This window comes from Coptis chinensis, chromosome 9, assembly GCF_015680905.1.
Source record: "Coptis chinensis isolate HL-2020 chromosome 9, ASM1568090v1, whole genome shotgun sequence".
In the NCBI taxonomy this organism is placed as follows: domain Eukaryota; kingdom Viridiplantae; phylum Streptophyta; class Magnoliopsida; order Ranunculales; family Ranunculaceae; genus Coptis; species Coptis chinensis.
Window position 1 is genome coordinate 29,193,852 of NC_141464.1, and position 70,962 is coordinate 29,264,813.

Here is a 70,962-nt window from a genome sequence, read left to right on the forward strand (position 1 = left end):
CAACCAAAATCGCACCAACCAAAAAATTGCACCCAATTTCGCTACTTTGAAAACCTAAGAAAGTGAAAACCCAAATTAAGCCCAATTTCATTGATCCAAACCCAAATTTTCACACCCAATCTTTAGTAACACTAAAATCAAGTGTGAGGATTCAAATTGATTGAATTGCGGCGATCACAGTGAAAGGTGAGTTTAATTTTGTCTCAAATAGATAATTAGATTTAAATTCGATAGCTTGAGGGTGTATTGAACGAAATAATTGAACTGGGTGTGTGGTATTTTGGCAGTAGCAGTTTGGAGAAGCTAGAGTTGAGTGAAATTGGTGGAGCATAAAGCTAAGGAGCTAATCTTACTGACTTGGTAAGAATCATTAATTATTCACTCCATTTGAGAAGTTTATGTTAGTTATATACTTGTTTAGGATTAGGTCGATTAATGAATGATTGGGAAGGAACACACCCGTAATTATTGCTAGATTAATATGAATCGGAAGGGGGTGTAGAATTGTTGTAGTTGGAGTTGGGAAAAATCTTAATCGATAGTGGAATTGATATGATTGGTGGGCATATGGTCCTACAAAGAGCTATAAATGGATTACGAGACTGCCGGAGGAACAAGTGCTAGAAATGGCATGTAGCTCGCTAATCAGAAGTTAGAGGAAAAATTTCTTGAAACCAAATTTTAGCGGCCGAGATTTTTCTCACTTTTTACGTTAGATAAGAGTTCTCGTTAGTTTTATAAATTCTAATAACCTACGTGTATATATGATGTTATAGGAGTAAATACGAGTGGATTCGGTTAAGTGGGATTCGAGGAGAAACGGAGTTTGCTAACACTACACCATAACAGCTTTTTTGTGACAGGGGCTTTTCCTAATTTGTGACGCCAAATAGGCGTCAGAAAATGTGTGACATCAAAGTGGCGTCAGAATTGTTGTTTGGCGTCACAATAAATCTAAAAATTAGTTTTACTTTATTTTGAAATTTGTTGAAAACTTAGTGACGGCAAGGAGGCATCACTTTAATAAAGATCCAGAGCACGTGTTTGGCAGGTGCAACAGGAACTGGCGTCAAAATCCAATCTTGCAATTTCTTCTTAACTCTTTTTCTTCTCAACACAGCGAAGAGAAACCCCTTCCCACTTTTCTCAATCTTCTTCTCCACTTTTCTCAATGAATTCGAATTCCACTCCGTTTTCGGTTTATCTACTCCAAATTTCGAAGAAAATGAACTAAAAGAGCTAGTTTGTTTATCTCAAAATCTTCATCTTATGACAAAGGTACCATCTTTCCAATCTTTTAAAGTCAGTTTCTATAAAGATTAGTTTTTTTTTTCGCGATTTGGGTTTTTGGGTTTGCAATTCTTGATTTCGTTTTCTAGGGTTTATAATTTTCTTGGTGAATGAGTTTGTTTATAATAGCTGGTTTCCAAGTTAGATTTACAGTGAACATCCACTATTTTACACGATTTCCCTTCCAACAAGGTTTGACATGATCTAATAATGGAAGTCCTTGCACTCACGTTCTTGTTTATGCATCAAAACAGGAGTTCTACTATAGTTGGATTCTAGCACAGAATTGGAGGATCTGCCACTAGAAGAGACAAGTGAGTGAGCTAAAGGGAAACAACAACAACAACAAAAGGTAATTCTTAGAGCATTATATTAGCAACATATTTTTTTTTTAAATGATCAGTCTAGAGACACCTTATTCATTATTTCTGTTACCCCTAGTTATAGGTGTTTAAGTTTACGTTGCTTTATTACCGATGACGCAGATTGCCTTAACAGTTAATTAGTAAAGCTATATGAGTGAGTTCTCGAGTGCGGATTTTTTTTTCTCTGTTTCCTCATTCTGTATTTTTCATAAGTTCTAATCACGCTTTTATATTTGATACCCAAGAACCTGAAATTAGTTTATCGCTTCTTTATATGGGGGCTAATCACGAGCATGTCAAGAGTTATGCACGTGTCTAATCTATGTGTTGTTGGTAGTGCTGAATTATGGTCTACCTTTATAATGAAATTGTAAATTGTGCTTCAAAGTTGTGTCTAATCTTATGCATTTGTAGATTGTACTTGAGATCGTGTTCACAGAAGTTTTACTGGTGGATCATAAGAATTTGTTCCTGTAACTTCTGAACTTTCTCATTTTTAATATACTTGAGGGTGTCTTCTTGCACATGATCCATAGTTGATGATATTCATTAGCTCATACTCATAAATTTGGAGTTTTGAGCCATCATGAACAAAGGTGTTACTTAAGGGATCATACCATGTCTATGTTGATTATGCTTGAAAGCATTCTCAAGGAGATAAGTTTTCGGTATATTTTGAGATTTCATAAGATTTTGTTCAAAAAGCTTCTTTTTTCAAAAAATACTTTCTTCTTATAACTTATGTGTTTTTTTTTTTGTTATCCCCTTTGAGCGTGTTTTCTTTCACATCCTACATGGATCGGAGGGATCAACTACATCCAGGTCAGCCTCGATGTTTTATTTATGTGATAAATTTTGCATGAAAGCACCCAAAATACACTTGATTAGATATATTGTTTTCACCCAATTTTGATTATCAGTTGAACATTTGAAGTTGCCCAAGTTATTAAGGGAACATTTTACCTCTTGTATTTCTAGATGAGTATTTCCTACATGATATAAGACTATAAGCCAAGATTTTGGCTGTCCAAATGCTCTCCTTACGGCCTAGCAGATTTGAATATTGTTTTTATCGCTTAATGAATTGATGTGAGTACGGTTCTTTTCTCGCTTAGTTAACGAGATCGAATTAAACTTGGTGTGTATTGTAAATAGAATTATCCATATGTATTGTAAATAGATTTAGTTAGCCTCATACTATGTGTTATTCGGCTTTTGTGTTTTAATCCTTTACATTACCATGTAGATGTTGGGTTAGGTGGTACAGAGTTTAACCACGCTTAGCTTTATATCTATGTCATATTACAAGTGAAAAGTCACTTCATTTTGTGTTTGTTATTGTTTTGCCTAGTTTTATTTTAAATCTAAACAATCTAATATAAGGAGTTATTCTTCATAAACGAGGATTATGGGGAAGGGTTAAGTTTGGAATAATGGTCGAGCTCGCAGATGTCGCAGCAGGCATGCCCCGCCACTACACCATAAATGATGTTTTTGTGATGGGTTTTTTTATTTTGTGACGCCAAAGTGGCGCGAAGGAAGGAAGTGACAAAGATGTAGGCCGGGTTTGTGGTTTTAGTGTCACTATAATTCATAAATGTATTTTAGTTTATTTTAAAAATGCATAGAAAAATAGTGACGACAAATAGGGGTTAGAGTTATTTTTATACACCGTCACAACTAAAACACGTGTTAGGCATGTGATATGAGATGGCGTCAAATCATCTCTCTTTTCTCGACCTCATCTCTTTCTTCTAAACAAGATCGTCTTTTCTATCGGCCTCAATCTCAAAACCCTAACGCAAAATCAGACTCACTTCACTCTCTAGCTAGGTAAGGTCTCGAACTTAGTATTACAAAGTTTTACACGTTTGATTATTTGTTGGCTTTTTATAATTTTAGGTTTGAGTTATTTGTACTTTTGAGCATCTTCAATTGTTCAGTTGTATTTTTGAGTTTTGATGCTGGGTAAAATATCGTGCCAATTCCTCAAACTTTGGCAGATACTGCGATATATCTCATTTCATTGTACTGTATAAGCTTCACACCCACCCAAATCTCTTTCCTCTTCTTCTCTCTCTCAACTCTCCTTCTGCTACAATGGAAGACAAACCAAACTTAGAAGAACATGAAACAAAACGACCCCAAACCTTATCTTCAAGTAACAAAGTGAGACAAAAAAGTAACGATCCTAACTCTCCGAGTTTGAGTTTTGATGGTTAGAAACCCTTCTTGTCCACAGCCCCATCTGCTTTCAATGATGAGTTGATAGCAGATGGTGTGCTTCTACCTCTACACCTCATTTCCCAAGACCCCAAACCCAACTCAGTTCCATTAGAGCTAGAACAAGAAACTGAGCCAGAACCGAGTCGACCATGGCCATAAGTTGAGTCATCATCAACTTCTAAACGTTGGAGAGATATATTCAAAATCAGTGAGAAGAAAAATGAATATAAAGAAGGAAACAACAAAGAGAAAGAGAAGAAGAAAGAAAGAAAGAGTAATGAGAATAATAATAATAGTAATATGAGTTCTTAATAGTAATAATAGTAATAATAGAACGATATTTTTGCTTTTAATGGTTTGAGTTATTTGTAATATAGTTGGGTTTATGTTTTGAAATAGATAAATTGGCAAAAGGATTATCGAGAAGGTTATTGAAGTCTATCTCCGGAAGCCTCTCTTAGACGATAACTTTCGGCTTTTGGAGTGGTATGTTCTTAATGTTTGCTGTTTTTTGTTTATTTTTTTTTTTTTTTTTTGTTTACTTAAATTTTTATGTTTGACAAAGATCTCTATATCAAGTTAGGCAATGTTTTTAAGTAAAATCCTAGCTTGAAATATTTGAAATTGTAAAGTTATGTTTTTGGCGTAAAAATCCTAGCTTTAAGGATTTGAAGTTATAAAGTTATGTTTTTTTTTTTCTTGATTGTTTGAAGCTAGCCATTCATAATTCATAATTTGTGCCTGAATTGTTTAATATTTATATCTATTTAGGACATTGGGGCTTTGTTTGGCTTTTGTTAATTGTTTTTTTTTTGGTGACGATAGTGGTGGACTCGGGTGGTGCTAGTCCTATAATCTTGAGCACCCTCCGCTTTTGAAATACTAAAATATGTGTTTGTTCTAAAATGTTCAAGTATAATGAATCCCAAGTTTTAGTGTTCCAACATTTTTGTATCCATTTTCAGTCATGGTAGCTTGAATTCAAACATTTTGCTTCCTAACTTAGGTTGGTCTAAGTTCTGATCTAAATGTTTTACGAAAGCAGGTCTTAAATTTTCTTATTGACAGTATAGTGTTATTTTACTTTGTGAATGCTTTGACGTTTGACATAGTTTGATTATGAATGTGCTTTGAACTTTGAAATCATTGTCTCCCTGATTTCTATTAGTAGAATAGTGATTTATGTTGGTAGAATAGTAGCTCGATCAAAAAATTGTCAAGTCTCTCTATTGAAAATCTTTCAAGACTGACAAAGTAATTGAGCTTGGTAGTAATAGTGTTAAGTCATCTATGATTGCTTCAAATTAACTAACTAACTCGAGAGTTATCTTTCTTTTTTCTTTCTTATCTTTGTATCTACATAATGGTAGAATGTCACGGCCGATTCAGAAAGAGTGGATTCATGAACCAAACCGAAAGTGAGCACCGCCTATAGGGAAGGGGTAGCTAGTTTTATTGATTTGGCACAAAAATATGAAGGGTTGACAACATGTCCTTGTCCTTGTGTAACATGTCGGAATGGGGAAAAGATTGGTGTTTGACGAAGTCCGAAGGCATATAATTCAAAATGGTTTTGATCTAACGTATACTATATGGTCCTTACATGGTGAAAAACAATTGAAGTATCCTGTGATAGACATAGTTGAAGATGAAAACATTGAAGATAGAGGGCTTGGGTTAGAGAATCTTGTTGATGCTTGTTATGGCGTGCATGAAGGTGTAAGGGGTGATGTGTATGGAGGAGCTACTGATCAAATTTCTGATTTTGAACAACCTTTTGTTCCCGAACCAGATTTGGGTAAAAAGTATGCTGAATACAAAAGTAAAGCCGAAGAAAAATTATACCCTTCATGTGAGGGTCCTGTGACAACTCTATCTGCAGTTGTAGAGCTTCATGACTTGAAGAAACAGTATGGTTGGTCCGGAAATAGTGTGAGCGCACTCTTGTCTATGCTAAGAACTTGGTTGCCAAAAGAAAATACTTTACCTGAAAAGTGGCCAGTAATGAAGAAAATGTTGACAGACCTAGGGATGAAAGCAAAGCGCATCGATGCATGTGAGAATAATTGCATCTTGTATTATGGGACAAAGAAAGATTTGACGATATGTCCTCATTGCGAATCACCTAGATATAAAGTGGAGGGTAAAAAAGGGAAGGAATCCAAAGTGCCTAAAAAAGTATTGAGACATTTTCCTTTAGGTCCACGACTCCAACGATTGTATACGATACCATCATTAGCACGGGAAATGACATGGCATGCTCGAGCAACACCTTCATGGGATTATATGCGACATCCTGGTTGATTCAGTCCAATGGACAAAATTTAAAGAGAGATGGCCGAATTCGCCATCGAGGGGCGTAATGTTTGGCTTGCAGTTCTGGCCCGATGGCTTCAATCCTCGTGGGCATTCAATCAACTAGCTACAGAGTTGTTGGCCTGTCATATTAGTGCCATACAATCTCCCACCTTCATTGTGCATGAAACCGACTTTTCAGATGATGTCTTTGTTAATACCGGACCGGCCGACTACAAACATTGATGTTTTCCTTGAACCACTATTTGATGAGTTGGATCAGCTCTGGAGAGAAGGAGTCCCTGCGTTCGACATGCACAAGAGGGAACACTTTACTCTGAGAGCTATGTTGATGTGGGGGATACACGATTTTCCGGCTCTAGGAAACTTATCTGGTTGTGTGACACATGGTTATAAAGCATGTCCTATTTGTGGTGACAACACTCCCTCGGAGCGTTTACCTTGTAGTAAGAAGATTGTGTACACAAACTACCGTTTGTTTCTTGATCCAGATCACCCGTTTAGGTATAGTAAACACTTCAAATATTGTTTTTTTTTTTAAATAATCAAGTTAGGTATAATAAGCAGTTCTAACACTTTCTATCTTTAGGTATAATAAGCACTTCAATGGGGAGCAAGAGCTTAACCTTCCTCCATCACGTCTTAAAGGAACAGATGTTGATAAATTGTTGAACCGCGTTAAATATGTACCTGGTAAGATCCAAAAAGGTTCCAAACGGTCAAGAGTTGATGGGAGTGTAAATGTTCCCTTCTACTTCTAAGGTTCCCTTCTACTTCTACTTCTACTTCTAAGTTCTATCTAACACACTTTTCTTTTTTATGTCATCTCAGGGATATTAAATGTGCTAATATATTGGTGGATGCCCGGTGGATCGCTGAAACTTGCAGATTTTGGATTGGCAAAGGTTTCTTTCTTTCTTAGCTTCCCTGTAACTTGTTAAGCAATTGTAGTTCTTTGTCACCTTATATTGCTTTTTGTTCACCTTGCAGCAACCAAATTCAATGATGTGAAGTCCGCAAAGGGACTCCATTCGGATGGCACCCGAGGTGAGCATTTTGTTTTATGCCATTTTACACTCTGCATTAGGTGGGGAATTGTCAGTACTTCAATCTGATTGGGGAAGTCAGGTTTAATTGTTCAATACCAATCAATGCATGGATGATCTGCTGTCAACAGGAAGAGTCATGGCTATGGGCTTGCAGCTGATATATGGAGTCTTGGCTGCACTGTCTTGGAGATGTTAACTCGTCAAGTTCCTTACTCTCATTTGGAATCTGTAAGTATTCTCTCTGCCAAATTAAGCTAGATTAATTAAGCTAGAGAAGGAGATGTTTGATACAAGAGATGTTTGATACAAGTTTCGTTGATTGCAGGGAACCTATTTGCTTTTGTGCTGATTATATTCACTCCATTATATTTTACCAATTTACTTTTGAACAGAATCTCTCGTTTCTCTATACTAGAAAGTTACTCGCGACTACAACTGTTTTTTACATTTACTTTATGCTATTTTGCATTTGAATTTTCTAAGCAAAGAGCTCTACAAATGCTGGCGCATCCCGAGGTCACGACTATGAATGAGCTAAAAGCGGTGTCTTCGACAAATCTTCTTGTTCACTTGGTTTGTCTATGGTCGAATTTTTGTTATTATTATTATTATGTATTTATGTTCCATTGTATGCTCAATCTGTCGGACACACATTACAAATTTACATTGAAGAAAAGGTGTGAACGGCTAAGTTTATCTTGAGAGATGATGCATTTACAGATGTTAGCGTGCATTGAATCGACGATATTTACGCAGGCAAAGAGCAGCTTCTGTTAAAGGCCGTGAATCCGAATCTGGTGTGTCAGGACCTTGCCCTAAAATTCATGATCCCAAGCTTAAAGAGAGGTAAAATTCACAATATTCCTTCTTATTGCGAATTGGGTTTTATGGATTGACTCATTTTGGTTTTCTTCTTAGTTTCGAGAAGTCCCCTAGACACAATGCGCATGTGCCCAAGTAATGGATCCATATTCCCTTAAGACACATTCACAATATAATGAGTCACAATAACAATTTTGATTTATGTCTCATCTCAATAACAATTTTGATTTATGTCTTTTTTTAAGATCAACTTCCTGGAACTACTTGTGATTATTTGAAAATATTCGACATTGAAATGGATACGGAGATGAGGTCACATCAGATGCCTAAGCAGGTGATTACTTCTCTATTCACAGTTCAGATTGTCCTTATAAGTTATAGTACTCTTAAAACTAGTCCAGCTCGTTCACCTTATTATTTTGTATGCTTAGATTGTATTTTGGCGTTGGATTACTCCAAAAATGTTGGGCCTTGTCACGCATAAACCTCAAGATATCATTGGTCAATTCAAGGCAAGTTACCTTCCTCCTGCCCTCTTAATTACTAACGTAATGTAAATTTGCTCTCTCTCTCTCTCTCTCTCATATTTTATATTTTAATTGTAGTCTGAATACATTGTTTACATGTTTTTCATATCCGTGACTCGAGCTCAGTAAAGATGTTTGATAGAACGGCTAATTTGACAAACAATCAAATTATTAGCTATCGGTGTGACCCCGCTGAAAAGTGGCTTGTCTTGATAGGAATTGCTCCCGGTACACCGAGGTATTTGTCTTCATATAATGATTCATACTTTGAGTTATCATTTTCTCTTGATTCTCTTTGTCGAAAGTGATGTTTTTATAATAGAGTAGGTAATTTTTCTTGTTGTTAACAATTTTTTTGTTCTTAACGGGGAAAATGCAATTACAATAAAAGCGGAAAGGTAGGTTTGAGGTAATTTTCGGACACTACTTCAAAGCACCTCTAGTCCTCTAGATACAATTGCTATACCCGATAGCCATAAAGCATTTGAGTGATGTCGCCGAAGTTTCTTAAAGATCATATGGTCCATAACTTGTCATATTTTGAGTTCCTTATATATCTAATTGTTAACATGAACTCATCAAGTCCTAGGTTTTGAGTCATGTCATCATCATAGTTTACGTAGTGGCTGATCTCGAAATAGTTTTGACTCATTATGCAATTGAGAGGTTACGCTAATGGTCCGAATTTTCCCTTAAGACACATTCACAATATAATGGATCCATATTCCCTTAAGCCCGTTTGCTTTTAGCTTGATAAGGAATTCGTCAACCCTCGATGACTGCCTAAAGTCGAAGAATGGGCTAAGGGCGGCTCCTAGTAGCGAGGTTTACTATGTCCACAACGGATTCTTCCCCGTAAGAGGATAAGAGTTGATAGTGGGGGCCTAAAGGCAAGTCAAACTCCCCACTTACTACAACCCCGATTCCTATTTTGAATCCCCGGAAAACTTATTTTGTTTCAAAAAGCAAGGTTTACTAGTGAAGCGTGTTTTCACCGGCATCAAGCCAGTCCTTTCCACAACCTATCTTTGTAGCAACCGATTTTATAATAATAGGTTGTTAGTTCATAGGTTGCTATTTCCTATTCTCAACCAATCTTTTTAGCCACCTATCCGAGTACATAAATGCTTTAGTAATAGAAGGGGTTTTTCATCCTTCAATAAAGGGGTAAAGCCATCAAGCCACCTCTGTCTATCCCGATATTGAGTCGGGTCTTAACTCCTTTCATCGGTCGAAGAAAGTAGTAAGTCCATCAATCAGTAGTGGAATAGTCTCACTAGCCCGTGATAATAGTCCAAGAGTGGGTGAGTAGAGTCCGTGCTTTGGTGGGCACCGGGCACACAAAGAAGAAGTAGTCACAACACGGCTCTAAGCGCTAATCATTTCAATTGAAAGAGAGGCGGTGGGCATACAATTCTTCTATTTCATTTATTGCCCTGTTTAATTTAGCGTGATAACAAATTCAATTTCTTGATCGGATCATCAGAAAGGGAAGGAATTTTATTGTCCCACCGGGAAGGAATTAGGTTCAAATAAAAAGAAATAATTCGTTGCTTCTACCTCTTTTTTCTCGTGGTAGGTAGGAGAGACAAGAGAAGGGGAGATTCACTGCGGCTGCCTTGGCTGCAAAGGAAAGGCGATTGCTTGGTAATGGTAGGTAACTCAACCAAAGTAAGAAGAAGCTCAAGTGAAGCAGAAGGGGGTAAGTTGACTCTCTTTCATCAGCCACAGCTGCCTCTCTCCAGCCAGCAGGTTGCTCTAACTTACTTCATTTTCTCTGTGTGCTGTCTTGAAATGTCTGGATGAAAAAAGGAAATGTAGCGAACCAGAGGGAGCACTTAATATTGCCACTTGCAAATGTTGGAATAAGGAATAAAGCACGTGAAGCTTATGAGCAGGTACATTATCTCTGTTCCGCTGGTAGATCTTAATCTTTCAGTTCATTCGTTTAACAGTTCCTATTTGCATCTAATATAAGATATAAGATATAACATTGCATTTCGCTGGCAATGTTAAGAACTCATTGGCCGATTCGATTTTCGCCAAAATGGGCGAGCCTAGCAAGACCGGTCAGTACAAGAGAGAGTTGTTATGATATCCACTACAACTATTCTTTAATTTCTATATTGTTTCTTTGATGAAATAACTAAGTTTCGACTTTATGCAGTTCTTCTTTGGAAATGATATTATCGGTATCGATTTGGGTACCACCAATTAGGTGTGTTTATCCGCGGAAGGGAAGGTATGAGACTTGTCAATTCTCCAAGAGTTTACTTAGTTAAGGTTGTTTCTTATTTGTTCTTGTCATGTATGCACCGCAGCAAAGGTGATTGAAAATTGAAGGTGCTCGAACCACTCCATCGCTGGTAGCCTTCAACCAAAAGGGGAACTTCGTTGGCACTCCCGCCAAGCGTCGATCCAGAACAAACCCGACAAACACGGTCTCTGGGACTAAAGCGCCCGATTGGCGTAAGGTTTGATGACCCACGACACAAAAAGAAATGAAAATGGTTCCATACAAGATGGTAAAGGCTCCAAATGGAGATGCTTGGGTTGAGGCCAATGGACAACAGTATTCCTTAATCTACTTGCTATAGAACCCAAGCCCTGGATCATCATCTACTGCGACTTGAATTCTTAGGTATGTCATATGTGGAGCATCCGGGTTTGAGAAGTAATGTTTTAATATATATACTTCCCGCTATTTCCTTTTCCTAACTTCAAGATCATTTGTTTGGTCGGTTCTTTACAACAAAGCCATACCCCTGTGATCCATCAACTTTGCCCAAGTATCCACCGAGCAAGGAGTTTGATACTAAACTCCGGGATGAGGAAGCTAGAAGGTATGTAATAATTAATTTATTTCAGCTTATGTCATTCTTTTGTTCTGGAAAATGTTATTCAGCCCTATCAGTTTAATGTGTCGAGTGAGACTCCCTCATGCTCTTTGTTTTTAGGTGGCAAACCATTTTTCAAAATGTTTTTTCTTGTATTTGAGGCCATTTATGTAAACCGTGAGGCTTTTTGTAGCATCTCCTAGAGTCCTCTATAGATGGTTTTAGATGGTAGCTAGAAGCTCTTCCTCCGCCTCGCTTTGAATATGAAAATGAAAAAGAAGATCCGAACACTAACCGAGGATCGCAACCTCTTCCACAAAAGGCACAAAGTGTTACTATTTTCTTTCTATCATGTAATTATTTTCTACCAACAGATCTTGGGACGATATTTATGCGAGGCAAAGAGCAGCTTATGTTAAAGGCCGTGAATCGAATATGGGAGGAGGGATTCGAGAAACTCCAACGCTGCAGCAGATCCAAATGTGAATGTTGAGTTACAAATCTCATTACAAGTATGTCCATGTCTTCATACTGTTACTCTGGACCTTTAATGCCTCCTGCGGGGAATCTCGACGAAATGCTTAAAGAGCATGAGAGGCAAATTCAACAGTTGTCCAGTAAAAGCTCGTCCTCGATAAGGTCAAGACCAAGAAGAATATTGGTGATGGCATCCAATCCGAAGCGCTACTTTACTCGGGGAGAAATGGCAGATGATACTTGGCACTTGCTGTGGTTTGACTTTTCATCAGTCCTACAACAATAAAAGCTCAAGCCTTGCTATTCTGGTTCACAATTTGCATCAAGTGGAGCTTTTAAGAGAAGGGTTGTTTGGGGTTACCGAGCTGCATTAATTGTGATATGGAAGGCTGATTAAGCTATGGACTCTTTGGTGGCCCAGAGGGTAGATGACCACCGATTAAGTAAAGCTGTTATGGGAAATTTGTAGTGGTCACTCCAGCTAATTGTGGCTTAATGTAAATGAAGAAATGTTGTTGCGTACGTATTGGTTTGTGTTTTAGATGATGAGATTCCTCTCTTGTACAGTTAAATTGGAGGGGAAGGTGGGATAAGGTAAATATTAGGATGGAAACCAAAACAAATATTATTTTTTTCAAATATATAATAATTTGTGACGCCGACAAAGGCCAAGTAAGCCTTTTAAAAAAATACAAATTTATAATTCTTGTGATCGAGCGTTAAATTGTTTTGGCGCCAAGTTATAGCCAGCGCCGATTTTTGGGAGATTCGAAAGTTCAATAGTGACGCATATAGGCGTTAGTAATGCACGTTTAGTGACGGGCGCACGTTTAGTAATTCATATTTAGTGACGGCGCATGCGGCGTTAGTAATGCATAATTAGTGACGGCGCATGCGATATAAATTAGAAATTGTGTGACACACTGGCGTCACAAATAATTCGACACACACCAACACGACGCTTAAATTCCAACGCCTCCCAAAGCGCCACAAATATTAATTCGACGCCCCACCGTCACAAAAGTCTGTCGCATTTGTAGTGTAAGGTAGGAACCTACATACCAATATATAGCATGCTTATTTTCATGCATGATTTGAATTGTTTAAATTGATAAGAGATAGTTTGCGTATCAATCATGTATGTATATGTGATATTCATGTTTTCCATTATATTTTTCTCAATATAAACTAGATATATGGATAGCTTTCGTGTGAAATGATTTTTATGAAATCTGGGTAGCTGGGATTGTTTTCTTTCGTTAAAAGAGAAAAAAAACTAGTTTTGGGAAGGGTTGATCGTCTCTTGTCTCAGGAAGGAGAAAGAGAGATGGATTTTTCTATGTGGGTATGAATTACCCGATTGTTTGTAGCTATGTGTGAGATTCTGGATTGCTCTATGGATATGGTTGTTGTTATTTTTGATGATTCGCCGTTTGGGAATCATCGGTTGTCATTTACTATGACTGGCCCGTTTGGGAGTCATAGGTTGTATTGAATCGACGGTTGGGAATCCGTGAACTCACACATCTGAACCAACAATTTTAAAAGAAAAACTAAATATGTATCTATAGTATTTGGAAATAACCGTAATATCGAAGTATATATATTACTATGCTTATATCGAGGGGATTTAGAAAAGGAATTGTGAATTCTATAAAGAAGGAACTGTTGTCGCATTTCCGCAGAGGCGGTTCGCTTCTAGATTCCAACCGTGGTGTACACCTTTCGAGGTGGTGGGCCATCTTTAAAGGGATGCATCACGGGGATGTAGTCCGGGAATTTCTTTTCTACTTTTCTAGATAACCATGTTTGCACGTGTCACTGTGTATGGTGCTTAGCTTGTGTGAGGTTACATGTTACCTCGATGAGGTTTAGACGTGAGGAGTGAGAGTTTAGTCCACTCCTGGATGTGTGTCAGGATCCTAAGCAGTCTACAGTCGTCGAGCGGTTGACCACCGTAAGTTAGGTGACAGCCCGTATGAGGGTCGTGGTTACAGGGCCCACCTGAGCCCTAAAAGCTTTGGGGATTTTGTGTGTACGAACACAACAACAACATTTCAGCTCCCTGCCGGTAAAATCAGGAAAACAACGGTGCATGGTTCACCTTTGGGAAATCTTGAACCGAGATATACCGCGGATCGGACCGAAAGTACCGGTCGTACCCTCACCATTCTAATAGGATGCAGCGGCCACAATAGTTGTATGATGTTTGTGAAAACTATATTTTTGAATATTAACGAGGCATATCGAAATGATTTCTGCTAGTTAGTGATGTATTATATAGTCACAATATTTGGATATTATTATGGAAACCTGCATGTTTTAAATGTTTTGCTATAAGTAGTCTATTTATTGGTTATGTGCATTTCTACTGGGCATAGTTGTTTGCTCATCTTACATTAACATTTCAGCCGAACCAGTTGCGGAGGAGGCTTTCCCTACCACTAGTGAGGATGGTTATAGGGATTTGGATGGTTTCCCCTATGCTTAACGAGGGGCAGAGTCAATTTCATTTTGGGTTGTATAGAGTCTAGTTCATTCTTTTGTTGTATATATAGAGAGTTAGTTCATTTTGATGTACTAAACGATGTATTGGAGTAATAGTTACACTTAAACCTTTTGTGGATATAGTTATACATCACTGTTGCGTATGAAGTTAGTTTGTATATATATGGTTGTTGGAAAGATGAATTATAAAATGTCCAGGTTTTATGACAGGTTTTTCGTATACGAAACGTTGATAAAACAAAGGAAACTCCGCCGAAATTTCAATAGAATTGGGAAAGTGACTGCCTCGAGATTCATCTCCACGTCCTTGGGATGTGTGATGGGTCTCGGGGAGTTACAAAACACTTTGGGCCTTAGTCTTTGGGTTTTTGGCTTAGAGGAGTTTAGGGACCGGTTGTTATTTCTTTGTTGACCCGAGGGTTGACTTTGACTAGTTGACCCGAGTTTGACTTTTAACTCGGATTATAATTTGGTATATTAGGATAGGTCTAGGGCTATTAGCGTGTTTGGCTTTAGGCTAAGACCTTTATATATATATACGACGCTATGGCGCTTAGACATCAATATAATTAATAACGCGTAAACAATAATACATGAAACAAGATACTCCTCCGTTCTCTGAAATAATATATGCAATAAAGTTCAATAATGCGTAAACAAATTTACCGCACCCTTTTAGAACTCTCCACACCTCAAGTTTTGAAAATGAGATTTTATGGCTGATGATATCATATGCTAGGTGGGCATTTATTGAATGTGTCATAAATGGCCCATTAGCGTTATGGTATTCATTGATTGTGCCATGAATGACCCGGGTATTCATTGAATGTGCATGAATGACTAGATTGTTTGGACTGCCCTAGAGAGGAACTAAGGTATTCGCCTTGCGGGTTATTTGCATTCCTTTAGTGTACGGGAATGTAGGGTTGGGTATTCCTTGAATGTGGCGGGAATGACCCAGGGCATTCATTGAATGTGCCATGAATGGCCCGTTAGTGATATGATAGGTATTCCTTGATGAATGTGGCGGGAATGACCTAAGGTATTCATTGAATGTGACATTAATGACCTGAGTTTTATGCCCAAAGAGGCTGTAAAATATTTGTATGAAAGCCTAGAGATGGCTATGATATTGTGGTATTCAGTGGCAGACAGAGGCACACAGGAATGTGTGATTTGGCAAATGTGTGGAGTAAGTACTAAAGGGTGGATGTATAAGAAAAAAAATCGATTAATTAATAAGAGAAATTGATTTGATTGTACGGGTGTGCATGTACTTACAATTGAATACTGATAGGATATCTACATATGTTTATTTAGAATTTCTAACTTCCGTTTGCAGTAGAATGGAACTTATTAATATTTTGTGCAGGGACGCGGTTCTACCCTTATACAGAAGTGGATATCGATAAGATTTAATTCAATTATTAAGTTATTAAAATGAGTTATTATAATGAGTTAATAGAATGGAAGTTTGCTTGGGAAGAAATTATGTCGATTGAAATAACGGAACTACCTGTCTTCCAAGCTGGGAATGATTCAGTTATAGGTACATATAAAGTGTTTGTTGGATAATTAAAGTCGGGAAATGTTTTTATGTTGTTATTCTACTCATACCAGCAAATTCCATTTTGCTGACCCATGTTTGCTTTGTTTTGGCATCGTAGGTGTGTTCTTGGGAATATAGGTGGAAGGCAGTGGAACCACGACATTTGATTTGGATTCTTTCCTGGAGCAGTCCGTTAGTTATTTCATTAGGTCTGATTCTTTTTGGAATTATGTAATAACGTAGTTTCATATTCATATGACATGAGAATACGATGTTGAAGACTTTTATTCTTAGAGTTGTTTGATGTTTTATTGGGATGAAAGATAGTCTTTTAATAAAGTGATAGTTGAGAAATTTTGGAGATTTTTGTTGTTAAGTTGATTCTTTTATGATGTGGGTTTTCGGTTTTGGCATGTGTTGTATCCACCCCGTCATAGCCTGGATTTTTAGACAATTGAACATAGCGATGTTTGAGATATTTATATTTCAAATATTCACTTTGTAATTGTTTAGAAATTCGGGCTGTGACATTCTCTCTCTTCTAACTAGTTCAGTAGTTCACCACTTTAACATCAATTGCTCTATGAAGAAATGACTACACAAATCATAGATTTTGTTTATAGATTTGATCTCTTAGTGTATCACCATTAATAGTGCATCTAGGCATAACCAACAATACTCAAATAAAAGAAGACTAAAAAGATAAACAAGATTGATCAGTGATCCTTGTGAACATTGTTCTACAAAATTTGAAAATTTGTTTGATGCATTCAAGTTTGCCACTTCTTTTTCTTAGTTTTATGTACCCTTGCATACCGGAATCTTTCTAATTTGTAGCGATTTTTGTTTGGGTCAATTTGAGATACCTCTGTTTGAGAAATTTTTTTGAGAAACCCCATTTTGAAAATCGAGAGAGATACCCTAACTAATGTTTCGGTCGGTTAACTAGTATTTACTAACCAAAACACCCCTCTAAAAACTATTTGAGATACCCCCGCCCTATAAAATTATTTGAGATACCCTCATGTGTATGAACATATTTGTAATATAAACAATCAATGTTCATACCTTAATATAATGTAAGATCAGTAAGAACATTTATTTGGGGTATGAACAATCATTGTTCATATCTCAACATGAGCTATGAACATTCATTGTTCACACTGTTCATACATCAACATAATGTATGATCAGTAAGAGCACTTATTGGAGTATGAACAATTACTGTTCATATGAACAATCATTATTCTTATTTATCATATATTATGTGATGTATGAACAGTATGAACACTTATTGGAGTATGAACAATCATTGTTCATACCTATTTGGGGTATGAATAATACCTCAACATGAGATACGAACACTCATTGTTCACACTGTTCATACATCAACATAATGTATGATCAATAAAAACACTTATTGGAGTATAAACAATCATTGTTCATACCTATTTGGATTATGAACAATCACTATTCATACCTCAACATGAACTATGAATACTTATTGTTTATATGAACAATAATTGTTCATATCTATTTGTATTTACAAAGTAGTTTTGTATATGAAAATTCACTTTTTTCAATTACTAGAGGGCTATCTCAAATAATTTTATAGGGCAGGAGGGTATCTCAAATAATTTTTAGAAAGGGGTTTTGGTCAGTGCACAATACTTTATTGACGAAAACGTTAGTTAGGGAGTATCTCAAATGATTTTCAAAACATGAATATCTCAAAAAAAAACTTATCAAAGAGGGGTATCTCTAATTCACCCATTTTGTTTTGATATTTTTGTTACCTCTAACACCGTTAGGGCATCACCAATAGGGCATGGATTCGGGTCTTTAACTTCAAATTTAACGAACCTTCAAGAAAAACTCCATCTAACTAGTCCCTAAATGAGCCTCTAATTTTAACGGACTGGATATATGTCTTAATCCTTACATATCTTTTAAAAAGGAGCTGAAGCCCAACGAACACATCTTGATTATCTTCGTCTTCTTCTTCAATAATTTCATTGTTTTATGGATAAAATCAATTTTTTCAACTTTAAACTCATCATTCTCATCTTCAATTGAAATGGACTTTTGAGATTTCTCTATATCCTCTTCTTTTCAATTGAAATGGGTGTCTGAGGTTTTGACCCATTATTCAAATTCTCATCATCTTCTTCTTGAATTGATATGAGAGTTTGAGTGTGTACCTCGTTTGGTTAACTAATTGAAATCGAATTTTGAAGTTGGAATTGTGTAATTAAATTAGGGTTTGGAATGGTTCGTTGGAGATTTTAATTTTGGTTCTAAAAGTTAGCGCTGTATCACCCCTCATTTAAAGGTCCTCTGTAGAATGTTTTTCCTTTAAAACAATCCTTTAAAATGTTGCCCTTACTACCCTTTCCTCTGGGTGTGGAATAAGTTGGACAAGACAGGTGTCGATTTAATTTTGTAAGGCGTAAAAACTTAACTTTTCCACCCGGGCGGAGAAGATCTGGCCTCTATATTATTTTATATGCAGATAGTGAGGATTGAGGAATATATAATGTACTACCCTGAGCTTGACTTCATTGAAGGGATGGGAAAGATGAGTGTAGAAGCTCTAAAAATCTTGATCCCAACTTGTTTGTTTCTTTACTTCCTTGTGAGCTTCATTAAGTTCTTTTACAAAGTATGGTGGCGTCCAATTCAAATACAGAAACTGTTAGGTTCACAGGGAATCAAAGGTCCCCCATACAAATTTCTTCATGGAAATACAAAAGAAGTACTTAAGATGAAAAGGCAATCCTCGAAAAATCCATCTAAGCTGATGCACGACATCGTTCCAAGAGTTCAGCCTCACTTACACTTGTGGACAAAATTATACGGTCAGTCGAGTGACTATATCCATTTTGATTACTTGTTACTGTATTGATTGAATTAGATTTAAGTTAGTTTTGAAGATCCTTATTCCTCATGAATTGAATTCTTGGTTTCTATAATGGCACCAGGTGGGAATTTCCTCAGCTGGCATGGACACAAAGCACAACTGTTTCTAACTGAACCTGATCTCATAAAAAAGGTTCTGAACAATAGAGAAGTATACAAGAAGGTAAAGCCAGAGGACTACGTAAAGAAGCTGTTCGGGGATGGCCTTGTGATGGCCGAAGGCGAAAAGTGGTCCAAGCAACGTAAACTGGCCAATCATGCTTTCCATTTAGAAAATTTGAAGGTTAATCTTTTAATATTTTTTATAATAATCATCGCGCGAATACGCAATTGTTGTTCCAGTGGTGTCCAGCTTCATTAAGCATAGATTTTTAATTTCTAGAATAAATTGGAGTAATTGTGTCATTGATCTTCCTCTGATTAAACTTGTGTTGTCTGAACTCATATAACTGAAAATGTCAGTCTTACTAGCTTGTTTCATTCAAATCTTAACTTACCTGATTCTTAGTAATTAGGAATGCTTATAATACCTTATACCTATATCTACATAATTAACAAGAAATTTTTTGCAGCCTGGAATCACTTAAAGTTATAAAATGAGAACCTTAACCGTGGACGAGACAGGACTAATACTTAGCCAGAATCACATATGTGCAGGGTATGGCTCCATCAATTATTACTAGTGTGGAAAATATGATGCAGAGGTGGGCAGGACAAGAAAGAAAAGAGATCGAAGTTTTCGAGGAATTCAGAGTTTTAACCTCTGATGTGATTTCTAAGACTGCTTTTGGAAGCAATTACCTAGAAGGGCAGAAAATCTTTGATATGCTGACAAAGCTGGCCTCCATAGTTGCTGCAAATGCTCTTCAAATCAAACTCCCTGTGATCGGGTAAGCCTATTTTTTCGTATACGAACCAAGATTCTGGCTGTTTTTGGCCCCTTGCATGTTTTCTTAATTTTAATTTCTATTTTCTTTTCATTTTGGAGTCAAAACCTTTCAGATGATGTTTAGTGCTCATGGCTTGGATGGCCTAATGAAGTTCACATAAACGCAAATATAACAATCAAACGAAAAAAGAAAAACTTCTGGTGTAATTTTTTTTTTTTTGAATCAAATGAGATTTACTCAGGATTTCTTTGACTAAAAAGAAGTTTTATTCTGCAGAAAACTGATCAAATCCAATGATGAAAGAAAAGCAGACATGCTCGAACAAGAAATAAGAGAATCGTTTTCACAGATAATAAGGAGAAGAAAAGAGAAGAAAAAGACTGCAAAAATAAATGGCTCTGAATCTGATTATCTTGATTTGCTTATAAATGGAAATGAGGAAAACGACGAAGCCAAGAGAATTTCAATAGATGACATGATTGACGAATGCAAGACATTCTACTTCGCTGGACATGAAACAACTATGAGCTTACTTACTTGGACAATGTTTCTACTAGCCATCCACACAGATTGGCAAGAGAAAGCAAGGAAAGAGGTATTTGCTTTATTTGGTGAAAAGCAACCAACTACAGAAGATAACAGCATTGGGAAAATGAAGATGGTAAGTCTGGTTATCCATAGAATATATGTATGCATTCACATCTGCACTAGTTTAAGAGTTAGCGATCCAGATATACAAAGTTCTACCTGAAGTTATTAACCTATATTAAAGTAGCTAGGAGGCAGTTAAGAGGTTACAGATACCTCTGCTTGTCAATGGGGAATTATTGTTTTTGCAAGTTGGATGACTTTAGAGCATTCTGTCAGTCTTACTAAAAAAACTCTGTAGCTGATAGTCTTTGCTTCCAGAAGAACTCGGATACTCTGTAATTTTAATTTCTATAGACAAGATTTTTGTTGATTATGATGATACCTTTTGTTTTTCCTCGCAGATGACAATGATTATTAATGAAACGCTGAGGTTGTATCCTCCAGCTCTTAACCTGCGCAGAACAGTTGCTCGCCAAGTAAGGTTAGGAGAGATTCTTCTTCCGGCGGATATTGAAGTTATTGTGTCCCAGCTTGTCTGCCACCATGATCCAAAAGTATGGGGAGAAGAGGTTAATCTTTTCAAACCGGATAGATTTTCTGGAGGAATCACCAACGCTACTAAAAACACCAATGCTTTTATCCCATTTGGAATGGGCCCTCGAATCTGTGTGGGTTCGAATTTTGCACACATAGAAGTAAAGATCACTCTCTCTATGATCCTGCAACGATATGCTTTCACCCTTTCACCCTCTTATGTGCACTCTCCTGTTGACCGGATCTTCATTCGCCCTCAACATGGTGTTCAGATCATCCTCCACGAATTATAAGTCACCAATAGTACCTAAGATTCCTTTGATATACATTGTTGGTGCACCTCCCTACATACTCAGACTTTTAAAATCAAATGATTTTCAACATGGTATCTGAGTTGTTGAAGTCTGTCTTATTACTGGTAGTAACAAGTTGCCCAATGTTCTCACTGAATGTGGCTGTTGTTCGGTGTGTGTTTTGCTCATGTCTGTGAGTATGTGGTTAAGTGGACGCCAACCGCCAACCTTATGTGTATGACCAGTGATTCGGCTGGCGAATACGAGTGTTGTTAAAAGAGTGCGATGTCACAGCCCTCAATTTCTAAATTAAAGTGAATATTTGAAATATAAATATCTCAAACATCACTCGGTTCAATTGTCTAAAAACCCAGGCTATGAAGCGGTGAATACAACACATGCCAAACCCGAAAACCTACATCATAAAGAATCAATTTAACAACAAAATAATTTCCAAAAATTCTCTTTATTACTTTATAAAAAAAGTCTATCTTCCATCTCAATAAAATATCAAATCACTCTAAGAATAACAGGTCTTCAACATCGTATTTTCATGTCATAAAAAAAATGTAAACTATGTTATTACATCTTTTCAATAAGAATCAGACCTAATAAAAGAATTAACGGACTGCTCCAGGCAAGAATCCAAATCACATGCCGCGGTTCCATTGCCTTCCACCTATGTTCCCAAAAACACACCCACGTTGCCAAAACAAAGCAAACATGGGTCAGCAAAATGGAATTTGCTGATATGAGTAGATTAACCATATATAACCATTTCCAGTCTTTACTTATCATAACTAACACTTTAAAGATCATAATATAATCATTCTCAGCTTGGAAGACAGGTAATTCCGTCATTTCAACCGGCATAGTTTCTTCCCAAACAAGACTCTCATCTTATTAACTCATTATAATAACTTGTTTTAATAACTAAGTCATTGAATTAAAATTTACCAATATCCAATGTCAGATAAGGGTAGGACTGGCCCCCCGCAGACAAAATGTTATTAAGTCATACCCCTCCCATAAAAGAAGTTTTAGAACTTCTATATAACATATGTAGATATCTTATAGGTATTCAAAAGTAAGCCCAAACACACCCGTACAATCAAGGAATACAACTAACCCGCAAGGCGAATACCTTAGTTCCTCTCTAGGGCAGTCCAAACACTCTGGTCATTCATGACACATTCAATGAATACCCGGGTCATTCATGGTACATTCAATGAATACCCATATATAACGCTAACGGGCCATTTATGACACATTTAATAAATGTCCACCTAACATATAACATCATCAGTCATAAAACTCAAATCTAAAACTTGAAGCATGGAGAGTTCTAAAAGGGTGCGGTAAAATTGTTTACGCATTATTGAATTTTATTGCATATATTATTTCAGATAACGAAGGAGTATCTTGTTTCTTGTATTATTGTTTACGCGTTATTAATATATCGATGTCTAAGTGTCATAACGTCGTATATCATAAAAAGTTCTGACATATCACATAGTAGTTAATCTAATACACGCATTATATAGAAGAGTCTTAATTTAAAGCCAAGCATGCTAATAGCCCTAGACCTATATTAATAGACCCGAATCATAATCTGAAGTTAAAAGTCAAACTGGATCAACTTGTCAAAGTCAACCCGGTCAAAGTCAAAGTCAACTCTGGTCAACAAATAAAGTCAACCAAATTCTAAAGTCCTCTAACCCAAAAAGCCCAAAGGCTAAAACTAAAACTAAAACTAAAATAGAACCGGCCCAAAACTACTAGGTTTCGGCCCAACACAACTTATTGATTTCGGCCCAACCAAACAAATCAAATCTAAAGCCCAAGCCCCAAGCCCAACCGAAATAGAATTAGAACAGGTGAGAGTGGGAGCACCGGATCCAAATCTCGGTCATCCCCTCCACCACCAGCTCACATTTTCCGGCCACCTCTCCTCCCTTCCTCATCATATCAGTTTGACTCCCCATCAAAAACCAACCATCTTTCATACACACACCACTCCCTTTTATCCACTGTCGAGATCACTCCCAATTCTAGATCTCGACCGCCATTAATGCCCTTCCAAAGCTCCCAACAGCACCCCAAACCATACACATTAACCCAACCATCAAACCTTTACTTCCCCGACATCAATCATCATTCTAGCATGCATCAAAAACAAAACCAACAATGTTCACATAACTTACTGAGAAATTTCTTTGTGCCGCCATTACAGCCAGCTTCTAAGCTTCAACAGCCCCTCTGCCAACCTCCATTACACAACCAAACCAATATTTAACCATCACAGTTCATCCAACCACCGATTCTACACCCGACCTCACCCATAAACCAAACAATCATAGTCCATTCAAAAACGCATATATATTTACCTATCTCGACCACGACATTTACAGTAACCATTAATCAATTTATTTACTCGTTTTGTTTCAACGTATCCGGGTAGGTTTTCGGAGACAAACAGTTTTTCAAACGATAATCAAAATGTATACGCAATTAACACTAAATAGTATCCAGTATAAAACTAAATCTTAAAACAGCAACTGAACAGTAAAAAATCATATGTTTTCCAGCCTCATGCAATCTACAGTAAACGAGAATTTTATAAAAACATAAAATATCTACTCACTGTTTATAAACCGAACAGCTTTCCGAAAACGGGAAAAATCCCGAAAGACCGAAATCGACTGTTGCGCGAAAGGACGATCTTCCTCGTTCAAAACCTTTTCTTCTTTCAGTAAAACTCTATTTTTTTTTTCTAAAACTCTCGCTGTGTTTTTCCTTCAAAACTCTACGTGAGAAACCTTTTTTTTTTTTTTTTTAAAAAAACCTCCCCGAAAATAAGAGTTGAAACTTATCTATTTTTACTTACGGGACTTTTATCCCTAAGCTGATACTTATCATATATCTAGTTTTATCTATTATCATTATTCTTATTATTCTTATTATTATTATTATTATAGGAAAAGTAAAATTAAAACACGGGGGTGTTATAGCCCACCTCCAATGCGCCTGTAAGGAGTGTGGTCGCCGGCCATTTATGTTACCCATGTTTCATTTGATATAAATTGTCGGAACCTCTCTAAAATCACAATCCTTAGCAACATATTGGTCTTCAATACTTACTAAATACGACAATTTAATTTACTAATGAACAAAATTTGGGTTCTCATGTTAATTGTTTGAGATCTCTAATTGTTGGTGAATGTATATGATGCAAAAAAATGCCAGTACTAGATGGGAGAATGATCAGACCATGCATCTGAATCGGGATTTTAATCATGAGGTATAAATTATGATAAACTATATTACATGATTTGAAACTAGCTGTTCAAAAACAAAATCTCCATAATCAAGAACCATGCATATTCAGCTGACAAACTGACAAGCTTGTCAAGAATAGATTTTGTAATTACCTGAACTTATCAGTGTTTGCAGCCAGCCAGCACATTCCTGTCAAGGTATCCCCAATTATGCCTTTGGTGAATGGTACTAGATGCAAAAAGGAATAAATTCCAATGTCAGTAGTCTAGAGTTCTTTCCAGTAAAATGCACTTGAAAGCACTGCGAAACACAATTATATTCCACACTGTGACTCAGTGATCATGTTATTACAGTAAACAATTGGTGAATAAGGGCGATAAAATTGTAACACATGCTTAATACTAGAGAACTTAACCAAAATTGGTGTTTTTTGGCTACGGACATGTATGTATGTGAATATGTGATCATCCTGTGGAAATCTAAGGGAATGCAGTACAACTTTGGACAACTACTCGAGGAGGAATTCAAGATGCATCCAGTGAGAGGAGCAGTCAATGAAATGCTTGGAGATGGGGACCGTAAGTTAGTGAAAATGTATTGAGAATCTACTGACATATACAGCTGACTGGATGACTAAGCAAGGAACTGAGTAAGTGAAGGATGACGTGTTTGGTTCGTGGTTTGTACTTTGTACTCCATCTCATGATATCATAGCTGTTACCCCATGACGAGGAGATGAGAGTACAGTACTTAGGTCGCTGCGACTGGCATATCATGGCTGTTACCCCATGACGAGGAGATGAGAGTACAGTACTTAGGTCGCTGCGACTGGCATATAAGGTTTCTTTCACTGCTTAGCACCAGTTGTGAGCAACCTAAGCTTCTAGATATAAAGAGGTTTAAAAACAAACTAAATACACAATTTACAATTTGCTGAGTGCAGAGCAGACCAGGATGACACATTTTTTCCTTAAAGAAATGGTAAATGCAAAACTCTGAAATTTTGAATGTGTGACATGTGAAGGCATCACTATTCCAACTTCCCTTGCAAATAGAGCCATTTTTTTTCGCACGCAAGTAGGGACTTTCATTCCTTTTGCGACACCAACTACGCAAAGACATTCTGTCGGACATTACCGAAAGAATGATCAGTACGAAGACGGTTGCAAATAGAGTTAAAACGGCATCTTCATAATTCGTAGAATAACATCAGTAAAGAGCCAATTTAAATGCTCACACATCTATAGCCAGAAATGTAACTAACTAGAGGTTGACTTTATTAACAGGATGGATGTGATTACTGCATGTGGAAGCTCTGAAAATCTTGATCCTAATTCCTCTGTTTCTGTACTTGCTTGCGAGTCTTATCAAGTTCTTTTAAAGGACATGGTGGCTTCCTATTCAGAATACAAAAGTTGTTGCTGTCACAAGGAATCAAAGGCCCTTCTTACAAATTTATTCATGGAAATGCAAAAGAAATTGTTCAGATTAAAATGGAATCCATGAAAAAACCAATGGATTTGAGGCATGACATCCTTCCAAGAGTTCAGCCTCACATACATTTGTGGACAAAATTATACGGTAAGTTGCACAAAGTTGGTGCATATGCATATCCAACTTCTTTCTCATTTTCTCTGTATACTGTCGACAGGGAGGAATTTCCTTACAGCAAGTCCAATGGGGGAGCAGCTATAGTGGGCTGCTAAAAGGTGCCACATAGGCCCTTTAGCAGCCCTAGCCAAATTTGACAACCCAAATTCGAAAAACCAGTCCAATAAAGACTTTTAACAGCTGTTAAGTTTGGGATAACACTAAATTGCAATGGACGGCATAAACTCTGCCGTCTGTCTAGTCCAGACACCCCAACGGCTAGAAACGGTTAGTTTTTCTGAAATTACAAATTTATAGCAACTACTTCACACAACTCTCTCACCATTTGCTTTCAATTCTCATACAATTTCTATCTACTCCAATTACAACTGTTGTGAATATAACACTGCGGAAACAACGTTACCCACTACAATAGATCAATCCTACACAAGGATCGATCCTTCTTATTAGACAAGACTTCAACACCCTCCAAAGTAATCTCAACACTTCTCAATATCAAATAACAAGTATCTAAAGTAAAATAATTAATGTAAAAGAAGAACAAACCACAAGACAAGATATATCGTAGTTCGGCAATTTGCATACGTCCACATTACGAGTTCCAAGCTTTACTAGATGTCCGGAGTAACATATTACAAGTCTCACAATTCACTCACAAGAATGAACACTCAACTCACAAAGAATTGTTCACTTATAATCTCTCTCTTTCTTTGTTTTGGAAAAGTTAGGTTTCTACAGAAAAAACGTATATTTATACTATTTCAGAAAACTTTCGAAAAAGGGCAAATTCGTGCTGAAATACGGTAGAGCATGGGTTGCGCCCTCGACCAGGCAAAATTGAGCACGGGTCGCGCTGAAGAGCCTATAAGTCACCAAAGGCGTGAGTGCGGGTCGCGCCTTGCCCTGGTGTAAATGGAGCGCGGGTCGCACCCTTCACACTAGAATGAGAAAACATCTTTTTTCACTATAATTCTCCACCTCGGTGAGATTTTAACACATAAAACCAAGTTGAATACATCCAACAAAAACACATCCATCCAGAAACTCGCAGTCCATCCGCCCCTAAGGGCCATGCCCACAAAGGGCTCTATCAAGCATGTAGGATTTGGAGTAAGTCCAAACAGTGTTGGAACTTAACTCCGGTGACAACCTTAGTCAGCATATCAGCAGGATTGTCATAGGTGTCCACTTTCTCAAGTGTCCTTGACCAGGTAGATTTTCCCTTGCTGCATGTATACAACACCTTCATAAACCTGAATAGAAACAAACGGCATCTCCAAATACTTATCCATTGATCATTCATGGGTATCAATAATCTAGAAATGAGATGGCATCAGTAAACACAATAAACAGCCTATAATAAAGACATTGTATCCAGGAAATATAAATTAAAAAGTAGAAGAATAAATCACCTAGGCAAATGCACGAATTCTTGTTCCCGTTGAACAAATTCCAGATATGGAAGTATATACTAACTTTACTAATCAAGTATTCAGAACTATCTATTACCTGAAAGAACGCTTTGCTTTCCTCAATCTCTTCAATGACTTCATTTGTTTTTTTGTCTATCACTTTGTATTTCTCAGTCTCTATTGCTCGGATACTGATTCCATTCCATATGAAGGTCTTTTCTGTAGCAGAAAAGAGAAAAGAAAGAATATATCTTACAATTTGCACAAAATCTATAACCGATCATACACTTTAGAGTATATAGTATAGAGACCTCATGACCAATATAGCTCCATATTCTGGCTGGAGAATCACGTGATAGATCAGAACTCAGATACCCTTTCTTAGTAAGGGCTGTAATCGAACAATGTAGGGAAGGGCCAAAATATTTATCATCATGGAGAAAACTCAATTGGTGTTCAACAGCTGCACAAACAAGGTGTTGTTCAAGAACCTACAAAACAAGATGTTATGAATAAACGGTAGTATTTTCAAGAAAATTGAAGCTCAACATAGTTTCAAGCAAATCCAAAAGTGACGAGCCTAAAGTAATTTGAAATTCCATATGAGCAGAAAAAAAGGACGAAAATCCATGTCGCTGTAATACCTGCTTATTTTTGGCATCAACGTGGCAACACTCGATTGAGCGCCGAAAAAGTTTTTCAGGAAATGTCATGAAATACTGATCAAGAGGCCCTTCAAAAGCAACGTATACAGCAAGTGATGGTCTTTCCCTTCTCCCAGATCTTCCAGCTTGCTGCCACAGGCTAAATAGCAATATAAATAGTGTCCAATCAAAATATGCAGCATAGTACTACAGAAAAACGGACAACAAATTGATGTGCTAGTTAGCTCACCTAGAAATGCTACCAGGAAAGCCAAGATGAAGAGTTGCATCAATGTATCCAACATCAATACCAAGCTCAAGTGCATTTGTTGCAGCAACCCCACGAAGCTTTCCACCAAAGAATTCACTCTCTATTCTCCTTCTATCCTGTTCATCAGTTAAACAGTATGAGAATCCAACAAATTGGTGATCGTTATTTTTGTTCAAGTAACGCAGTGAATTTGTGACAAAAGAAAGGCTTAAACAAGTCTTTACACATGGAGAAAATGGAGAAAGCTGAATAAATCATTAAAAATTATGTCTAAAATCGAAAAAAGTAAGCATACGGCATTGTTAGACTTGGTATTCCCTACACACATGATGTGAAAGTGATTGACAGATAGTGACAAGAATGTGAGAGAGAGATCGTGGCAAGAAAGTGTTTGAGAGATAGTGGCAAGAATGTGTTAGGATTGAAGATGCTCAAATGCAAACATTCAAAAAGGCAGATTCACAAGGACAACAATACAATATGAAAGCCACGTACCCATGCATGCATATCAAGTTCGAGATGAACTTTTTTTCATATTATTTCTTTTTTTGCTCAGTAAACACAATATTATACTATAAAAACAAACAAAAAAGTAGGTGTAGTGTGAGATGTTCACATTACAATCCCAAAGAGATATAAACAGGAACCAGACTGGCAAGGTAGTAGAGTCTCATCTTGCCATCATGTCCTTTTGTAGTGTTATAAGGATTTTTTGTGTCACTTTTTTTTTAAACTTTGTGTCATTTTCTGAATAAAAATGACACACACACACACACGAAAGTCTTTTGTGTCACTTATTTTTAGAAAGTGACCATAGAGATTATGTTTATGTGTCACTTACGTCAAAAGCAGCACAAATAGAGAAATTAAATGTGTCACTTTGGTAAATTTAATGACATATCTACTTTTTACCGTATTTCGAAATTGAACAAAAGCGACACAAGCAAAATTTTCCAAACCCCTTGCGCACACGTGCCTTATAAGTGCCCCATCGGGAAAAAAGAACAAAAGACAGTCCGTATTTACGCCTGCGCTTTCTTTATTTTCATCAACAGGGGGCAAAGAAACTCAACGCGAAATCTATCTCTGATATTTTTGGTGGAAAAAGGTTTGCCCTCCTCCCACTCCGGCTACATGATTTCCGAAAATAAAAGAAATTTTGTTTTTTTTTCTTGATTTTATATCTTTCACATCTATATATTGTTTGAGAAAAATCAGTTTTTCGATTGATTTTGCTCACCTTATTCTTTGCTGCCTCTCAATTCCATATTATTCCTTTGATTAGTCTTTGAGAGGGTTAAGATTTTAAATAAGTTTGATTTTTACCCGTTTACAATTTTTAAACAAATTGTGGTTTGCCTTATGGGAAGCTTAAGGCTTGGAACGTTCCAAATGTAAAACCTTTAAGTCTTAAATTTATCTTTTGGAGCTTCATTTGAAACATTGAATTTCTGGGTGCGTTCTTTACCCCACTTCATTTGTATTTCAAAGATTTTGTCAAGTGACCTTACTTATATAATTAATGGATTAAATGGCCTGGATGCAAATATTAACCTACTGACCTAGATATCGTTGTGATTACTAGTTTGTATTGTTTTAAACCAGCATGAGTTTTGGCTTAACCTGTTTTAGTCTATGATTCTTGATTTTTTTACTCTCTCTGACCAATGAGTTTTATGTTTCATACTGGGAGTGACTATGCACTTAAGTAGTTTTTAAGGTTTCTAGAGGGGCAAGAGGTAGAAATGGGTGGAACCTGTAGGTGTTCATCATAATGTTATGGACAGTGGCTCTGGTATTTTGGGGGAAGGGGAAGGGGAAGGGGAAGTGGAAGTGGTTGTCCTGAAGAGACCTTAATATGTTGATTTGAGACAAGTAGTATAAGTAAATTTGAGTTCTGAATATGTGGATGGCGCTTTGTCTAGATCCTTGGTTTAGATGTTAGGACCATTTCATCAGATTGTTGCATTTCTTTGGTATTATTTCCTACTAACGCAAGTTTTTAAAAGCATAGCAAAAATTTTAAACTGTTCTTTCTATTTTCATTAAAAAAGTCTTTTAAATACTCATTTGAGTTAAGTCTGCACAAAGTTGATTTCGCTTAATCAATGAAATTTTGAGCAACTTTAATGTAGTCAAAAGTTGTAGAAACTTTAGATTTCTTATTTTGTATATGAATCTTTCTGTACAAGGTTCAGTATCTGTTAGATTTTATCTGCGCGGCACAAGCTTCTGCTTTGTGTGTGGTCATTTAGCTTCAGGAGGAAAAGAAGGAGATGAGAAATATAAAAATTCAGATGCTGCAGAAATCTTGTCCCGAACAAGCTTTCCTCGTGGTCCTTTGCATGATTTGCCACCAAATATCCTAGATCACGAGTATGTAAAGCCATGATGAGATGGCGGAAGTACTAGTTTCAAAAGATAAGTTGATGGATGTGTGTGAGAAGAGAATGTTAAATGGTAGCTGCATTATCTTCTACATGAGGTATGAATAATTTGGTAAACTTATTTGCGTTAGTTATTTTAACTTTTCATATACGACGACTTAAGTATTTATATATGTTGCAGATATTTTTCTTATCGATTTTTTTTTTCTTACTTGTGCAATATATCTTTCTTGATTAACTTGTTTTTTAATTTTATAAACTAGTCATAGTGGAATGACGACTTCATGATATGATGCAGGTGCATGGATCGATTAACAGATGAATAGATAGCAGCTAGGTTTTTTAGTGTTGGAAGTGTGCACAACAACCTAATATATTGATAGGATAGCGTTGGCGTTTTTTTTTTTAATTTATTGTGCTTATTTTGGTATTGGAATGACTTATTTTGTTGGGAGTCAAACTGGATAATAGATATTAGGTTTGATCTATGAAATCAATAGAAGTTAATTGTTTTGAATATAATGTTGTTTCTTTTTCCCGAGTGGATATTGTTTTCATATCATAAAACAAGGTAAAGTGATTTTGGTTATGATGATTTGATAAATATATGTGGATGTTGTTTCTGTTATAAAGCAGGTTAATGAGATTTTAGTTATGACGTATGGGATGCAGGTTGAGAAATGAATACGATCGAATACAAAAATGAGAAAATATTTTTTAAAAAAATTATTTTCATTTGTCTCACTTTTGAAAAAAGTGGCATAATATCTATTAAAAGTGACACAACTGACCACTTTTATGTGTCGCTTTTGACGTACTTGTGTCACGCTCTGGTTCCAAAAGTGACACAACTAGTATACTCAATGTGTCACTTCCAAAATTGACACAACTAGTATACTTAATATGTCATTTTGACATACTTATGTCTCGCTCTGGTCTAAAAGTGACACTAGTATACTTAATGTTCACTTTTGACGTACTTATGTCTCACTCTGGTCTAAAAGTGACACGACTAGTATACTTAATGTGTCATTTTTGACGTACTTATGTTTCGCTCTGGTTCAAAAGTGACACATATAGTGTCTTTAATGTGTCACTTTTGACGTACTTATGTCTCGCTCTGGTTCAAAAGTAATACATCTAGTGTACTTAATGTGTCACTTTTGACGTACTTAATGTGTTATTTTTACATTAAGAATGTGTCACTTTTGGACCAGAGCGAGACATAAATACGTCAAAAGTGACACAACTAGCGTACTTAATGTGTTATTTTTTACATACTTATGTCTCACTCTGGTTCAAAAGTGATACAACTAGTAGGTCCACTTTCTCGTTTCCCAATTTTTTAGATGGTGACATTGTTGAACTTGGTGTTTCCATCGTAGGTTCATTCTCTGAAATAGATTCATTGGACTACTAAAAGAATGGCTTTTTGTGTCACTTATGTTTTTTTGTCTCGCGTCACTTACTTATTAGAAAAAAGTGACACAGAATTTTGATGTGTCATTTTTTTATGGAATGAGGGCTGATGTGTTACTTCTAGGAAAAGTAGTACAAGTAATTTTATTTTTTGTGTCCTATTATTTGAATGTGACACTACTGGTTTGCCTTGTTGTGTCACTTTTGGGTGTAAAAAAATTAATAAATTATCGAAATAAATAAGTGACACGAGTAATTGTTTATGCCATGAAATTCAAAGTCGTGATTTCGGGGGGCGGCTATACTTTTAAGTTCCATCCCAAAAAGAATTAACTTACTAAACCTAGGAAAATAAACTTAGGGTTAAAAAAGAAAAAAACAGAAGAAAAAAAAAGAAAAAGTCGGTCTCACAAAAACGCTGAAGAGACCTCACCTTCTTCCTCCCAACTAATTCTCACCGGCGTTCTAATACCACGCGCGCTCTCCCACCCAGCAGTCTCTTGTCCATCCCTCGTTCTCCGTCCTAGTTTCCTTTCCAGCTCTCTCTCGCGAGCAAGAAAATAAAGGTAATATTTTTTTTTCATTTTTATTTAATTTCATTAAGCAAGTACTAGTTTATCTCTTGCGATAACTTAGTTTGAGAACTTGTCTGATGTTTTGGATGCTAATCATGATGTTTTGGATGCTAATCATGGTCCTGTTACTCAACCACTGATGTTTTAAAGTGCATTTTAATGTTTATTTTGACAGGTTCCTTGGCCCCTTGAGCTTATTGCTAATTCAGAGGCAATTAAGAAATATAATCAGGTACAATTTTTATATAGAAACTTGTGTTTTCAGTTGATCATCAAATGGCCACCTTTTTTTTTTAGCATGCAAAATTTGTTCTTGACAGAGCACGGAGGTGGATGTGGAAGGTTTGTTTTCTATAGCGTTTTAGAATTTTAACTAGACTTGGAAACATAAATTTCTATTTTATTTATTTTTTAATTCTTCAGATTGCAACTAATACATCACGGCATTGCCTTTGATTTCTTCCATATAAACTGTTGTGGGGAGTTTCGGATACCACTATACCCAAGATATTCCACGGTTGTTAAATAGTTAATATCCCTCTTGTAGGGTAGGGGCACTCCATCAAGAAACCACAAACGTCATTGGTTAGTGGAACAAAAACTTCTCCATTTCGTGGATGGTTTTCACCAATATGTCATGGGCGGGGGTAAATTTCCATTTTAATTTCTTTCGGTTTTATTGAGAAAGTAATATATGCACCGACACCTTTGATCTCTATCAATTTTATGCGGGTTTTTCACAACTCTGGCTCGAACTTCTGCTTGAAGGTATGTCGTGGTGATTCTCTTGATGAAGTCATAGAAGTGCACGAGGCCTATCTCTTGTCTATTAAGAGACAGTGTTTTGTGGTTCCGGATAAGCTAGTAGGATATTGGTCTCCCTTTTTGACCACTTGGTGTTTTTTTATAATTCTGTTTTGGTGCTTGTTGGTTGAGGGTGTTGATTGAGTTTATAGTCTGTCATGAATTTACTGATGGGCTTTGATTATGAAAGGGATTAAGAACATCCTTGAATTAGCTCTCGACTTCTATACCATACAACAGACTTTAAGCAGTGGTGGAGCAGCTCTTGCTATAAAGGCTAGATGTGAAATGGAAGCTAGTGGACCGCATCGAGAGAAAATTTGATGATTGCATTGCTTTTCTTCTTATAGTTATTTTCTATCCATCACTTTGCTATTTTGTGTATTTGTTTAAAAATTATGGAGTGCCATGATATAATTTGAAAAGTATATATATAAGTGTTGAAGTATACGATGAGATGAGGAGCATCAAATCGTCATTAACAATGGAATGGTGGAGAATATAGAAGATTTGACAATATCAATTAGTATATTGTCAAATGATATGGAATATATGGTGTATGGAAAACATGATCTAGAATATTCTTCATGCCATCGTATAATTCAACAATAAGTACTATAGGATAAGTTTCAAACACATGTTATAAAGAAAAATGGAATACACTTCTTGTGTATATCGACTCAGTTTTTTCTATTTATTTGTTTATTTATTTTTTCTGTAGAAAAACCTTAATCGGCTTATTAGAAAGAGAGGAAAAAGAAAGTGTAGTCCTATCTCATGATTTTAATGCAAATAGTTTGGCATATAATAACAAAGACAAAGTTTTTTGTATTGACAAAAGGATATGCATTTTACCATATGGTCACTGTTATTTGATATTTTAGATGTTTGTATGTTTAACACTGCTATTCGACCACAAAGATGCATTTTTTTTTTAATTTTTTTTTTCCTTCTTTTGATGTATTAGCACCAACAAACTTATGCAGTTTTGTGTAGACACATTCAAACCTTAGTAGACGTGTAAATGCACTAGTATTCATATGCACAGATATGCAATCGTGACTCAGATTTGTCTAAATTGCTTGCAGGTCCTATCCTTCAAGCTCAATGTGGGGCAGTTTCCTCATTTGGCAGATCTGGTTACTAGAATCAATTACAATTATTTCTACATGTCCGATAGTGGGAACTTGTTGATAGTCCAGTGTGCGTCTTTCTTTGTTTTGAAACTAGGGAGGCCTTCCCAGTAAAACCCTTGATTGATGAGATATGCTCAAGAATTGATAAGTAGCCCCACACTACTTAGAAGAACCGAGGTTTATTTTCTGGTTACGTAGTATACATCCTCTGTCTAGTTTTGCTAGTTCAAGTTTTGTCCATAGGAACGTGCCATTGCACCAAATCTACTCTCGCAGCTCAAGTTTGACTTTGGCAACCAGTCATCTTTCTTGGCGCGATGCCATTCACTCCGCATCCATGGTTGAATAAAGCCCACTACCTGTGCGCTATCTTAAAGTAATTTCTATCAGTTTGAGCCCTTCGATATTAAGGCTTCCATACTAAATGTTGATATAGACATGTTGTGGAGCCTGATTTAGAAAAAGCGAGGCAATATCATAGTTGGTGTGAAGTTATTAAAACCTTAGGGTGTGTTTGTTAACTGGCAAATGAGGGTGGCTAATTGTATTTTCCCACTAGAAGTACCATTTGCCAGTGTTTGGGTGTATTTAACGGCCCTGGCAAACACTATTTGAAATTAGCCGGCAAATCAAATTATCCCACTAGAAGTGGGAAAATAGAAAACACCTCCCCCCAAAGTTGAATTAGTCACCCGGTATTTTCCCACTATGGTAGGAAAATAGAAACAACTCTCCCTTTCGATCTCTCTTCTCTATTTTCTCTCTTTCTCACTGCCGCCTCTCAACAACTCGCTCTCTTCTCAGGTATTCTCTCTCTCTCATCTCTCATCTCTCATCTCTCTTTTTCTCAATCTCTGTCTCACATTTTAAAAACAATCATGGCATAATTAATTAACAAGATTTAGACCTTTCTGACAATTCTGTGTGCCGTAAGTGCCATTGTTGGATGTGTTCCAGTTTTGATTCTCACCTCTTGGGTATGTTGTTATTGGTAGGAGTCGTATTTGTATACAAACTAGTTTGTTAGGCATGGGCATTCTAATAATTGAGGCTGCTGGAAGGTTTTGAATGTACCTAGTCATAGTAGGTGTACTGTCCAATATCTTTCAGCACAATTGAAGATTGCTGCTAACATGTCCTGATGCTTGGTATGCCCCTTCTTATACACAATTCTTGACTACACTTCTAAGTGTAATATAAGAAATTTATGTTAGTTGTAATCCATAAGCCAACCATGCCTTTCTGGTAGTCCCCACGACTTCAAAGTGGTAACATCAGCTGCTGTATTATACATAACACCTTTTGATAGCCAAAAAGTGCTCTTCACTTATTTCTTGATCTCCTTCTTGCAGAAATTTGACTAAGGTGTCTTGTTGTCCATTACAATCTTGTTTCTGAATTTCCAAATTGACACCATGCCTGACAGTATAGCCGCTACCCACAAATGCTTGATAATAGTGCTATGCCCATCACACATCTTAACTGCCTCTTTGAGATTGTAGAAATTGTTACTGAACCCAAGGCATTCAGCCACCCGATCCCACACTTTCCTTGCACAAACACAATCCCAAAGTAGATGTTGTAGCGACTCCTCACAGGGACACCCCATGTAACACTTAGACACCAACTTGATGCCCCTCCTTTGCATTCCTTTGTGCGTAGCAAAGGTCAAATACGCAAAGTTTCCATGCTATTCCAGCTGGTTTGGGATGAATATATTAATTCCACACTAACTTGTACCACCACACCTTATTTTGCTTGGTTCTGTTTTCTTCGAAATTTCTTTTAATAACTACACTTCCATTGGATGTAGCACTACCAAAAAAACGACTTTATCCGACAGACTTCAGAAAGTTTACCCGACGGTTTGTAACCATAGGAAGTTACCAACGCCTTTTATCCGTCGGGTATTAGTTGGCCATCCGTCCTGGAGGTATTACAATTGTTTTGTTCTGTCCGACGGTTGCCCGACAGTTTTTAGCTATCGGCTAGTTCGACTGCCTTTAACCATTGTTTGTTTCAACGGACACCAAAATATGGTCATACTTCTTAACCGTCGGCATATCTATTCAACAAAGGCAAAGATTTCACTTCCCACGCTTCTAAAATTTCATGAAAAATTAAACCCTAAAATTAAAATAATAAAACCGACTCTAACACTGCCGAAGTTTTCAGCTTTTCCTTCCTTCGCAATAGTTGGCCGAGCACGCCGGACTATTACCTCTTGAATTTCATTGCACCGACCGCCTTTGAATTTCATTGCACCGACGCTTCTCAACTGAATAGGTAATTTCAATGTTTGAATATTTAGTTGATTTGTTTGAATCTTAGCCTCATTCTCACCGTTTTCTAGTTTTTGCATATTTAATCCTTAAAAATATTCACTTTCCTTCACTACAAAGCCACCACTTCATCTCTCCGCCACCACGATCTCCTCCTCCACTCCGCCACTACTACTCGTTTGAACACCGGCTTTTAAAAGATGAAAACTTTAGTTATTTATTTAAAACTTGTGTTCAATAAAGTGAAACATGATTTCTTTTCTAGTTTGTTTTATTAAAACTTGTGTTTGATTAATTTCACTCGAGAATATTCGATGTCGCCATAATTTACCGTAAGTTTGTCCAATTTGATTTGTGTTTCGACAAAGGGCTTTTTACATAATGTCTGATCTTCTTGTTTAAATTGCTTTGGATGAGGACTATTCAATTGGCTAGTAATTTACTAATTTAGTGGTATAAGGACTATTCAACTTTTCAGTGGTTCAACTTAGTGTTGTTTTCCTTTAGCTTCTCCCTGATTAGAGGTATTTAGTTTCTTAGCATTGAATAAATTCTTATCCGATTTTCACTTGGGAACAAAAAAGGCAGATTAACAAAAACAACATTAATAATGATAACAAACGTTTCCAGTAGTTCAGTGCAAATTGTTAGTTTCTTTTTTTATTAATTTGTATAGACTCATTCATCGGAATTATTCTTTTTGTAGGAAAATAAACTTGATACTGATGATTACCTTTAGTTCGGGTAACACTTTCTATCGTTTTTAAAAACAATTATGAGAGGGAAATTTCTATATTTGAAGAAAATATAAGAGGGCTTAAAACGGGGATCTCGATTATTACAGTTATTTTTGCTTGTTTAGTATGCAAAGTTATGGAACCGATAAAGTTGGGTGGCTCTTTGCTCCAATCGCATTCCTTTGGTTTCTTATGATGGGAGGTGTCGGTGCATTCAACATTTGGAAACATGGTCATAGTTCTGAAGGCTTTCTCTCCTGTTTATGTATATCGGTTTCTTAAAAAGGGAGGTTGGAGCTGCCTTGGAGGAATAATGCTCAGTATCACAGGTCAACTTCTTATTTTGTTATTTAGCGCATCTCATCTCCAATTCATTTGCATTTACTGAGAAGGACTAGCGGTCTCTTGGGTTACTAATGTGCACATCATTACTGCAGGGACAGAAGCGCACTTTGCTGATTTAGACCATTTTCCTGTGGTGGTCTGATACTCGGTTTGCTTTAATATAACTGATATTAGTTGTTCCTTAGTGCTCCTCTGTGTTTTTTCATGTTCATAACTAATATTTCTTTTGTCTGGTGAATTTGTTCATTCCTGCAGCTGCTATAGAAAAGGATTTATGGGCTACTGGAAGTGTGAACGAGGAGTACCTCAAAGCTCTTAATTCACTATTTAGCAATTTCCCACGTCTGAGGGCCACTGAGCCTGCGACACTCAGCATCCCCCACTTGGTCACATCACTCAAGACTGGTTCGGAGGCAACTCAAGAAGCTGCTTTGGATTCACTTTTCCATCTCAGGCAAGCTTGGTCAGCTTGCCCTGCCGAAGTCTCTAAAACTCAGTCAGTGGCTGCTGCAGAGGCAATTCCTTTGCTGCAGTACTTGATTCAGTCTAGTCCACCCCGATTCCAGGAAAAGGCGGAACTTCTTCTACAGTGTTTACCTGGGACGTTAGTGGTCACCATTAAGCGTGGAAACAATTTGAAGCAATCTGTTGGCAATGCTAGTGTTGACTGCAAAATCACACTTGGAAATACTCCGCCCAGGCAAACGCAGGTAAGAAAAAGTGCCAAGTCAATCAATTATTTTCTATTGACATAAGCTTCTTTACAAACTTGCCTTTTTAATATAGAAGGCCCTAGGACCATGCTTCCATGGTTTTGATTCTGTTTGAAACTGAACTGTTGCTTAACAAGTCAAACCCCTAAGGCTAAGGTACTAGATTGAACAGATTTTGCTTATACAGATTTTCTGTTTGCATTTAGTTGTTTTCTTCACTGATCTGTTTTAATTTTAAGCTGCATCTGATAATTATAGCTGTTGTTTAGAATCTATTTTAAAGAAGTTATGAACACCATTGGTTTTAAAAAGGCTTTTTCAAGCCGAAACCTGCTTTTGGAAGCCGACTTTAGTTGTTTGGAGTTGGTATAGTTTTCAGTATTATGCCTAATGATGAGAAATTGAGTGTTGGGTTTAGATAAAGAATAAACTAAAATTTGAGTGATGGGGTCATTTAGGTGAAAATAATGATATTTTAGGCTTGATAGTAGTAAGTCAGTGATATTCTAAGTGAAGAGTAAAAATAATAAGTTGAGTGACGTTTTTCGAATTTGTTTCATTTCCATGTGGTATCTAAAATTGTTATGGGTTCATGAAACTAAAATAGGTACTTCGAGATGGAAAGTGGAACGAAGAAGATGCAGCAGTTCTTGTTCCTGGAGATGTCATCAGTATAAAACTTGGAGACATAGTACCATCCGATGCTCGTCTCCTCGAGGGAGACCCGTTAAAAATTGAGCAGGTGACTCTACTATCTAATGATCATCCCTTTTTAAAACTCATTATGCAATCGAGAATACCCCTCCACCCTCTTAAAATTCTGATCTGTTCTCCTTTTGAATTTTCAGTCTTCTCTAACAGGGGAGTCCCTTCCTGTAACAAAGGGCCCAGGAGATGGTGTTTACTCTGGCTCTACTTTGCATCCAAATGACCTAAACCATCCGAAAACTCAATGCATCCAGTTCTAACAACACTCCTTCGGTGTTTCTGGAAAAACTTTGTTTCTACTACTTTCTTAGTAGTTATTCGGCTTTGTTTCATGTACATGGGTCCTGTCCTGCTCCAACAATTCGTTGCTTTCTCGTCCGACAAAGGTAATTCACCTTACGGAGGCTTCTATTCTTGTTGGTGCTCTCTTGGTAGCCAAAATCATTGAATTCCTATATTTCTTATTTAAAAAAATAAGAAGCTTCTTAAGTCGATCTATGAATTCCTATTTTTGTTGGACGTGAAAAGACTGATTGGAGTCAACTTGCCCAAGTTCATCTTTCAAAGTTAAATCTTTACTATCAGCACTAAACTATGTTACCGTATTTATTTCTTATGTTAGTTAAATCTGAAAAGTTCATCTTTTTTCCCCCAGTTATATATAACGGTGAAGGCAAGTTGCAAATTTCTCAGTTGTATCTTGGTCGGCCAAATGATGCCTGAAGTCTGGCGGAGAATATTATTACTGCTCCTACTTTTTATGTTCTCCCATGCCTCAGGTATATCCTTGTGTAGTTGTGTTGACTGAGTTATACTCTCATGTCCTGGTTGAATATGGTCAGTTGTGTATATTGCCATTATACTAGAAATGCGGTCTTTTACAATTTTTGGCAAGGTGAACAATTATCAGAGCTGTAACTAGTATCTAGGAAAGTAAGCATTGTATAATTAGTTGGCAGTTCAGCAATGTTGAACCTTGCTTTAGTTGTGTAAACTTTTAATTGAAAGAAAGAATCAAATTAACATATCCAGACTTACATGTCGTGCTTGTTTTCTTAGTTACTAAGCTGTGCCTTGTGGACTTGTGGTGCAACACACTTTTCATATACAGATTAAAATTCATTTAATTGCAAGAATATGCAGCTTCAGCGTATAGCTTTTGGTTGAAAATCAGTTTACCAGTGATGTAACCATGTCCCTCATTTATTCTTTAACTTTTACTGCTATATTTTTGCTTTCTGTTCCCATTATTCTACTGCACTTTTAATCAAACATGGTTTTAACTGGCAGGTGCATTTGTGGGAGTAAATATTGGCACCGACGTCACCAACTTACCATCACCAGTGGAGGTTGTAGCAGTCCTGAAAGCTAATCAGATCAGTCATGTCAGGCTCTTTGATGCAGATCGTGGTATGCTTAATGCTCTTGCGAACACTAGTATTGAGGTTATGGTGGGTGTCACTAATGAAGAAGTGTTAGGGATTGGACAATCCCCGTCAAAAGCAGCAGCATGGGTCACAAAAAATGTTGCTGCTTATGTTCCTCAGACCAATATAACTGCCATTGCTGTTGGCAGTGAAGTATTGACTACAATTCCAAATGCAGCTCCGGTTCTGGTTCCCGCTATGAACTACATACATCGAGCTCTTGTAGCTTCCAACCTCAATTTCCAGGTGAAAGTTTCTAGTCCTCAGTCCATGGATGTGATTCCTAAATCTTTCCCTCCTTCCACCGCCTCCTTCAATTCGAGATGGAAAGTGGAACGAAGAAGATGCAACAGTTCTTGTTCCTGGAGATGTCATCAGTATAAAACTTGGAGACATAGTACCAGCTGATGCTCGTCTCCTCGAGGGAGACCCGTTAAAAATTGACCAGGTGACTCTACTATCTAATGATCGTCCCTTTTTAAAACTCATTATGCAATCGAGAATACCCCTCCACCCTCTTAAAATTCTGATCTGTTTTCCTTTTGAATTTTCAGTCTTCTCTAACAGGGGAGTCCCTTCCTGTAACAAAGGGCCCAGGAGATGGTGTTTACTCTGGCTCTACTTTGGGGTGGTCATCTAATTCATACTTTGTACCCAGTAGGAATCAATTGGAAGAGGCCATGATATGGGCCAGCGTACACCGGGTCTAATCTGGACTGTAGTAGTATAGGTAATGGTGATGGCAGTAGTAATACTGGTGGAATGGTGGTACTAGCAGTTAGGAAACTAAGATATTTATCGAAAGGGAGCACCACTTAAACTTGGTAACCAGGACTACTTTACTTCTTTTAAAGGTATTGTATCTCCATAGAAGCTTTCCACATGAATCTAACTGTAATACATGTTTGCTTTGTAGGAATGCGTGGTCTGGCTGCTTGTGTTGGCTTTTAATATTTTGTGAGTTCTGGTCATGTATTAGCCAGCTTGTTGGTCAACTTGCTAAATAGAGCTTATGCATACATTTCTCCCCAAATGAAAAGACTAAGACTCCAAGAAAGCAAAACTGAGAAAATTTCAATATTGTTTGTCAAAGCTGAACGATGCTAGCAAAGTATGAAAGGAAAGGTAGGCAGGTTTCCTCTATATCATATCAGTTTTGTTATATTTGCAATTAGCATTAGGTTCTGCTGCACAGCTGTTAATATTGATATTATATCTAAACAATGTTATATAGAGCATATGCATGCATTTCTTCCCAAATGTTAATGGAGGATTAAGACTCATATTGTTTGTTCAGGTTTGTTGCTGTCCGGATTCCAGCAAAGCAAAACTGAGCGGATTTCAATATGTCGGGATGATGCTGGCCATAGAAGATGAATCGAGTGAGAAAACTGAGAGCTATAAAGAAGAGACGGATAATGACTCGAGTGGGGGAGAAGCAGTATAGAGCAATACTAGGACTGCAAAGAGTGCCCCTGCAACTAGGCAGTATGATGGAAAGATAAAAAAAGCACCCACAAGTAAAACTCTCGTCGAAAGCGAGTCCTTTTTCCAAAAAAGCACCGACTACCTGGCTATGCATCATGGATTCTCGGCAGTTTTGTTTTTCAGATCTGTACGCAAGTCCGACTACCTGGTTATGCGTCATGGATTCATTAGTGTGAGTTTTTGCCTACAACAAATCGTCAGATTCCTTCAATTTTGTTTTGTATTGTGCTAACTTTTTATTCTTATAGGTTCATTTATCCCCTGGAAGTAAGTTTAACTTTCAAAAATATATCAAAAGGTCATTAGAAGACGATTTCAAGATAGTTGTTGGAATTAGGTATGCCATTACTGGTTGTGGTTCTATCAGAAACTTTTCTAGTTGTGTTGGTTTTTGATAATGGATTTCTAATTATGCATTTTAATTACGTAACTACTCCATGATGTCAACAGTCCTTTGCTATGGCCTTCGGTTGTGGTATTTTTGCTTCTGAATGTGTTGCTGGTGAGCTCACGTCTTTAATCAAACATTTTTCTGGTTATTTATATTCTCAATTCAAATTCAATTTAAGATGCAGTCTTTTCATTGGATTATATTGTTATTTCCAGGATGGCAGACTTTGTTGTGGATAGCCATGTTTCCTCTACTTGTAAGCAATTTTATGTATTATGGTATTAGTTTTCCTAACTAGTGCTGAAGTTCAATCTCACCCCTGAACTGCTTGCAAGCAATATTAGGAGTGGGAACAAAGCTACAAGCTATTATAACACAGATGGCTCTTCAAAATTCAAGATAGGCATGCAGTTGTTCAAGGGATAGAGAGAGCTTACAAATAGAACTTAAGGCTTTTGATTCTATTTTGGTTAGTGTGCAAACTTCAAACATTCTTCCAGCACGTGTTTTTTTATTCTGTTTTGATTAGCAAGTTTCTTACATTCAAACTCAAGGCTTTTGATTCTATTTTGATTAGCAAGTTTCTTACATTCTTCTAGCACGTGTTTTTGTTTGGGTATTTTTAGATACTTATAGCTAGAATAGAACAGCTAGAATTATTTCTAGTTCCTAAGAGAGTACTTCATGATCTTCTTCTTCTTCTTAATTTTTTTGGTCAGCAAAACTCACTTCAAGATCTTGGCAAATGGATTACCAACTTGGTGAGACGCTTTGGACCTTAGTGATTTTGTTGAAGGGTTGAATCAAGATTGCAGTATGAGTAATCTATTGTGTGGGACATGCAAACTTCATCTATTTTGTTTTTTTGAGTTTGTTTGTTGTAAATAATGGTACTAGAGATTACTAGGACTGGTTACTAGATAGATGGTGTACGTGGTGCTGATTTTTGGTTTCTGAAGGAAGTAATATGTATACTTAGTGAACGACATGCCTTATTCTTGTTTTTTTTATGAACACATTGTTTCTTTATGAATACATTGGCGTTCGTAGCATTTGAGTGAGAACTTGCAAAAATGTAATGTTGGGATGCCTGAAACAATTATTATAAAAAAATATTTTTTTTTAAATAAAGAACTAATACCCGCCGGATAAAAGCGTCTAGTAGCAAACTACCCGACGGCTAGCGGTTGGCATATCCGACTGACTAGTGATAATTTGGTCTAACCGACGTTTTATAATGTGAGAACTATCCAACGATTTTTAATAGCCGGGATATCCGACGGATTTTAGCAGCAGGAATATCCGACGGTTTTTTACAGCAGGAACTATCCGACGGTTTTTGACAGCCGACATATCCGACGGTTTTTAACAGCAGGAATGTCCGTCGGCAAAGATCCCCAACCCCGACGGCCTGTTTTGACCAATAAAAACCGTCGGAAGTCTATGCCGACCGAGCATTTTCCGACGGTCTTGCGGCAGTTTTGGTTTGTCGGGTAATACCTTTCGCGACAGCCATAGTCAGTCGGGTAAAATCGTTCTTTTGGTAGTAGATAATTAGTCAAAATAAGGCTGATCATATCATAGCGGTTTGAACTGTCTTTTTTAGACAGGATTGAGAGTACTGCAAATTCTTACGGATAAGCAAACACATTTTTAGATATATTTTGTTCTACAATAGTACACTAAACTATAGAGAACTTGGGCAAAAATATACTGAGGTGCAAAATAGTTGATTAATATTGGCAGTTAGTGTAACGATGATAAAAAGCAAGATAAAGATTTGGTCTCCACTTTATATTTTTCTCAGTAGATTCACGGAGGCTCACTACTACGCGAGTGCATAATTTGACATATATGAATTCTTTTGTATATATGTTTAATCAAGTTACCGAATATAAGCGTCCCCTCATATATCAAGATCATTGTCAGTTTGCAACACACAAGGAGATGAACAAAATTGCTCATTTGCTCCCCTATAAACATGCTTTCTATTTCCTCTGCATTCGTCCCCTATAATATTTCCTCTGCATTGTTCATGCATGTATGTTTGTATCAATTTGTTTGTTTTGTTAATTGAGTACATGAATTTGTATATTTCATTATTATTATTTTTTTTTTGAGATATTGTAGAATGATTACCGAACGTTAGCGTAAGTTAATTAGTGGCGTTTCTACTTATAGTTATAAGTGCATATATGATGATGACATGGTGGTATAGGAGAATGTATATGGGGAGGTATAGGCCTAGGCGTAGGGCTCCCCCCGCTCTTATTAGAGGTCCTCGTAGGAATTGGGATAAAGTGCGGAGAACTATATTGGGTAGGATGTATACAAGCACTGACAGATTCTGCCACGAGCAATTAAGGATGAGACAATCAATTTTTCGTCGCTTGTGCACTCGTTTGCATGGTCATGGTCTACGTGAAAGCAGACATGTTACATTGGAAGAGCAAGTCGCCCTATTTTTCAACACTGTTGGGCATGACATGCGTAATCGAAGTGAAACATTTCAATTCTTCCGTTTAGGAGAAATAGTTCACCGTTATTTCTATCTTGTGTTGAATGCAATCCTTTGTTTATTCAGAGAGTTAGTAACAAATGCTACCGCTGATAACTCTCCTCGCGAGTGTACCAACACACATCATTGGCATTGTTATTTCAAGGTCAGTCAACTTTTTAGAAAATGGATAGGATCATTCTGATTTCAATGTTTAATAGTTCAATAAATATTTATGAAGTTTTTTATGTTAGGATGTTGTGGGTGCGGTTGATGGTACACACTTTCCAATCAATTTACCACTAAGCTTAATGTGCTAGGTATCGTAACAGGAAAGGTGTCGTGACCCAAAATGTGTTAGTAGCTTGCACATTTGACATGAGGTTCACATATGTGCTAGCAGGGTGGGAGGGATTGGCACATGATGGACGGTTGTTGAGGAGTGATGTGGCTCGTCCTGGGCATAAGCTTACTATTCCAAATGGTAAGTACTATCTTGCGGATGCTGGATTTGCTTTAGTGCCAGGGCTCCTCACGCCTTACCGTGGTGTACGATACCATCTTAGAGAGATCGGTGAAGTTCAACCTCAAAATCATAAAGAACAATATAACTTTTGCCATTCATCTTTGCGTACTATTGTTGAAAGGACAATCAGTCTCTTGAAGAAGCGATTTTCCTATCTAAGGCATGCAGTTTTCCATGATGTCAAAACACACACAAAGGTTATCCTTGCATGTTGTGCATTGCATAACTTCTTGCGAGAAGAGGATCCTGATAATACATTGAGTGACGAGGAGCTCACTGATGATGAGGAAGAGGCTGACAACTCTCTGAATGCTCCAAATATGAATATTGATATGCAACCAAGTATTGGGTGGACTAATTTTAGGGATGAGCTGTCAATTGCAATGTGGGAAGATAACGAGTGATGTAATAGATATTATGATTATATGAGTGATGTTTTTGTAGTAGACTTATGATTTTATTAGAGTGTTTTTGTAATAGACACTATTATGTTTCAACTACTTATAATGTTTTATTCACATGCAATCTTTCTTATTTGTTACCTTGATATGTTACTATGCTATGTTCTTTGTTGGTCATTGCTTCAAACTAGGTATGGCTGGAAAACAGAAAAAAGTTGTGAAAACAAGATCGCCCCAAATTAGATGGTATCCCAACATGGAAGCCATCTTGGTAGAGGTGTTGTTAGAGGAGTTAGCTACTGGGGGCAAGAGGGCAGATAATGGGTGGAGGAAAGAGAGCTTGAAGCGTACTGCTGATGAGATCAATACGCGACTTGGAATGAATTGTGTTTCAGACAATGTCAGGTCGAGGTTGAAAACAATGAGACTTGCTTGGCAAGTTGCGAAACATGCAGTTGATGCTAGTGGGTTTGGTTTGTCTTTCAACAAAGAGACCAAGAGAATTGATGCAGATGAGAATGCATGGGAGAGTTATGTAAATGTAATAAAATAATCTCATTTTTTTTATAGGATTTGGTTTTGGATGCCATATTAATTGGTATATTGTGGGATTTAGGCTCATCCGTTGGCAAAAACTCTCAGGCAGAAATCATTTCCTTACTATGACGAATGTTGTCTCATTTTTGGGAATGATTATGCAACTGGAGAAGGGGGCAATAGTGGGTTCGATGATGACATGGTGGATGGAGGTAAGTTGATTAGATGTAAATAGAGTTGAATTTTGTGTGTCTAACTAATTTTAAAATTAACTTTTTGTTTCAACTTCTTGTTTAGATGATTCTAGGCAAACCCAAGGAGATAGGGGTGACGATTCTGATGCTAGTGAGTCCTCAGCTTTTGGTGCTCCCTTAGATACTGGTGGGGATACTTCTCAAACTGAGAGTGGTCCTAGAAGCACTACACCTACTTCTAAGAAGACTAGGAAGTCTCGATTCTTTGAGGATATACACGAACCCCTTCGTTTAAGGTGTTAATCTGAAGCGGTGGCAAAATTGCGAAGCCCTCAAACCGAGAACCACAAGAAGAAGAAGTAGACCAAATAGATTTGTTAAAAGATGCTTTTGAGTCTCTTCCCCGATATGAATCCCCGCTTTTCTTAAGGTCGCTTGACTTTGTCGGGTCGAGAATGATAGGCTTATTAAGGTCTTCTTGGGCCTTAAAGAGGATATCAAGGCTTCATGGTTGTTTAGGAGGCTAGAACAAAATTTGGACATTGATTCAACCTTGTTTTTGGTTTATTTCTATGTTTGAACTATATGTTTTGTGGGATTGTTGTTAAGTGGTGGACCGATATATTATTGTTAAGTGACATTGATGTTACTTTTGGATATTTTATTGTGTGTTCTTGTTGAGTCTTTGTGTGCGTGTAGTGGGTTGGTGTGTGTGGTAGTGTGTGTAGTGTGTGCAATTAGGTGGTGTGGTGGGTGTGGTGGAGTGGTGGTGGTGTGCTGCTGCTACTGCTATGCTGCGATGGTTGTTTAAGAAGACATCCTATGGATACTATTAAAGTTGAGTTGCATTGTATTTTATTTTATTTAATTTTTTGTTATACTTCATTGAGTTTGAAAACCAAAAAAAATATCTCCAAAAAATTGAAATATCATTTGCCACTAGAGAAAAACCATGTAAACAAACACTGGCAAAACTGACAAATCTTATATTTTCCCACTATAAATTTTTGCAAACAAACACTGGCAAACTAAAATTTTCCCACTATAGATTTGTCTGGCAAATTTATAGTGGGAAAACACTGGCAAATTTTATATTTTCCCACTAGAAGTTTACCAGTTAACAAACACACCCAGTCTATCTATAGATTTTTGGCTTGCTTTCACCATAGAGACACCTTTGATTGGTTTAGGAGCATGGAAAAAAAGCTGGCTGTTAAGTCGGATATATATTTGCAAAGAGACTGACAAAATACTTTAACCGAGGCTATAAGGATGTTAAAACGTCGACTCTAAAAGCTTTTGAATTTTGGGACCGCGGAATAGTATTGAACAGAATGTGGTCCATTTAAAGTTTTTAACGGATCATAGCATGAGAGTTTCAGATGTTACCTGATGTTTGCCCAATTTGTTTATAGGCAGAAAGCTAGGAGCTAAAAAGCCGAAACAACAAGTCCTGCTGGCCTAAAGTGGGGAGAGAAATCACGCTTACAATTGAAGCCAAAACTCCAACTCCTGGTGTTATAGCAATGGCTTCTTCTTAACCGACCTCATTTATCATGTGTGCTTCAATAACTTGAAATCACGGTCTACATACAGTGGCTCTTCCAAGCAGAGAACGTTTGACTAGTCGCATTTGTAAGGTTATACTTTCCTGGTAAAGCTTTACGTGGTGATTGGTGTATCATGTATTTGTGTATGTTCATTATGCAGATGACTATTTCGCTTTTGAGTGAGCTGAAATGACAATGTCTATCTGAATAAAGTTGATTGTTCTTACCATAAATCTAGGATAGCGCCTGGCGTCATGTTTTTTTTTTTTTTTTTTTTCTTTAATTTATTGTGATTCTTTTGGTAATGGAATGACTTATTTTGTTGGGAGTCAAACTGGATAATATATACTAGGTTTGATCCATAAAATCAATAGAAAATAATCGTTTTGAATGTTGTTTATTTTTTCTCGAGTGGATGTTGTTTCCATATCATAAAACAGGTTAAAGTGATTTTGGTTGTGATATTTTGATAAATGTATGTAGATGTTGTTTATGTCATAAAGCAGGTTAATGGGATTTTCGTTATGACGTATAGGATGCAGGTTGAGAAATGAATACAATCGAATACAAAAATGAGAAAATGTTTTAAAAAAAAATTATTTTCATTTGTGTCACTTTTGGGAAAAGTGACATAATATCTATTAAAAGTGACACAACTGACCACTTTTATGTGTTGTTTTCTTTTTCATACGAGTTACATGGAGTTGATTCCCAAAAGCGACACAAGAAGTGGGGCTTATGTGTTGCTTTTGACGTACTTGTGTCACACTCTGGTCCAAAAGTGACACAACTAGTATATTTAATGTGTCACTTTTGCTATATTTAATGTGTTCCAAAAGTGACACAACTAGTATATTTAATGTGTCACTTTTGACGTACTTGTGTCTCACTCTGGTCCAAAAGTGACACAACTAGTATACTTAATGTGTCACTTTTGACGTACTTATGTCTCACTCGGGGTCCAAAAGTGACACAACTAGTATACTTAATGTGTCACTTTTGACGTACTTATGTCTCACTCTGGTCCAAAAATGACACAACTAGTATACTTAATGTGTCACTTTTGACGTACTTATGTCTCACTCTGGTCCAAAAGTGACACAACTAGTATACTTAATGTGTCACTTTTGATGAAATTATGTCCCACTCTGGTCCAAAACGGATACAACTAGTGTCACTTTTGACAAGCACTGTGACACTCTTTCTTAAAAGTGACACAAGAGGCTATTTTTAAGTGTCACTTTTATTAACAAAAAGTGACACATTTAGTAAGGCTTTTGTGTCACTTTTGGTAAAACTTTATGTGTCGGGGGCTTATAGGTCACTTCAGAATTAGTTTCAAAAGTGACACAAGTGACTTCTTTTAGTAGTATATAACCTCCGGTATCTTTTGTTTGATCATCTGGCATATGGATTTGATTGTCAACGGATTTTCCAGATCGAAGAGTAGTGATTGCATTAACCTCACCTTGGGTTGGAGCACTTGTACCAGGTGTATTGGTGAGTTCAAAGGCAGTGTTTGCTGGCTTAGGGTTTGGAACTGCTTGGCCAGGAAACACGCCTTTCTTGCGCTAATTGTTGAAGTGATTGTTGGATAGACGTTAGGATTTGTGATTGTTGGTTCATGTGGCGAAGAAAGTCTTGCTTGTCCTATCAGTAGCAAGAGGCATAGGTTGTGCAACAAGTACTAGTTCACGATTATTGCTGAGAAGTTGTTGATTATAGCCAGAATTTGGATTGGCTGGAACAAGGCTGCGGTTGTTTTGATAATTAGCATTTGAAATACTTTGAAATTGATTTTGACTTTGTTGGTATTGTTGATTATTTCCTTGGCGGTATGGAATAAAATTGTTAATTGGTCGAACAGATGGATTGGCGAAACCTGGAGGAGCCATTTGTTGGTTATTCGGGCGCCAAGCGAAATTTGGATGTTGTCTCCATGGTGCATTAGGAATATTGAATGCACATGCCTCCTCCAGTGTTTGGGTAGGAGGAGCATGTAACAAGGGACAATAAGCATCGGGATGGTTTGGACTAAGACATAGAACACATGGGGAAGTGTTAACATTCATGGCCTGTTGTGGATGTTGATCGTTTACTTGAACTGCAAGAGCATCTACTTTTTTAGTGAGGGATTCTATCAGTTTTTTCAATTCGGGATCAAGTTTTACCTCAAAAATAGATGTAGCTTTTGTAACAGTATCCTTAGATGACCTAGAAGAATCAGTATTATCCCAATGTGTACCTCTTGTAGCTTGTTTTTCAAGAAAAGTATATGCTTCAGTAACTCCTTCGTCCTTGAAGCAACCACCGTTCATTATATCAAGAGTTTATTTTTGATGATTAGAAAGTCCATTAAAGAATGAACGAGCAAGGACAGCTTTGTCTAACTGGTGATGAGGACATTATAAAAGAAGATCGGTAAATCGACTTCATGCTTCCGTAAAGGATTGGTGAGGATTTTGACGAAAGAATTGAATTTTCTGAAGCATTTCATTAGTTTTCTTCTGAGTATAAAATTAGAGCATAAAAGCTTGAACAAGTTTATTCCATGTGTCTATGGATTGTGGTTGTTGTCCTGCTAGCCAAACTGACGTTTTATCTGCTAAAGTGAAAGGAAACAACCAAAGCAAGAGGTGTTCCTTAAAGACAGCTGGATAGTGAAATGTTGTGCCTACTTGTTGAATCCTACGAAGGTGATTGTACGGTTTTTCATGATCCAGACCATGATAAACAGGTAATAAACCAAAAATGTTAGGCAGGATTCTAAAATCACCGGCAATATATCCTCGAGTTTGATGCAGGAAGAAGGTCGGAGTATAGAAGTCCGAAAGGGGCTTCTCAGCTAGTAGATTTTCGTCAGTCATAACTAATGAATGTAATGGTGGCAAGGGAACTTGATGATTTTTATTAATAGATGAAGAACTACGCTGAGGTGAGAACGTACGTAATTGCTTATCGTATTTTCTCCTACGATAAGTATATTCAAATTCTTTAGTAGAACCAGACCGTAATCACATGCAAGCATAAAATTAGATCTATTTGTGACAGAAGGAACTTATTATTACTTGAGCTTTATGATTATCTTTAAGCATTAGAGTTGAATAATGTAGGTCTAAACTGCTGCTAACGTAGCAGTACAGCTTAGGAATACGTGTACATAAACCAACAGCCAGGTTACAAGAAATATATATGAGGGAGGATTTACGTGCAAGTTCGGTTCTAATTAAGTAACATCAATCTTTCAAGTTTCCTAGACACCGTTGGAATATGCTTAAGATTTGTTGAATTAAAATTTATGCAAGGTCTTAATTTTTTTTTTATGCAAGGGAGAAAATACAATCATGCAAATACGACCTACTCATACATTACTAGATACAGTAGCATGTGAAGATACTCTACTCATACGTATAACAATACGAATATGCAAGGTTATTGTATCATCAATAAATACTTCGATACGTACAGGCAAATACACATCAGTAATATGTATATGTAGGCAAATTTGTAAATAGATATTACATAGACGTATATCTACACTAACATGCAAATTGTAATCACTCATACGTATATAGATACATTAGCATGCAAAGATACTATACGTATACATCTATGACTATGCAAAAACGTAAACTAAACATGCAAAGTATTATACATAAACTAAAATGCAACTCTTGTATTGCATAATAATTTGATTTCGTCAATACTCATTGAGATTATGAGTGTCATATAGAGAGCAGCTTCACCCCATAGGGTTTAGAAATAACTTACCCAACTCAGATTTTAACCCTCGTTGGAATGTTCTCTTCTTTCTTGACAAAATCGACTTATTAAACAAGACAATTTTCTAAAATGATGATTTTGGAGGGGAAAATAGTGGATTTTGACCTCGAAAATGACCTTATGCTCGGTGGAGACAGCTTGCGCGCCGTCGAGATCTTTCCGAATTGAGCTCATACGCATGATTCAGAGAACCATAGCCAAAGTTATGGCCAAAATACCAAAACACACCCTGATTACTATGTATAACTCAAAAGTTAAATATGCCAACATGCAATTATATTCCATCCATATTTATATATATGCTAAACATGCAACTTATATATATACAAATTGTAATGTTACCATGCAAAACATTACCATTTGTATGTATATATACATTAATATGCAATTCATAACCACTTAACCGCATATATATATTCACAGGCGTATTGACATGATTCATACATATTATTAACCTAATACGCAAGAGATAGTCCATTAATTATGACATAATAACTATATATGTGAATCATGCCAAAATACGATAAATTTTTGGAACCTGCAGCGTCCCGCAATTCCGCCAAGAAATGAAACAAATGTTTCAAACCGTCGACGTCTCAAATCTCCATAAGATATTTGAATTAGCTTTGACAGGTGCAGAGAGTTAGGCCTGGTACTAGAACAATATTGCACAGGGGATGCTGGTGTTTAAACATGATCACCAACAGAGACCAAACACCCGCGCACGTAAGTTTAATCAGCGGACGCGAGTCCAGTATTGCGCACACGCAGGATTCGTCCGCAGTCAGCCCAAATTTTCACAGCAATCTTATATTAGTGTGTAGATTCTTTTCCAAGTTCTAACTTTTGGTTCCTGCAAGTGCCACGAAAAATCCGATATGTGGTCAGGTCCAAAACGCGGGAAAAATTTGAAATACGAAAAAAAAACGCAGAAAAACAGAAAACAAAATGAATGAAAGGATGAGAATGGGGGGTTTTCCTTTGGAGCAATTCAAGTTTGTAGCACACGTCCTTGGTCTTTAGAATGGTAGCGCGGCGCCATTTGATCTCTACACTTCTACAATCTAAAGATACGAATAACTCATTTCGGTGTAGATTTCAAATCCTTACTCACGTATTCGTTGGTATAGTTTAAGTAAAGGTTTCGAACCAATCTAAATTCTATGATAGCATACAAATTTCTAATGCTCTAAGTTAGAAAACATAGTGAGTAAGTTTTTATTTTTCTTTATGACAAACATGGTTGGTTATACTAAACTACTTGGGTTCCTTCTAGATTTTTAAGTTTACTTAACATGCAAACTACAATAAAATGAAAATCGATTTATAAAAGTGTGGAGAGTTAGTTCTCCTCATGTGAAAACAACCTCTATTGTTTGACTCTAGTTTATTGCATCTTACATTCTTTTAGAATTCATAGACAAATCCTAATCAAATTGTATTTTTGATCCCTAACAACATAACTTATCTATAAGATTATATTGCTAGCATGAAAAACCAAGGAAACTACCTATCTCTAAGTCATCAACTTAATTCCTAACTAGACTCTACACCACTACCATTTTGGGGTAGGATATAAAGTCTAGTTTGTTTTTCATAAACAACTACTAGAAAAATCAGTACAAAAGGGGTTCCTCACATGGGCATCATTAACCCTCCACAAAAGGAGAGTTTTAGCTCATGATCCTAGGATCGAATTAAAACTACAATTAAGATAAGTTAAAATGAGAGAGAGAGAGAGAGAGAGAGAGAGAAGAAGAAACAAGATATAACAACCTGTTTTTACCTAAGGAAGAAGTTTATTTCAAGAACTAGAAAGTGTTTTCCACCATTAAAATATTACAAGCTTTTACAAAAACTAAGAACTAAAAACTAAAATAAAGACAAGGAAATGTAAAAGGAATATAAAAGTCAAGGAAATAAATGCTAGCTCACTCCCCAAATCATCCCCCCTTTACATAAGAGAGTCTTTTTCTCTTTTCCCACGTAAAACACTCCCCCTTCATTTACTTTTCTCTTATCCAAAACTAACCCCCATTTGACACCTCTCCTTTTTTTAGATAATCATCACCTAAGTCCAACTTCATTAATTTCATGCAAGGTGTCAAATTTGCACCAATTATTTGCACCTTTGTCTTGACTTTCATGATGACTCATCAAATCTTGCGGGCTCGCCTAGTGGGTCCATGTGCAGTGTCCAGTGGCGGTCCGGTCTTTTGACATTCTTACAACTTCCTTCTTATGCATAGAGTTCGTTGCACTGATCGTCTGGGTAGCTCACTCGTCGCATTCGGAGTCCTGGTTCAAGAGATATGAGCTTCGGAAGTTTGACACTTCTATGCACGTAATTCCGTTTCTGAGTCTTTGGTCTTTAGTCCGGATTTTGTTAGGCTTCATGTGGGCTGAATCGGAAGGCTTATGTATACCCCTATTCCGTGCTTAAATGTTAGCTTTATCATCATTTTTACATTAGTTGCTCCAACCTGCAAAAAGCACGAAGATGTGATTATTTCATGATTATTAAACACAAAATTAACCGAAATGTTACGTCTCTACGGGGTTTTATAATACAGTTTTAGGTGCTTATCAAAATGCTCCAGCACATCAGATAAACAAATGTTGTAACCCCTCTGTCTCAACAAATCCAGAACATGAAGCACCCTCCAACTATTGCCAACAAATTGCAAAGGTGCTTTCTCACAAAACTTCAGAACGTCCAAGGTCAGGCATGAGAACGATAGCCTCAATCCAGCCTTCATTTGGCCATAGGTAACCACAACCCCACCATCTCGAGGAACATAATCTAAACCAAAAATATTCCTCTCATCACTCAGGTCGTATATCATCAAGTCGGGTGTCTCCAAACCAAACTCCCTCCTCAAATCACCAAAATTGTCAAACACCGACCTAGGTACCGCCTCCTCAGTCATCGTCTCAAATTAGGAAGACGATGTCGCATCATCTTCACTACGAACCCTAACAACACCACTATCACCACTCCTTTCCCTTTCCCTCGATTCGTTCATCCCCAATTCACCACTCATACTATTAGAGCTAATAGACATCACAAATTCGGTTTTAACAAAAGCAAAATCACAGACGAGAAAGGAATTGAAAGACAAAAACACGCACCTGTTTTGGAGAAGAAGGTTGCTAGTTTAAGTTTCTTTCTTCACAACTGATAGCAAATGAACAGTCTTGGCAAGCGAACCGACTTATAACTGCACAAAACCCAAAAGAAAACATTTGAGTACCCAAAAAAACCAAAATCATTACATATACTTACCCCACCCACAAAAATGGCGTGACTTGGGCCCATGAATCAATATCCACAATCTTTTTTTCCGCATAATCTCCAAAATTTTCGATTTTTGAAATCCCACCAACTGTGCGACACGTGTTCACTATTTCAACATTATTCTTTTTTCAACCACTTCATCCTCACGAGATAAACAGTCTCTAAAGAATAAAGGGGGATGTGTACGTATCCTCCATTCTCAAGCATTTACTACATCATACGTGTCCAATCCTATAACACCCCGTGTTTTTATTTAATATTTTCCTAGTACAATAAATAATAAAAATAATAATAAAAGATAAAATAAAATAAAAGGATAAAGATTAGAAATAGATAAGGTAAAGAGGATAAACCTCATTCCATATTTTTCGAAGGTTTTGAAAAAAAAAAGAGTTTACACAGGACTTTACACGGGGAGTTTTAACAGAGAGAAAAAGTTTTACACAGAGTGGAAAAGAGAGAAAGGAGAAGATTATTGGGATTGCTTTCTGACGATTGTTGCGTGGCGTTTTTTGTTCTCAAGTTTATATTCATTCACGTCGCTCGTAAACACAACAGAGGTGAGTGGATTTTTCTTTTTATTTCTCTTATTAATAAAAAGATCGGTTAGAACGGATGATGCAAGTGTTGTTTGATATGGTGTCAAGGTTAACAATTAAAATATAATAGGTAATTTCCACGTTGGTTTCCTGTTGGATAATTTCGTATGTATTAATACACTTATCTTGTGCATGCTGGATTTCTCCTCTTAAATTTTGTTAAGGTTTGGTTACTTATATTAACTAGGAATATTTGAGAAGAAGATGAACTGAAAAAGGGTGACCTGAAAAACTACACTGCGCAGTCAGAAATTTCTTACTAGATGGAGGTCAAATTATTATTGGATTGACTTCATATTTGATCTGTACTTTTATAAGACATTGTAGTCTGACATATTAAAATTTTAGACAGATCCAACGGTTGGATTTCTTTCGAGGCGCGCATAAGCGTGACAAGTTGTAGTGTTTCTACACAAGAAAAACTGCAGTGCAGTCTTTTGTTTCTGCTTAGATGGTGACCTTTCCGTACTTTAATTTGTATGAAATTTAATCCATAGTTTCCTGACACATTGTAGTCTTCCATATTATATTTTTAGATTTATCCAACTGCTTGATATCTGTCGAGGCTTCCATTAGTGGGACTGGTTGTAGTAGAAACTACACCAGAAAACTGATGGGCGCAGCCATTTGTTTCTGCTTAGATAGAGGTCAACCTATTATCGGATTGACCTCAAATTTAAATCCGTAGATTCTTGTTATCCAGTTAAATGACATATACAAATTTTAGGCAGATCCAATAGTGGGTTGTCTGTCAAGGCACGGATTAACAAGGTTGTTAGAATTAGCCAACGTTTAAAATGGATATAGTTGGGTGGTTACATGATGGCATTAGATGGTCAGTGGTTATTATACTTTCGATATATTCTTACTATTGTGGAAATATTAGTGTAGAATGAAAAGATATCTATATGTTCTCTTTTACCGTGATTATTAAAATATTTAGAGAATTTGGTTAAGAACTACGAAGGCTTGATTCCAATCCTGAAAGATTTAGATACGTACGCAGCTTTGAACAAAAGTGCAGCCACTATATATATATATATATATATATTAGTTTGTGTGATAACTATGTGATTGTGTTAGAAATTACTGTTGTTTTGAGACTACATAAATATATATGTGTGAGATAGAAATTATATATGAATATAGACTTTAGTATATGTGGATCTGTTTTGGACATTAGTGTGTGTGGACTTGAATTTGGGCTAATGAACTATTTGTTTACAATATTGTGTATATGAGTGTGGTTATGTAAATTGTATTTGTTTGATTATAAGTCAGTTTACATTCAATGATATTTAAGTGCTTGATTTGCCTTGACGCGCGGAAATGACTCTCGGCATGTGTGGTCTATTTTGACATGAGTAATGCTAGTATAATTATAAATGATAATAATGTTTTAATGTGTCGCCCACATCTTTATAACTCTCCACCCCTCAGGATTTGGTAATGAGATTTTATGACTTGTGATGTCATGTGATAGATGGGTATTCATTGAATGTGCCATGAATGACCCGGGTATTCATTGAATGTGCCATGAATGACCCAATAGTTTGGACTACCCTAGAGAGGAACTAAGGTATTCGCCTTGCGGGTTGGTCATATTCCTTGAATGTACGGGAATGTAGGTTTGGGTATTCTTTGAATGTGGCGGGAATGATTCAGGGTATTCATCGAATGTGCCATGAATGACCCGTTAGTGTTATGATGGGTATTCCTTGAATGTAGCGGCAATGACCCAAGATATTCATTGAATGTGCCATGAATGACCTGATATTTTGTTATGCCTAAAGGAGGCTTTGTGATTATGTGTTTGGAAATCCCAGAGATGGCTGTGACTCACAAGTTATGAGTTTACAAGATGAAAGTATGTTTCCTAGAGGCGATATCCCGCTTGGGATATATATCTTGTAGTGGTACTCGGTGTGAGTAAGGCACACGGATATGTGTGATTTGGCAAATGTGTGTAGTGCAAATCGTGGAGTAGGAACTAAAGGTTGGGCTGTGTCTTTGAATAAATGATTCAACAAAATAATTAATAAGCAAAGTAAAAATATTGATTTTACGTGTGATGGAGTTATTACATATGATGTATATGATTTCTTATGAGAAATATATACGTGGTTTGTATGAGTTGATACTCACAAGGGATGAATGTACTCCTTGGGTGTGATATTTCCCCGTTCTCATAAGTAGACGAGTGGTTTTTATGTTAAAGTATATGAATTGTGTGATGTTATGGATGTGAACTGTGACTGTGAATAATATTAGTAAATGATTGTGATTTCTATGTGACTGCAAAATGACTATAACTTGATATGTTATTACAAAAATATTAATGACTTGTGATAGTCTGAGATCTATGGTTATGCACGTAAAAACTTTATGACGTAATGATGTCATATGAATGACTACCCTTGATATAGGTAGTATGATAAGTGGTATTCCCGATTATCTTGGGATCTAACCAAAGTTATATCAATTAGACTTAAATGTCTTAAATGAGGTTTGGTTATGAATGGAAATTTGACTGGCTGAGATAAATCATTTTATTGTGATGTCTAACTCTATTTTGCAGGAGGGTAGGATCTATTAATCTTTTCTACAGGGACGTAAATATCATACCATAAGACGACGTGTTGGCTTAAAGGTAAGGTATACCAAACTCAGATTTAATTAGGCTATCATATGTGCATTTAATAAATGGAATGTAAGTGGTATTTATGTTGTGAGTTATTTTGGAAAGTGGGAATGATGAGTATTGTTATTATATGAGATTCTTGGAATTTTTATATTGGGGGTGAAATCTTACTTGGGAAGAAACTACACGCCGTTTTGGAAAACGGAACTATATTGTCTTCCAAGTTGAAATGGTTGGTAATGTTATATTTATTAATTTGAAAGATTATTATATATATATTTTGTTGTTAGTCTACTCATACCAAACAAATTCAATTTGCTGACCCATGTTTGCTTTGTTTTGCAACGTGGGTGTGTTCTTGGGAACATAGATGGTGGAGTGCAGTGGATAAGGACACGTGATTTGGAGTTGCTTTTGGAGTCTTCTGGTTTAAGATTTTCTGAAAGGTACGGTTTTATTTTGAGACAGATGTAATAGAGTTGGTTAGTTTCTTTGTAGTTTAAAAATGTGATTTAAGGATTGTTCTTTTTAGTTTTCTTTTGATTTTAGTTTTGTATATATCGTGTTTGATAACAGGGTTTTGGGTTTTGTTTCACCCCGGGTTTCCAGATAATTAAATATAATTGTTTTAAATATTGTCTGAAAATTTGGGGTGTGACATTTTGGTATCGGAGCTTAGGTTAGCCTAGAATGAGAAGGTCTAGGTGATCCTCGGATTGTGGTAATGGGTAGTAGGAATGTTTTTGTGGTGTTCAGATTTTTTGTTGTTTTCAAGTTGATTTGTTCCCGTTTTGGATTTGGGTCTTCTGCATTTTCGTATAAAGTGGTGTTTCTCATGACATGGTTTTAAATTACGTATATCTACATGTAAGGTTATACATTATTGTATATGTGTATTCCTTTTAAGGTGTGTATACTTGGGTATACACTTATATCTAATTTCTGATATTTGTTTCTTATGATCTTTGGGTGCAAGCTATAAATAACGTGTTTAATTAATCTTACTGGCCTGTTTTAGATTATCATATAAATTTCAGTCATTGAGATATGATCAGTTAAGTTAGAAGAATTATTGCTTGGCATATGTTTGTTTGGTTAATCTACTCTCTTTCCTAAAATCTCGGGACGAGATTCCTTTAAAGTGTGTATATTATAACACCCCGTGTTTTTATTTAATATTTTTCTAGTACAATAAATAATAAAAAAAATAATAATAATAATAAAAGATAAAATAAAATAAAAGGATAAAGATTAGAAATAGATAAGGTAAAGAGGATAAACTTCATTCCCTATTTTTCGGGGGTTTTGAAAAAAAAAATGACTTTACACTGGACTTTACACGGGGAGTTTTACACAGAGTGGAAAAGAGAGAAAGGAGAAGATTATTGGGATTGCTTTCTGACGATTGTTGCGTGGCGTTTTTCGTTCTCAAGTTTATATTCATTCACGTTGCTCGTAAACACAACAGAGGTGAGTGGATTTTTCTTTTTCTTTCTCTTTGATATATATTCGCTTCTACGATCTATTATCGTAATTATTAATGTCTTGTGGTTTGACAAAAGATCGGTTAGAACGGATGATGCAAGTGTTGTTTGATATGGTGTCAAAGTTAACAATTAAAACATAATGGGTAATTTCCACGTTGGTTTCATGTTGGATAATTTCGTATATATTAATACACTTATCTTGTGCGTGATGGATTTCTCCTCTTAAATTTTGTTAAGGTTTGGTTACTTATATTAACTAGGAATATTTGAGTAGAAGATGAATTGAAAAAGGGCGACCTGAAAAACTACACTGCGCAGTCAGAAGTTTCTTACTAGATGGAGGTCAAATTATAATTGGATTGACTTTATATTTAATCTGTAGTTTTATAAGACATTGTAGTCTGACATATTAAAAGTTTAGACATATCCAACGGTTGGATTTCTTTCGAGGCGCGCATAAGCGTGACAAGTCGTAGTGTTTCTACACCAGAAAAACTGCAGTGCGCAGTCGTTTGTTTCTACTTAGATGGTGACCTTTACGTACTCGGATTTGTATGAAATTTAATTCATAGTTTCCGGACACATTGTAGTCTTCCATATTAGATATTTAGATTTATCCAACGGCTTGATATCTGTCGAGGCTTCCATTAGTGGGACTGGTCGTAGTAGAAACTACACCAGAAAACGGATGGGCGCAGTCCTTTGTTTCTGCTTAGATGGAGGTCAACCTATTATCGGATTGACCTCAAATTTAAATCCGTAGATTCTTGATATCAAGTTAAATGACATATACAAATTTTAGGCAGATCCAATGGTGGGTTGTCTGTCAAGGCACGGATTAACAAGGTTGTTAGAATTAGCTAAAGTTTAAAATGAATATAGTTGGGTGGTTACATGATGGCATTAGATGGTCAGTGGTTATTATACTTTCGATATATTCTTACTATTGTGGAAATATTGGTGTGGAATAAAAATATATCTATATGTTCTCTTTTATCGTGATTATTAAAATATTTGGAGAATTTGGTTAAAAACTACGAAGGCTTGATTCCAATCCTGAAAGATTTGGATACGTAGGCAGTTTTGAACAAAAGTGCAGCCACTATCTATAATATATATATTAGTTTGTGTGATAACTATGTGATTGTGTTAAAAATCACTGTTGTTTTGAGACTGCATAAATATATATGTGTGAGATAGAAGTTGTATATGAATATAGACTTTAGTATATGTGGATCTGTTTTGGACATTAGTATTTGTGGACTTGAATTTGGGCTAATGAACTATTTGTTTACGATATTGTGTATATGAGTGTGGTTATGTAAATTGTATTTGTTTGATTATAAGTCAGTTTACATTCAATGATATTTAAGTGCTTGATTTGCCTTAACGCGCGAAACTGACTCTCTACATGTGTGGTCTGTTTTGACATGAGTAATGCTAGTATAATTATAAGTGATAGTAATGTTTTAATTTGTCGCCCACATCTTTAGAACTCTCCACGCATCAGGATTTGGTAATGAGATTTTATGACTTGTGATGTTGTAAAGTCCTGAATTCTTATTAAGGGTAAATTAGTAAAAGACACGTGAACCTTAGGGACGCTTACGTACATGGCCAGTCGGATAGGCGTTTAGCCTGACGTAACGTAAATTAATTTAACACCGACTGAGAAACCAAGTTAGTTCAGGAAAACCACTTGAAAAATTCTAAGGTTTCATATCATTAGTTACCTAGAATATACGAAGATCGAAAAAGAAGATAAATAATAAGTGATAAAATAATTCAATACATAGTAAATTTGTGTACGCATAACTAAATACTTGCATAGTCAATACGAGTCTATCGCCTGTAAACCCGGAAACTTGGGACATGTTAAGTCATTTGACGATAACTTCGCAATTACTGTATAATGTGCGCAAACTTAGACGTTACACGCGAGAGCGTGTGATCAAGTCCTTGCTTGATAATAGATAACAAGGTAAGGGTAGGATGGTCTTATTACCTAAACCTTAGCTAAGACTCATAGAAATTGCCCAAATTTATCGCACCAATTTTTTTTTTCTTCTCCATTTCGCCAACTTAGAACCCTAAGAGAGAGAAAACCCAATTTGCCCAATTTCATCGATCCAAACCTAAATTTTTCACGCCCAATCCTTAGAAACACTAAACTCAAGTGTGAGGATTTGAAATTTCCTTGGAATCGCGTTGTATCACAGTGAAAGGTGAGTTTAATTTTGTCTCAAATAGATATTTAGACTCAATTTCGATGGATTTAGTGTATTGATGAAAATATTGAACTGGGTGTGTGGTATTTCGGCAGTAGCAGTTTGGAGAAGCTAGAGTTGAGTGAAATTGGTAGAGAAGACAGCTAAGGAGAGATTTTTATTGGCTTTGTAAGAATTTCTATATATTCACTCTATTTGGAGAAGTTCATGTTGGTTCTATACGTTGTTTAAAATCAGGTTGATTAGTGATTGAATGATAAGGAACCTGATAAGCACCCAAAAGTGTATTATGAAACCCCGTTGAGACATATAAATTTGGTTAACTATGTGTTTAATAATCATGAAATAAATATGTTTTCATACTTTTGCGGTATTTGCCAGTAAACATGGAAATATGGTTTAAACCCGCAATAAAGCACGAAACGACATGTATATGAATTCTTCAAATCCGCGCGAAGCATCAAACTTCCGAAGCTCCTACCTCTTGAACCGGGACTCGAATCGACAAGTGAGCTGCTTTCGGACAATCAGGGCGATAAACTATACGCATAGGCGGGAAGTTGTAAAATTGCCCAAAGACCGGACCGCCACTAGACTGCACATAGGACCCACTATACGGGCCCGCAAGATTGGATGAGTCATCAATCATGGAGCATGTCAAGACAAAAATGACAAATTATTGGTGCAAAGTTGACACCTTGCATGTAATTAATTAGATTAGGTGTTAATAGTGAAAAAAAGACAAGGTGTCATTTTGTTTTAATGTGGTGGATAAAAATGAAGTAAATGTGGTTTGATGTTTCACATGGGAGGAAATGAGATGTCTCTCAAATAAAGAAGAAAGCAAAACAAAGGGGAGACACTCCATTTACTCCCTTGACTTCTTTTCCTTACCTTGTATTATTTTAGTTCCTTAGTCATTCTTATTATTTAGTTTTTAGTTTTTAGTAAGAAAGCTTGTAATAGTTTTAATGGAGGAAACCTTGGTTTTCTTCTAGGAAATAAATAAAAAGCAAGTGAGTTTAGTTAGTTTTTCTTCTTCTTCTTTCTCTCTCTTTTGTTCTTCTAGCTTGTAATTCATCATCCCAAGGATCACGAGCTAACTTCTCTTTTGGGGAGTTAATCCACCTCATGTGAGGGAGAATATTTGTGGTTGGCTTTGTAGGTTGTTAGGAAGAACAACTAGACCTACATCCTATCCCAAAATGATAGTTGGTGTAGTGTCTAGTTAGGAATCAAAGTAATGAGCTTAGAGATAAGTCATTGCTTGGTTCCACTTGCTAGCATGTATGAACTCTTTAATGAGCCATACATGTTAGGGATCAAGTTTTCTTCCATTAGGGCTTGTCTATGAGTCTAGGAAGAATCAAATTCACATTTTCAAATCAACAACTAAATGTTATTTTCATATGAGGAGGATTAGCTCTCCACCTTTTCTTTGTTAAATTGTATTTTTGTCTTAGTTGCATATTTCGAATCTTAATGTTTTTCTTTAATGTTTGTATAGGAAATAAACCTAGTATTAATATAAACTTACTCACTAGTTCCCTAAGAGTAATAACCAAGTTGTAGATGTCCTAACCTTTAGGTTGGTTCGATCATTACTTCAACTTTACGAACGCAAAGATCGTGAGTAAGGAACTTTGAATTCGCTTTTAGACCAAATTAGAGAATCAATCTTTAAACGTAGTAAAAGTGTAATATCAAAATGGTACCGCTGCTGTTCTAAAGCCATAGGACTTGTGCTACAGATTGGAAGTTGCATCAAGGGGGAACCCCCACTCTCTTCCTTTCTTCTTTTTAGTTTCATTCTTATGTTTTTTGTTAAATTTCGTATTTTTGTCTCGCAATAGACCTGTTCGCTCACGGATTTTTTGTTGCACTTCCAGGTACCAAAAGTTAGAACTGGGAAAGTATACTACAGGCAATTATAAGACTTCTGTGAAAAGTTGAACTAATTGTGGCATATTTGACACGCGTGCGCGTGGAAAGACTTGCGTCTGCAGGTGTAGGCCGCGTCCGCGGGTGTATTTCCTTGTTTGCTTCTCCTGTTCAACCTCCAGCATCCACTGATACACCCTGATCCATATCCAGGCCTAACTCTCTGAACCAGTACCTAAAAATTTAGAATATCTATTGGGATTAATCACGTCGACGATTGAAACGTCTGTTTCACTCTTTGGCGGTTTAGCGGGAAGCTACAGGTTCCAACATTTTACTGTTTTTTTTATTGCATGAATGTCATGTACGTAGTTATTATAAATTAGTTTATGGATTATTATTTACGTCTTAGGCTAGAAATATGCATGAATCATATTAATACGCCCGTAAATATTTATATGCGATTAAGTGGATATGAATTGCATATTAATGTATATGTACATACCAATGGTATTGTTTTGCATGGGTATCTATATTTATATGTATAAGTGTCTATTATTGCATGTTTAGTATTTCTCTACATATACGTACACGGTTTTGTCTAATAAGTCGATTTTGTCAAGAAAGAGGAGAACATTCCAACGAGGGTTAAAATCTGAGTTGGGTAAGTTGTTTCTAAACCCTACGGGGTAAAGCTGCTCTCTATATGACACTTGCAATCTCAATGAGTATTGTCGAAATTGAATTATTATGCAATACAAGAGTCGTATTTTAGTTTATGTATAATACTTTGCATGTTTAGTTTTGTCGTATTTATCTGCGTATGTACACTATATTCGCATGCTAATGTATTTAGATACGTATGAGTGATTCAAATTTGCATGTTATTGTTGATATACGTTTACGTAATATCGATTTACAAATTAGCGTACATATACGTATTACTGATGTATATTTGCCTGTACGTATGGAAGTATTTATCGATGACACAAGCTTGCCTATTTGTATAGCTATACGTATGAGTAGAGTATCTTCACATGCTACTGTACCTAGTATTGTATGAGTAGATCGTATTTGCATGTTTGTATTTTAACCCTTGCATAAAAAATTAAAAAAATAAATAAATAATTAAAAAATAATTAATTAATTAATTAATTAAAAACAAATTAAATTAAAAATTAAAACCGCATTTGCATAAATTTTAATTCCATAAATCTTAATCATATTCCAATAGTGTCTAGGAAACTTGAAAGATTGAGGTTACTTAATTAGAACCGTGCTTGCACGGAAAGCCTCCCTCATATCTCTCTTGTGACCTGGCTGTTGGTTGGTTTATGCACACGTATTCCTAGCTTCATCGCTTACGTTAGCGGCAGGTTTAGGCCTATGTTGTTCAACTCTAATGTTTAAGATAATAATAAAATTCGAGTCCTACTAAATTCCTTCTGTAAGTTAAATCTAATTTTATGCTTGCATGAGATTAAGGTCTGGTTCCACTAAAGAAATTGAACATACATATCGTCGAAAAAAATACGATAAGACATTGCGTAAGTTCTCACCTAAAAATTGTTCCTCTTCTGCTAATTACCTTCATCACGATCCTTCGTCGCCATCAACTTCTGTCATTATGGCCGACGATCCTCCACTCATTTGAGAAGCCCCCTCTCGGACTTCTATATGCGTGACATAGGAAGGACCTTCTTCCTCGCATCAAACTTGACGACATTGTCGGTGATTTTCGTATCCCACCAAGCGTTTTCAGTTTGTTACCTATATATCATGGTTTGGAGCACGAAAAACCTTATAATCATCTTCGTGAAGGCTTCCAACAAGTGGCAACAACATTTCACCATCCAGCCAGATCTCTAAGGAACAACTCTTGCTTCGATTTGTTTCCATTCACTTTAGCGGAAAAAGCGTCAATTTGGCTAGCGGGGACAATCTATCCATCCATAGACACATGGAATAAACTAGTTCAAGCTTTCATGCTTCAGTTTTTACACTCGAGAAAAACAACCGAAATGCTTGAGAAAAATTCAATTCTTTTCGTCAAAATCCTCATGAATCCTTTTTACTGAAGCATGAAGTCGCTTTTTATCGATCTTACGTTAGAATGTCCTCATCACCATTTGGACAAAGTCTGTCCTTGTTCGTTCATTCTTTAATGGTCTTTTCGATCATCAAAAAGAAACTCTTGATATAATGGACGGTTGCTTCATGGACAAAGGAGCTACGAAGCTTATACTTTTCTTGAAAAACAAGCGAAAAAAGGTACACATTGGGGTAACACCGAAGTCGCCTAGGTCATCAAAGGACAATGTTACAAAGGCCACATCTATTTTTGAGGTAAAACCGATCCCAAAATAAAAATTTGATAGAATCCCTAACTAAAAAGTAGATGCCCTTGCGGTTCAAGTAAACGATCAACTACAAAACCGGTCATGAATGTTGACACCGCCCCATGTGTCCTTTGTCTTAGTCCTGACCATCCTGATGCATATTGTCCCTTGTTATATGCTTCCCCTACTCAACAATCGGAGGAGGCATGTGCATTCAACATTCCCAATGCACCGTGGAGACAACATCTGAATTTCGCTTGGTGCCAAAATAACCAACAAATGGGGGCTCCTCCAGGTTTCGCTAATCCACCTGTTCGACCTACCAACAATTTTATTCCATACCGCCAAGGAAATAATCAACAATACCAACAAGGTCAATTTCAAAATAATTCAAATGCTAACTATCAAACCAATCGCAGCCTTGTTCCAGCTAATCCAGATCCCAACTATAATCAACAACTTCTCAGCAATAATCGTGAACTACTACCTGTTGCACAACTTGTGCAACCCGTTTCGGATAGGTCAAACGAAACTTTCTTAGCCTACATGAACCAACAGTCTCAAATTTTAACGTCTATCCAACAATCACTTCAACAATTGGCGCAAGAAAAAAGAGTCGAAGGCGTGTTTTCCCGGACAAGCGGTTCCAAACCCTAAACCGCAAAACACGACCTTTGAACTTACTAATGCACTCGGTACAAGCACCTCCAATCAAGGTGAGGTGCATGCAATCACTACTCTACGATCTGGAAAAATGGTAGACAATCAAATACGTATGCCAGATGATCAACCAAAGGAATCCGAAGGTTCCAATGAACCTATTTCTAATAATGAACCTACGGACGATTTACCAGATCAAATAAAGTCAACATCTCAGAATTTAGGAAATAAGCAAGAAGACCCCTTTTCCAAATTCCGTCCCAAGGCACCGTTTCCTGCACGCTTGGCAAAGAATAAACCTGATGAGAATTTTGTGGAAATTCGAGAGACTTTTAAAAATTTGACGATCAACTTGCCTTTTCTCGATGCCTTAAAACTATTACCAAAACATGCAAAATTTCTGAAGGATATGTGCACCACAAAAAGGAGAACTAATGTTCCTCAACAAGCGTTCCTCAATCGAACGGTTTCCATCCATCACGTAACACAATGGTATAGTCAAATACAAAGACCCGGTAGACCAACGGTTCCATGCACCTTAGGTGACAAATATACGGACATCTGGCTTATTTTACTAGACCTAGGAGCTAGTGTGAACTTACTTCCATATTACTTATTTAAACAACTAAGTCTTCATGAGCTCAAACCTACCACCATGACTCTACAGTTAGCCGATCGTTCCATAAAGTATCCAAAAGGAATTGTGGAAAACGTCCTCGTAAAAGTCCAAGACTTCTTCTATCTTGTAGATTTTGTTATTTTGGATACAGAAGTTGCATGTGATTCCATTCCTATCATCTTAGGACGTCCGTTCCTAGCAACTGCTAATGCTCTTATTAACTGTAGGGATGGTTCAATGACCATGTCCTTCGGAAATCTATCGGTAGAGGTAAATGTGTTCAAGTTGATGAAACAAATTCGAGCCCGACATTGATGGTGAGGTGACAGGGGTTGACAACATTCAAGAAGAGTATTTAATAAACTCATTTCCGTAAGATGAAGTGTACCAATTTCTTTCCTTTAGCGAATCCGAGTTTGAGGACGATGATTATACACAAGAAGTAAATGAGTTATTAGAGTCAATACCATTATTTGACCCTACGACTGTAATGTCTAGTAACTTGGATGAACATCAATCTGTTTACTGCATGGATGATGACTTTCCTCAAGAATCTTTAATACCCACTCCACCCACCCCTGATTTAAAACCTCTTCCTTCGGAATTAAAATACGTACAGCTTGATCCAAATAGTCGTCACCCAGTTATCATTTCTTCACAATTAACTGACGATCAGGAAGCTCGTTTAATTAATGTGATTCAACAACATCGTTCTACTATTGGATGGTCCCTCGCTGACATTAAAGGCATTGCACCCATCGCGGTGCACCCATCGCGATACACCTTGAAGAAAATGCTAAGACGTCGCGTGAACCGCAGCGTCGACTAAACCCTACCATGAAAGATGTGGTACGAGACGAAGTTTTAAAATTACTCGATGCGGGTATTATTTACCTTATCTCTGATAGTGTTTGGGTGAGTCCAATACACGTTGTTCCCAAGAAATTTGACATTACAGTTGTGAAAAATGATAAAGATGAATGCATTTCCACTCGTATTCCAGTGAAATGGCGAATATGCATTGACTATCGCAAACTTAATGTCGTCACTCGTAAAGGATCACTTTCCACTCCCATTCATCGATCAGATGCTCGAACGTTTAGCTGGTCATGCATATTACTGTTTTCTTGATGGTTATTCAGGTTATTTTTAGATAGTCATAGACCCTGCTGATCAAGACAAGACCACGTTCACCTGTCCATTTGGTACATTTGCATATAAACGAATGTCTTTCGGCCTTTGCAATGCACCTGGTACTTTCCAACGCTACATGCTTCACATTTTCAGTGATATGGTTGAACGTTTTATGGAAGTGTTCATGGACGACTTCTCCATATATGGCGATTCTTTCGATAGTTGTCTATCAAATCTTGAAAAAGTCTTTACACGTTGTGAAGAAAAAAACCTTGTTCTTAATTGGGAAAAATGTCATTTCATGGTTACAAAAGAAATAGTTTTAGGACATATCGTTTCAAAGGACGGAATTGAAGTCGACAAAGCTAAGATAGAAAAAATTGTTTCACTTCCTATACCAAAATCAGTTCGAGACATTCGCGCATTTTTAGGACACGCAGGTTTCTATAGGAGATTTATTCAAGATTTCTCAAAGGTTGCTCGACCTTTAACCAATCTCCTGCTTAAAGATGCCGTTTTTTATTTCAGTTTCAATTGCAAACAAGCCTTTGAAATTTTAAAAACCGCATTAACTACCGCTCCCATAATTCAACCACCTGATTGGTCTAAACCTTTTGAATTAATGTGTGACGCGAGCGACTATGCTATTGGAGTTGTACTAGGGCAACGCCGAGAAGATAAGCCAGTTGTCATTTACTATGCGAGTAAAACCCTTAATGAAGCTCAACGTAACTATACCACCACTGAGAAAGAGTTTCTCGCCGTTGTATATGCTTTGGATAAGTTTCGTCCTTACCTAGTGGGTTCTCCAACTATTGTCTACACTGACCATGCGGCACTTCGTTATCTATTAGCGAAAAAAGATGCAAAACAAAGGTTGATCCGATGGATTCTCCTTTTGCAAGAGTTTACTCTAGAAATTAGAGATAAAAAAGGTTGCGAAAATGTGGTTGCAGACCATTTATCACGACTTGTCAGTGATGTTGATACTAATACCGAACCTATCTGTGATTCTTTTCCAGATGAACACTTGTACTCTATTTTTTCGTCTCATTGGTACGCTGACATAGTAAATTACTTAGTTACCGAAGAAGTCCCTTCATCTTGGTCTCAGAATGACCGGAAAAGTTCTTATCCATTTGCGGAAATTTTATTTACGGGATGATCCCTACCTCTTCAAGTATTGTTCCGACCAACTAATCCCCGTTGCATCCCCGATTGGGAACACAATGATGTGTTATCCTTCTGTCATGAACAATCTTGTGGTGGTCATTTTAGTGGTAAGAAAACTACGGCCAAGGTCTTACAATGTGGATTCTATTGGCCAACACTGTTTAAAGATGCACATGAACATTGCAAAGCATGCAATCGCTGCCAGTAGCTAGGACGCATTACTCAACGCAATATGATGCCCTTAAATCCCATTTTAATTGTGGAAATCTTTGATGTATGGGGCATCGACTTCATGGGTCCATTTCCAAATTCACATGGCTTCCTATACATTCTAGTAGCAGTTGACTATGTATCAAAATGGATTGAGGCATTGGCATGTCGTGGTTAACGATTATAAACGGTCGTTTTGTTCGGTAAAGAATAATTTTCTCTCGATTTGGTGTTCCAAAAGCTATAATTAGTGATGGGGAAAACATTTCTGCAATAAAATTTTTGAATCATTAGTAAAGAAATATGGAGTCACGCACAAAGTGGCAACTCCGTATCATCCTCAAACCAGTGGTCAAGTAGAAGTCTCAAATAGAGAGATCAAA

The 70,962-nt window shown here is 36.7% G+C and overlaps 5 protein-coding genes and 2 long non-coding RNA genes across 9 annotated transcripts; 6 read left to right on the plus strand and 1 right to left on the minus strand.

Annotated features, from left to right (window-relative positions):
- Window positions 1-1,088: 1,088 nt before the first annotated feature.
- On the plus strand, window positions 1,089-7,103 carry LOC147475454 (uncharacterized). 2 transcript variants are annotated; one of them, XR_015209421.1, is made up of 3 exons: window positions 1,089-1,278; window positions 1,545-1,642; window positions 7,029-7,103. It is a non-coding gene; the product is annotated as an uncharacterized LOC147475454 (long non-coding RNA). The 2 variants fall into 2 exon arrangements; XR_015209420.1 differs by lacking the exon at window positions 7,029-7,103 and adding an exon at window positions 4,281-4,324.
- A 686-nt stretch (window positions 7,104-7,789) lies between these two features.
- On the plus strand, window positions 7,790-8,625 carry LOC147475455 (clathrin heavy chain 1-like). The gene is made up of 5 exons (XM_086585421.1): window positions 7,790-7,819; window positions 8,003-8,092; window positions 8,165-8,203; window positions 8,314-8,402; window positions 8,500-8,625. Exons 2-5 carry the CDS (start codon window positions 8,071-8,073, stop codon window positions 8,623-8,625), a joined length of 276 nt encoding a protein of 91 aa, XP_086441547.1. The 5' UTR covers window positions 7,790-7,819; window positions 8,003-8,070.
- A 9,355-nt stretch (window positions 8,626-17,980) lies between these two features.
- LOC147475456 (cytochrome P450 CYP749A22-like) lies at window positions 17,981-21,350 on the plus strand. Its single transcript, XM_086582363.1, has 5 exons — window positions 17,981-18,824; window positions 18,948-19,168; window positions 19,543-19,775; window positions 20,052-20,436; window positions 20,768-21,350. The coding sequence occupies exons 1-5, from the start codon at window positions 18,473-18,475 to the stop codon at window positions 21,191-21,193; spliced, it is 1,617 nt and encodes a 538-aa protein (XP_086438489.1). The 5' UTR covers window positions 17,981-18,472; the 3' UTR covers window positions 21,194-21,350.
- Window positions 21,351-26,634: 5,284 nt separating this feature from the next.
- On the minus strand, window positions 26,635-28,738 carry LOC147475457 (ATP-dependent helicase hrq1-like). Its single transcript, XM_086585422.1, has 6 exons — window positions 28,706-28,738; window positions 28,390-28,655; window positions 28,140-28,299; window positions 27,807-27,986; window positions 27,593-27,714; window positions 26,635-27,336 (listed from the first exon to the last, which is right to left on the minus strand). Exons 1-5 carry the CDS (start codon window positions 28,736-28,738, stop codon window positions 27,673-27,675), a joined length of 681 nt encoding a protein of 226 aa, XP_086441548.1. The 3' UTR covers window positions 26,635-27,336; window positions 27,593-27,672.
- A 620-nt stretch (window positions 28,739-29,358) lies between these two features.
- On the plus strand, window positions 29,359-33,439 carry LOC147475458 (uncharacterized). 2 transcript variants are annotated; one of them, XR_015207235.1, is made up of 5 exons: window positions 29,359-29,518; window positions 30,609-30,895; window positions 31,096-32,782; window positions 32,967-33,023; window positions 33,339-33,439. It is a non-coding gene; the product is annotated as an uncharacterized LOC147475458 (long non-coding RNA). The 2 variants fall into 2 exon arrangements; XR_015207236.1 differs by having other exon boundaries at window positions 29,363-29,518; window positions 30,603-30,895.
- Window positions 33,440-34,811: 1,372 nt separating this feature from the next.
- Window positions 34,812-47,280, plus strand: LOC147475459 (uncharacterized). Its single transcript, XM_086585423.1, has 4 exons — window positions 34,812-34,908; window positions 46,438-46,787; window positions 46,863-46,995; window positions 47,081-47,280. Exons 2-4 carry the CDS (start codon window positions 46,440-46,442, stop codon window positions 47,278-47,280), a joined length of 681 nt encoding a protein of 226 aa, XP_086441549.1. The 5' UTR covers window positions 34,812-34,908; window positions 46,438-46,439.
- LOC147475460 (uncharacterized) lies at window positions 37,352-43,874 on the plus strand. Its single transcript, XM_086581723.1, has 13 exons — window positions 37,352-38,079; window positions 38,351-38,805; window positions 39,416-39,550; window positions 40,172-40,295; window positions 40,807-41,391; window positions 41,498-41,767; window positions 41,860-42,068; window positions 42,241-42,603; window positions 42,680-42,768; window positions 42,882-42,933; window positions 43,038-43,078; window positions 43,158-43,291; window positions 43,542-43,874. Exons 1-5 carry the CDS (start codon window positions 37,980-37,982, stop codon window positions 41,349-41,351), a joined length of 1,359 nt encoding a protein of 452 aa, XP_086437849.1. The 5' UTR covers window positions 37,352-37,979; the 3' UTR covers window positions 41,352-41,391; window positions 41,498-41,767; window positions 41,860-42,068; window positions 42,241-42,603; window positions 42,680-42,768; window positions 42,882-42,933; window positions 43,038-43,078; window positions 43,158-43,291; window positions 43,542-43,874.
- Window positions 47,281-70,962: the final 23,682 nt, after the last annotated feature.

Excerpts from the sequence above, each read along its gene's own strand:
- LOC147475456 (XM_086582363.1), top strand. The coding sequence starts at position 18,473 with ATGCAGATAGTGAGGATTGAGGAATATATAATGTACTACCCTGAGCTT. Across the intron at positions 18,825-18,947 it reads CTTGTGGACAAAATTATACG|GTGGGAATTTCCTCAGCTGG; the intron begins GTCAGTCGAGTG and ends TAATGGCACCAG. Across the intron at positions 20,437-20,767 it reads GCATTGGGAAAATGAAGATG|ATGACAATGATTATTAATGA; the intron begins GTAAGTCTGGTT and ends TTTTCCTCGCAG.
- LOC147475459 (XM_086585423.1), top strand. The coding sequence starts at position 46,440 with ATGGCTGGAAAACAGAAAAAAGTTGTGAAAACAAGATCGCCCCAAATT. Across the intron at positions 46,788-46,862 it reads CATGGGAGAGTTATGTAAAT|GCTCATCCGTTGGCAAAAAC; the intron begins GTAATAAAATAA and ends TGTGGGATTTAG. Across the intron at positions 46,996-47,080 it reads TGATGACATGGTGGATGGAG|ATGATTCTAGGCAAACCCAA; the intron begins GTAAGTTGATTA and ends CTTCTTGTTTAG.
- LOC147475455 (XM_086585421.1), top strand. The coding sequence starts at position 8,071 with ATGATCCCAAGCTTAAAGAGAG. Across the intron at positions 8,093-8,164 it reads GATCCCAAGCTTAAAGAGAG|TTTCGAGAAGTCCCCTAGAC; the intron begins GTAAAATTCACA and ends TTTTCTTCTTAG. Across the intron at positions 8,204-8,313 it reads CACAATGCGCATGTGCCCAA|ATCAACTTCCTGGAACTACT; the intron begins GTAATGGATCCA and ends TCTTTTTTTAAG.
- LOC147475460 (XM_086581723.1), top strand. The coding sequence starts at position 37,980 with ATGGTCATAGTTCTGAAGGCTTTCTCTCCTGTTTATGTATATCGGTTT. Across the intron at positions 38,080-38,350 it reads AATAATGCTCAGTATCACAG|CTGCTATAGAAAAGGATTTA; the intron begins GTCAACTTCTTA and ends TCATTCCTGCAG. Across the intron at positions 39,551-40,171 it reads ACCCGTTAAAAATTGAGCAG|TTATATATAACGGTGAAGGC; the intron begins GTGACTCTACTA and ends TTTTTCCCCCAG.
- LOC147475457 (XM_086585422.1), bottom strand. The coding sequence starts at position 28,738 with ATGTGTGTAGGGAATACCAAGTCTAACAATGCC. Across the intron at positions 28,656-28,705 it reads ATACCAAGTCTAACAATGCC|CTTTCTCCATTTTCTCCATG; the intron begins GTATGCTTACTT and ends TGATTTATTCAG. Across the intron at positions 28,300-28,389 it reads TTTCCTGGTAGCATTTCTAG|CCTGTGGCAGCAAGCTGGAA; the intron begins GTGAGCTAACTA and ends ATTGCTATTTAG.